The 72,089-nt window shown below is 36.7% G+C and overlaps 1 protein-coding gene across 2 annotated transcripts; it reads left to right on the top strand.

Moving 5' to 3' along the window:
* The first annotated feature begins 24,327 nt into the window (after window positions 1-24,327).
* SLC37A1 (solute carrier family 37 member 1) lies at window positions 24,328-70,419 on the top strand. 2 transcript variants are annotated; one of them, XM_089511958.1, is made up of 19 exons: window positions 24,328-24,557; window positions 28,509-28,674; window positions 30,875-30,956; window positions 32,981-33,095; window positions 34,863-34,941; window positions 36,668-36,803; window positions 40,141-40,217; window positions 41,054-41,220; window positions 41,676-41,719; window positions 47,554-47,685; window positions 48,413-48,503; window positions 52,439-52,501; window positions 53,518-53,603; window positions 54,730-54,778; window positions 57,577-57,650; window positions 58,605-58,683; window positions 60,182-60,279; window positions 66,434-66,486; window positions 68,712-70,419. In XM_089511958.1, the coding sequence occupies exons 2-19, from the start codon at window positions 28,619-28,621 to the stop codon at window positions 68,725-68,727; spliced, it is 1,497 nt and encodes a 498-aa protein (XP_089368084.1). In that variant the 5' UTR covers window positions 24,328-24,557; window positions 28,509-28,618; the 3' UTR covers window positions 68,728-70,419. The 2 variants fall into 2 exon arrangements, with proteins under 2 accessions (XP_089368084.1, XP_089368085.1); XM_089511959.1 differs by lacking the exon at window positions 24,328-24,557 and adding an exon at window positions 25,579-26,096.
* The last annotated feature ends 1,670 nt before the right edge of the window (window positions 70,420-72,089 follow it).

Genomic DNA, 72,089 nt, shown 5'->3' with positions numbered 1-72,089 from the left:
TCTGGTTGCTATTTCTTCAGAGCAGATCCTTCATGGGAGGTGAGTATGGTTAATATTATTATTATTATAATTAATCTGGTTGCTATTTCTTCAGAGCAGGTCCTTCATTGGAGGTGAGTATAATTAATATTATTATTATTAGAATTAATCTGGTTGCTATTTCTTAACAACAGGCCCTTCATTGGAGGTGAGTATGGTTAATTTTATTATTTTTAGAATTAACCTGGTTGCTATTTCTTCAGAGCAGGTCTTTCATTGGAGGTGAGTATAATTATTATTAATATTATTAGAATTAATCTGGTTGCTATTTGTTCAGAGCAGGTCCTTCATTGGAGGTAAGTATAATTAATATTATTATTATTAGAATTAATCTGATAGCTATTTCTTCAGAGCAGGTCCTTCATTGGAGGTAAGTATAATTAATTTTATTATTATTAAAATTAATCTGGTTGCTATTTCTTCACAGCAGGTCCTTCATTGGAGGTGAGTATAATAATTATTAATATTATTAGAATTAATCTGGTTGATATTTGTTCAGAGCACGTCCTTCATTGGAGGTGGGTATAATTATTATTAATATTATTAGAATTAATCTGGCTGCTATTTCTTCAGAGCAGGTCATTCATTGGAGGTGAGTATGGTTAATTTTATTATTATTAGAATTAAGCTGGTTGCTATTTCTTCAGAGCAGGTCATTCATTGGAGGTGAGTATGGTTAATTTTATTATTATTAGAATTAAGCTGGTTGCTATTTCTTCAGAGCAGGTCATTTATTGGAGGAGAGTATAATTCATATTATTATTATTGTTACAGTTAATCTGGTTGGTATTTCTTCAGTGCAGGTCCTTCATGGGAGGTGAGTATAATTAATTTTATTTTTATTAGAATTAATCTGGTTGCTATTTCTTCAGAGCAGATCCTTCATGGGAGGTGAGTATGGTTAATATTATTATTATTATAATTAATCTGGTTGCTATTTCTTCAGAGCAGGTCCTTCATTGGAGGTGAGTATAATTATTATTAATATTATTAGAATTAATCTGGTTGCTATTTGTTCAGAGCAGGTCCTTCACTGGAGGTGAGTATAATTAATATTATTATTATTAGAATTAATCTGATAGCTATTTCTTCAGAGCAGGTCCTTCATTGGAGGTAAGTATAATTAATTTTATTATTATTAAAATTAATCTGGTTGCTATTTCTTCACAGCAGGTCCTTCATTGGAGGTGAGTATAATAATTATTAATATTATTAGAATTAATCTGGTTGATATTTGTTCAGAGCACGTCCTTCATTGGAAGTGAGTATAATTATTATTAATATTATTAGAATTAATCTGGCTGCTATTTCTTCAGAGCAGGTCCTTCATTGGAGGTGAGTATAATTAATATTATTATTATTAGAATTAATCTGATAGCTATTTCTTCAGAGCAGGTCCTTCATTGGAGGTGAGTATGGTTAATGTTATTATAAGAATTCATCTGGTTGATATTTCTTAAGAGCAGGACATTCAAGGGAGGTGAGTATGGTTAATATTATTATTATTATAATTAATCTGACAGCTATTTCTTCAGTGCAGGTCCTTCATTGCAGGTGAGTATAAGCAATTTTATTATTATTATTATAATTAATCTGGTAGCTATTTCTTCAGAGAAGGTCCTTCATTTCAGGTGAGTATGGTTAATATTATTATTATTAGAATTAATCTGGTTGGTATTACTTCAGAGGAGGTCCTTCATTGGAGGTGAGTATAATTAATTTTATTATTTTTAGAATTAATCTGGTTGCTATTTCTTCACCACAGATCCTTCATTGGAGGTGAGTATAATTAATATTATTATTATTAGAATTAATCTGGTTGCTATTTCTTCACAGCAGGTCCTTCATTGGAGGTGAGTATAATAATCATTAATATTATTAGAATTAATCTGGTTGATATTTGTTCAGAGTACATCCTTCATTGGAGGTGAGTATAATTATTATTATTATTATTATTATTAGAATTAATCTGGTTGGTATTACTTCACAGCAGGTCCTTCATAGCAGGTGAGTATGGTTAATATTATTATAAGAATTCATCTGGTTGATATTTCTTGAGAGCAGGTCATTCATTGGAGGTGAGTATAATTCATATTATTATTATTGTTACAGTTAATCCGGTTGGTATTTCTTCAGTGCAGGTCCTTCATGGGAGGTGAGTATAATTAATTTTATTATTATTAGAATTAATCTGGTTGCTATTTCTTCAGAGCAGGTCCTTCAAGGGAGGTGAGTATGGTTAATATTATTATTATTATAATTAATCTGACAGCTATTTCTTCAGAGCAGGTCCTTCATTGCAGGTGAGTATAAGCAATTTTATTATTATTATTATAATTAATCTGGTAGCTATTTCTTCAGAGAAGGTCCTTCATTTCAGGTGAGTATGGTTAATTTTATTATTATTAGAATTAATCTGGTTGCTATTTCTTCAGAGCAGGTCCTTCATGGGAGGTGAGTATGGTTTATATTATTATTATTATTATAATTAATCTGACAGCTATTTCTTCAGAGCAGGTCCTTCATTGCAGGTGAGTATAACCAAATTTATTATGATTATAATTAATCTGATAGCTATTTCTTCAGAGCAGGTCATTCATTGGAGGTGAGTATGGTTAATTTTATTATTATTAGAATTAATCTGGTTGCTATTTCGTCAGAGCCGGTCCTTCATTGGAGGTAAGTATAATTAATTTTATTATTATTAAAATTAATCTGGTTGCTATTTCTTCACAGCAGGTCCCTCATTGGAGGTGAGTATAATAATTATTAGTATTATTAGAATTAATCTGGTTGATATTTGTTCAGAGCACGTCCTTCATTGGAAGTGAGTATAATTATTATTAATATTATTAGAATTAATCTGGCTGCTATTTCTTCAGAGAAGGTCCTTCATTGGAGGTGAGTATAATAATTATTATTATTAGAATTAAGCTGGTTGCTATTTCTTCATAGCAGGTCCTTCATTGGAGGTGAGTATGGTTAATTTTATTATTGTTAGAATTAAGCTGGTTGCTATTTCTTCAGATCAGGTCATTCATTGGAGGTCAGTATAATTCATATTATTATTATTGTTACAGTTAATCTGGCTGGTATTTCTTCAGTGCAGGTCCTTCATGGGAGGTGAGTATAATTAATATTATTATTATTATTAGAATGAAATGTGGAATTAATCTCTTGCTATTTCTTCAGAGCAGGTCCTTCATTGCAGGTGAGTATAATTAATTTTATTATTATTAGAATTAATCTGGTTGCTATTTCTTCAGAGCAGGTCCTTCATGGGAGGTGAGTATGGTTAATATTATTATTATTATTATAATTAATCTGACAGCTATTTCTTCAGAGCAGGTCCTTCATTGCAGGTGAGTATAACCAAATTTATTATTATTATAATTAATCTGATAGCTATTTCTTCAGAGCAGGTCCTTCATTTCAGGTGAGTATGGTTAATATTTTTATTATAAGTAATCTGGTTGCTATTTCTTCAGAGCAGGTCCTTCAGTGGAGGTGAGTATGGTTAATTTTATTATTATTAAGCTGGATGCTATTTCTTCAGAGCAGGTCATTCATTGGAGGTGAGTATGGTTAATTTTATTATTATTAAAATTAATCTGGTTGCTATTTCTTCACAGCAGGTCCTTCATTGGAGGTGAGTATAATAATTATTAATATTATTAGAATTAATCTGGTTGATATTTGTTCAGAGCACGTCCTTCATTGGAAGTGAGTATAATTATTATTAATATTATTAGAATTAATCTGGCTGCTATTTCTTCAGAGCAGGTCCTTCATTGGAGGTGAGTATAATTAATATTATTATTATTAGAATTAATCTGATAGCTATTTCTTCAGAGCAGGTCCTTCATTGGAGGTGAGTATGGTTAATGTTATTATAAGAATTCATCTGGTTGATATTTCTTAAGAGCAGGACATTCAAGGGAGGTGAGTATGGTTAATATTATTATTATTATAATTAATCTGACAGCTATTTCTTCAGTGCAGGTCCTTCATTGCAGGTGAGTATAAGCAATTTTATTATTATTATTATAATTAATCTGGTAGCTATTTCTTCAGAGAAGGTCCTTCATTTCAGGTGAGTATGGTTAATATTATTATTATTAGAATTAATCTGGTTGGTATTACTTCAGAGGAGGTCCTTCATTGGAGGTGAGTATAATTAATTTTATTATTTTTAGAATTAATCTGGTTGCTATTTCTTCACCACAGATCCTTCATTGGAGGTGAGTATAATTAATATTATTATTATTAGTATTAATCTGGTTGCTATTTCTTCACAGCAGGTCCTTCATTGGAGGTGAGTATAATAATCATTAATATTATTAGAATTAATCTGGTTGATATTTGTTCAGAGTACATCCTTCATTGGAGGTGAGTATAATTATTATTATTATTATTATTATTAGAATTAATCTGGTTGGTATTACTTCACAGCAGGTCCTTCATAGCAGGTGAGTATGGTTAATATTATTATAAGAATTCATCTGGTTGATATTTCTTGAGAGCAGGTCATTCATTGGAGGTGAGTATAATTCATATTATTATTATTGTTACAGTTAATCCGGTTGGTATTTCTTCAGTGCAGGTCCTTCATGGGAGGTGAGTATAATTAATTTTATTATTATTAGAATTAATCTGGTTGCTATTTCTTCAGAGCAGGTCCTTCAAGGGAGGTGAGTATGGTTAATATTATTATTATTATAATTAATCTGACAGCTATTTCTTCAGAGCAGGTCCTTCATTGCAGGTGAGTATAAGCAATTTTATTATTATTATTATAATTAATCTGGTAGCTATTTCTTCAGAGAAGGTCCTTCATTTCAGGTGAGTATGGTTAATTTTATTATTATTAGAATTAATCTGGTTGCTATTTCTTCAGAGCAGGTCCTTCATGGGAGGTGAGTATGGTTTATATTATTATTATTATTATAATTAATCTGACAGCTATTTCTTCAGAGCAGGTCCTTCATTGCAGGTGAGTATAACCAAATTTATTATGATTATAATTAATCTGATAGCTATTTCTTCAGAGCAGGTCATTCATTGGAGGTGAGTATGGTTAATTTTATTATTATTAGAATTAATCTGGTTGCTATTTCGTCAGAGCCGGTCCTTCATTGGAGGTAAGTATAATTAATTTTATTATTATTAAAATTAATCTGGTTGCTATTTCTTCACAGCAGGTCCCTCATTGGAGGTGAGTATAATAATTATTAGTATTATTAGAATTAATCTGGTTGATATTTGTTCAGAGCACGTCCTTCATTGGAAGTGAGTATAATTATTATTAATATTATTAGAATTAATCTGGCTGCTATTTCTTCAGAGAAGGTCCTTCATTGGAGGTGAGTATAATAATTATTATTATTAGAATTAAGCTGGTTGCTATTTCTTCATAGCAGGTCCTTCATTGGAGGTGAGTATGGTTAATTTTATTATTGTTAGAATTAAGCTGGTTGCTATTTCTTCAGATCAGGTCATTCATTGGAGGTCAGTATAATTCATATTATTATTATTGTTACAGTTAATCTGGCTGGTATTTCTTCAGTGCAGGTCCTTCATGGGAGGTGAGTATAATTAATATTATTATTATTATTAGAATGAAATGTGGAATTAATCTCTTGCTATTTCTTCAGAGCAGGTCCTTCATTGCAGGTGAGTATAATTAATTTTATTATTATTAGAATTAATCTGGTTGCTATTTCTTCAGAGCAGGTCCTTCATGGGAGGTGAGTATGGTTAATATTATTATTATTATTATAATTAATCTGACAGCTATTTCTTCAGAGCAGGTCCTTCATTGCAGGTGAGTATAACCAAATTTATTATTATTATAATTAATCTGATAGCTATTTCTTCAGAGCAGGTCCTTCATTTCAGGTGAGTATGGTTAATATTTTTATTATAAGTAATCTGGTTGCTATTTCTTCAGAGCAGGTCCTTCAGTGGAGGTGAGTATGGTTAATTTTATTATTATTAAGCTGGATGCTATTTCTTCAGAGCAGGTCATTCATTGGAGGTGAGTATGGTTAATTTTATTATTATTAGAATTAAGCTGGTTGCTATTTCTTCAGAGCAGGTCATTCATTGGAGGAGAGTATAATTCATATTATTATTATTGTTACAGTTAATCTGGTTGGTATTTCTTCAGTGCAGGTCCTTCATGGGAGGTGAGTATAATTAATTTTATTATTATTAGAATTAATCTGGTTGCTATTTCTTCAGAGCAGATCCTTCATGGGAGGTGAGTATGGTTAATATTATTATTATTTTAATTAATCTGACAGCTATTTCTTCAGAGCAGGTCCTTCATTGCAGGTGAGTATAATCAATTTTTTTATTATTATAATTAATCTGATAGCTATTTCTTCAGAGCAGGTCCTTCATTTCAGGTGAGTATGGTTAATATTTTTATTATAATTAATCTGGTTGCAATTTCTTCAGAGCAGGTCCTTCATTGGAGGTGAGTATAATTAATATTATTATTATTAGAATTAATCTGGTTGCTATTTCTTCACAGCAAGTCCTTCATTGGAGGTGAGTATGGTTAATTTTATTATTTTTAGAATTAACCTGGTTGCTATTTCTTCAGAGCAGGTCTTTCATTGGAGGTGAGTATAATTATTATTAATATTATTAGAATTAATCTGGTTGCTATTTGTTCAGAGCAGGTCCTTCACTGGAGGTAAGTATAATTAATATTATTATTATTAGAATTAATCTGATAGCTATTTCTTCAGAGCAGGTCCTTCATTGGAGGTAAGTATAATTAATTTTATTATTATTAAAATTAATCTGGTTGCTATTTCTTCACAGCAGGTCCCTCATTGGAGGTGAGTATAATAATTATTAAAATTATTAGAATTAATCTGGTTGATATTTGTTCAGAGCACGTCCTTCATTGGAAGTGAGTATAATTATTATTAATATTATTAGAATTAATCTGGCTGCTATTTCTTCAGAGCAGGTCCTTCATTGGAGGTGAGTATGGTTAATGTTATTATAAGAATTCATCTGGTTGATATTTCTTAAGAGCAGGACATTCATTGGAAGTGAGTATAATTCATATTATTATTATTATTGTTACTGTTAATCTGGTTGGTATTTCTTCAGTGCAGGGCCTTCATGGGAGGTGAGTATAATTAATTTTATTATTATTAGAATTAATCTGGTTGCTATTTCTTCAGAGCAGGTCCTTCAAGGGAGGTGAGTATGGTTAATATTATTATTATTATAATTAATCTGGTAGCTATTTCTTCAGAGAAGGTCCTTCATTTCAGGTGAGTATGGTTAATATTATTATTATTAGAATTAATCTGGTTGGTATTACTTCAGAGCAGGTCCTTCATTGCAGGTGAGTACGGTTAATTTTATTATTTTTAGAATTAATCTGGTTGCTATTTCTTCACAGCAGGTCCTTCATTGCAGGTGAGTATAATTAATATTATTATTATTAGAATTAATCTGGTTGGTATTTCTTCAGAGCAGGTACTTCTTTGGAGTATGGTTAATATTATTATTATTATAATTTATCTGATAGCTATTTCTTCACCACAGATCCTTCATTGGAGGTGAGTATAATTAATATTATTATTATTAGAATTAATCTGATAGCTATTTCTCCAGAGCAGGTCCTTCATTGGAGGTAAGTTTAATTAATTTTATTATTATTAGAATTAATCTGGTTGCTATTTCTTCAGAGCAGGTCCTTCATGGGAGGTGAGTATGGTTTATATTATTATTATTATTATAATTAATCTGACAGCTATTTCTTCAGAGCAGGTCCTTCATTGCAGGTGAGTATAACCAAATTTATTATTATTATAATTAATCTGATAGCTATTTCTTCAGAGCAGGTCCTTCATTTCAGGTGAGTATGGTTAATATTTTTATTATAAGTAATCTGGTTGCTATTTCTTCAGAGCAGGTCCTTCAGTGGAGGTGAGTATAATTAATATTATTATTATTAGAATGAAATGTGGAATTAATCTCTTGCTATTTCTTCAGAGCAGGTCCTTCATTGGAGATGTGTATAATTAATATTATTATTATTAGATTTAATCTGATACTTATTTCTTCAGAGCAAGTCCTTCATTGGAGGTGAGTATAATTAATATTACAATTAATCTGGTTGTTATTTCTTCAGAGCAGGTCCTTCATGGGAGGTGAGTATAATTAATTTTATTATTATTAGAATTAATCTGGTTACTATTTCTTCAGAGCAGCTCCTTCATTGGAGGTGAGTATAATTAATATTATTATTATTAGATTTAATCTGATCCTTATTTCTTCAGAGCAAGTCCTTAATATTACAATTAATCTGGTTGTTATTTCTTCAGAGCAGGTCCTTCATGGGAGGTGAGTATAATTAATTTTATTATTATTAGAATTAATCTGGTTGCTATTTCTTCAGAGCAGGTCCTTCACTGGAGGTGAGTATAATCAATTTTATTATTATTATAATTAATCTGATAGCTATTTCTTCAGAGCAGGTCATTCATTGGACGTGAGTATGGTTAATTTTATTATTATTAGAATTAAGCTGGTTGCTGTTTCTTCAGAGCACATACATCCCTGGAGGTGAGTATAATTAATATTATTATTATTAGAATTAATCTGGTTGGTATTACTTCAGAGCAGGTCCTTCATTGCAGGTGAGTACGGTTAATTTTATTATTTTTAGAATTAATCTGGTTGCTATTTCTTCACAGCAGGTCCTTCATTGCAGGTGAGTATAATTAATATTATTATTATTAGAATTAATCTGGTTGGTATTTCTTCAGAGCAGGTACTTCTTTGGAGTTGAGTATGGTTAATATTATTATTATTATAATTTATCTGATAGCTATTTCTTCACCACAGATCCTTCATTGGAGGTGAGTGTAATTAATATTATTATTATTAGAATTAATCTGATAGCTATTTCTCCAGAGCAGGTCCTTAATTGGAGGTAAGTATAATTAATTTTATTATTATTAGAATTAATCTGGTTGCTATTTCTTCACAGCAGTTCCTTCATTGGAGGTGAGTATAATAATCATTAATATTATTCGAATTAATCTGGTTGATATTTGTTCAGAGTACGTCCTTCATTGGAGGTGAGTATAATAATTATTATTATTATTACTATTAGAATTAATCTGGTTGGTATTACTTAACAGCAGGTCCTTCATAGCAGGTGAGTATGGTTAATATTATTATAAGAATTCATCTGGTTGATATTTCTTGAGAGCAGGTCATTCATTGGAGGTGAGTATAATTCATATTATTATTATTATTATTACAGTTAGTCTGGTTGGTATTTCTTCAGTGCAGGTCCTTCATGGGAGGTGAGTATAATTAATTTTATTATTATTAGAATTAATCTGGTTGCTATTTCTTCAGAGCAGGTCCTTCATTGCAACCAGCTTAATTCTAACAATAATAAAATTAACCATACTCACCTCCAATGAAGGACCTGCTATGAAGAAATAGCAACCAGCTTAATTCTAATAATAATAATTATTATACTCACCTCCAATGAAGGACCTTCTCTGAAGAAATAGCAGCCAGATTAATTCTAATAATATTAATAATAATTATACTCACTTCCAATGAAGGACGTGCTCTGAACAAATATCAACCAGATTAATTCTAATAATACTAATAATTATTATACTCACCTCCAATGAGGGACCTGCTGTGAAGAAATAGCAACCAGATTAATTTTAATAATAATAAAATTAATTATACTTACCTCCAATGAAGGACCTGCTCTGACGAAATAGCAACAAGATTAATTCTAATAATAATAAAATTAACCATACTCACCTCCAATGAATGACCTGCTCTGAAGAAATAGCTATCAGATTAATTATAATCATAATAAATTTGGTTATACTCACCTGCAATGAAGGACCTGCTCTGAAGAAATAGCTGTCAGATTAATTATAATAATAATAATATAAACCATACTCACCTCCCATGAAGGACCTGCTCTGAAGAAATAGCAACCAGATTAATTCTAATAATAATAAAATTAACCATACTCACCTGAAATGAAGGACCTTCTCTGAAGAAATAGCTACCAGATTAATTATAATAATAATAATAAAATTGCTTATACTCACCTGCAATGAAGGACCTGCTCTGAAGAAATAGCTGTCAGATTAATTATAATAATAATAATATTAACCATACTCACCTCCCTTGAAGGACCTGCTCTGAAGAAATAGCAACCAGATTAATTCTAATAATAATAAAATTAATTATACTCACCTCCCATGAAGGACCTGCACTGAAGAAATACCAACCGGATTAACTGTAACAATAATAATAATATGAATTATACTCACCTCCAATGAATGACCTGCTCTCAAGAAATATCAACCAGATGAATTCTTATAATAATATTAACCATACTCACCTGCTATGAAGGACCTGCTGTGAAGTAATACCAACCAGATTAATTCTAATAATAATAATAATAATAATAATAATTATACTCACCTCCAATGAAGGATGTACTCTGAACAAATATCAACCAGATTAATTCTAATAATATTAATGATTATTATACTCACCTCCAATGAAGGACCTGCTGTGAAGAAATAGCAACCAGATTAATTCTAATAATAATAATATTAATTATACTCACCTCCAATGAAGGATCTGTGGTGAAGAAATAGCAACCAGATTAATTCTAAAAATAATAAAATTAATTATACTCACCTCCAATGAAGGACCTCCTCTGAAGTAATACCAACCAGATTAATTCTAATAATAATAATATTAACCATACTCACCTGAAATGAAGGACCTTCTCTGAAGAAATAGCTACCAGATTAATTATAATAATAATAATAAAATTGCTTATACTCACCTGCAATGAAGGACCTGCACTGAAGAAATAGCTGTCAGATTAATTATAATAATAATAATATTAACCATACTCACCTCCCTTGAATGTCCTGCTCTTAAGAAATATCAACCAGATGAATTCTTATAATAACATTAACCATACTCACCTCCAATGAAGGACCTGCTCTGAAGAAATAGCTATCAGATTAATTCTAATAATAATAATATTAATTATACTCACCTCCAATGAAGGACCTGCTCTGAAGAAATAGCAGCCAGATTAATTCTAATAATATTAATAATAATTATACTCACTTCCAATGAAGGACGTGCTCTGAACAAATATCAACCAGATTAATTCTAATAATTTTAATAATTATTATACTCACCTCCAATGAGGGACCTGCTGTGAAGAAATAGCAACCAGATTAATTTTAATAATAATAAAATTAATTATACTTACCTCCAATGAAGGACCTGCTCTGAAGAAATAGCTATCAGATTAATTCTAATAATAATAATATTGCTTATACTCACCTGCAATGAAGGACCTGCTCTGAAGAAATAGCTGTCAGATTAATTATAATAATAATAATATTAACCATACTCACCTCCCTTGAAGGACCTGCTCTGAAGAAATAGCAACCAGATTAATTCTAATAATAATAAAATTAATTAAACTTACCTCCAATGAAGGACCTGCTCTGGAGAAATAGCTATCAGATTAATTCTAATAATAATAATATTAATTATACTCACCTCCAATGAAGGATCTGTGGTGAAGAAATAGCTATCAGATAAATTATAATAATAATAATATTAACCATACTCAACTCCAAAGAAGTACCTGTTCTGAAGAAATAGCAACCAGATTAATTATAATAATAATAAAATTAACCATACTCACCTCCAATGAATGACCTGCTCTGAAGAAATAGCTATCAGATTAATTATAATAATAATAAATTTGGTTATACTCACCTGCAATGAACGACCTGCTCTGAAGAAATAGCTGTCAGATTAATTATAATAATAATAATAATATAAACCATACTCACCTCCCATGAGTATAATATTATTATTATTAGAATTAATCTGATAGATATTTCTTCAGAGAAGGTCCTTCATTGGAGGTGAGTATAATAATTATTATTATTAGAATTAAGCTGGTTGCTATTTCTTCAGAGCAGGTCATTCATTGGAGGTGAGTATGGTTAATTTTATTATTATTAGAATTAATCTGGTTGCTATTTCGTCAGAGCAGGTCATTCATTGGAGGTGAGTATGGTTAATTTTATTATTATTAGAATTAAGCTGGTTGCTATTTCTTCAGAGCAGGTCATTCATTGGAGGAGAGTATAATTCATATTATTATTATTGTTACAGTTAATCTGGTTGGTATTTATTCAGTGCAGGTCCGTCATGGGAGGTGAGTATAATTAATTTTATTATTATTAGAATTAAGCTGGTTGCTATTTCTTCAGAGCAGGTCCTTCATGGGAGGTGAGTATGGTTAATATTATTATTATTATAATTAATCTGACAACTATTTCTTCAGAGCAGGTCCTTCATTGCAGGTGAGTATAACCAAATTTATTATTATTATAATTAATCTGATAGCTATTTCTTCAGAGCAGGTCCTTCATTTCAGGTGAGTATGGTTAATATTTTTATTATAAGTAATCTGGTTGCTATTTCTTCAGAGCAGGTCCTTCAGTGGAGGTGAGTATGGTTAATTTTATTATTATTAAGCTGGATGCTATTTCTTCAGAGCAGGTCATTCATTGGAGGTGAGTATGGTTAATTTTATTATTATTAGAATTAAGCTGGTTGCTATTTCTTCAGAGCAGGTCATTCATTGGAGGAGAGTATAATTCATATTATTATTATTGTTACAGTTAATCTGGTTGGTATTTCTTCAGTGCAGGTCCTTCATGGGAGGTGAGTATAATTAATTTTATTTTTATTAGAATTAATCTGGTTGCTATTTCTTCAGAGCAGATCCTTCATGGGAGGTGAGTATGGTTAATATTATTATTATTATAATTAATCTGGTTGCTATTTCTTCAGAGCAGGTCCTTCATTGGAGGTGAGTATAATTAATATTATTATTATTAGAATTAATCTGGTTGCTATTTCTTAACAACAGGCCCTTCATTGGAGGTGAGTATGGTTAATTTTATTATTTTTAGAATTAACCTGGTTGCTATTTCTTCAGAGCAGGTCTTTCATTGGAGGTGAGTATAATTATTATTAATATTATTAGAATTAATCTGGTTGCTATTTGTTCAGAGCAGGTCCTTCATTGGAGGTAAGTATAATTAATATTATTATTATTAGAATTAATCTGATAGCTATTTCTTCAGAGCAGGTCCTTCATTGGAGGTAAGTATAATTAATTTTATTATTATTAAAATTAATCTGGTTGCTATTTCTTCACAGCAGGTCCTTCATTGGAGGTGAGTATAATAATTATTAATATTATTAGAATTAATCTGGTTGATATTTGTTCAGAGCACGTCCTTCATTGGAGGTGAGTATAATTATTATTAATATTATTAGAATTAATCTGGCTGCTATTTCTTCAGAGCAGGTCATTCATTGGAGGTGAGTATGGTTAATTTTATTATTATTAGAATTAAGCTGGTTGCTATTTCTTCAGAGCAGGTCATTCATTGGAGGTGAGTATGGTTAATTTTATTATTATTAGAATTAAGCTGGTTGCTATTTCTTCAGAGCAGGTCATTTATTGGAGGAGAGTATAATTCATATTATTATTATTGTTACAGTTAATCTGGTTGGTATTTCTTCAGTGCAGGTCCTTCATGGGAGGTGAGTATAATTAATTTTATTTTTATTAGAATTAATCTGGTTGCTATTTCTTCAGAGCAGATCCTTCATGGGAGGTGAATATGGTTAATATTATTATTATTATAATTAATCTGGTTGCTATTTCTTCAGAGCAGGTCCTTCATTGGAGGTGAGTATAATTATTATTAATATTATTAGAATTAATCTGGTTGCTATTTGTTCAGAGCAGGTCCTTCACTGGAGGTGAGTATAATTAATATTATTATTATTAGAATTAATCTGATAGCTATTTCTTCAGAGCAGGTCCTTCATTGGAGGTAAGTATAATTAATTTTATTATTATTAAAATTAATCTGGTTGCTATTTCTTCACAGCAGGTCCTTCATTGGAGGTGAGTATAATAATTATTAATATTATTAGAATTAATCTGGTTGATATTTGTTCAGAGCACGTCCTTCATTGGAAGTGAGTATAATTATTATTAATATTATTAGAATTAATCTGGCTGCTATTTCTTCAGAGCAGGTCCTTCATTGGAGGTGAGTATAATTAATATTATTATTATTAGAATTAATCTGATAGCTATTTCTTCAGAGCAGGTCCTTCATTGGAGGTGAGTATGGTTAATGTTATTATAAGAATTCATCTGGTTGATATTTCTTAAGAGCAGGACATTCAAGGGAGGTGAGTATGGTTAATATTATTATTATTATAATTAATCTGACAGCTATTTCTTCAGTGCAGGTCCTTCATTGCAGGTGAGTATAAGCAATTTTATTATTATTATTATAATTAATCTGGTAGCTATTTCTTCAGAGAAGGTCCTTCATTTCAGGTGAGTATGGTTAATATTATTATTATTAGAATTAATCTGGTTGGTATTACTTCAGAGGAGGTCCTTCATTGGAGGTGAGTATAATTAATTTTATTATTTTTAGAATTAATCTGGTTGCTATTTCTTCACCACAGATCCTTCATTGGAGGTGAGTATAATTAATATTATTATTATTAGAATTAATCTGGTTGCTATTTCTTCACAGCAGGTCCTTCATTGGAGGTGAGTATAATAATCATTAATATTATTAGAATTAATCTGGTTGATATTTGTTCAGAGTACATCCTTCATTGGAGGTGAGTATAATTATTATTATTATTATTATTATTAGAATTAATCTGGTTGGTATTACTTCACAGCAGGTCCTTCATAGCAGGTGAGTATGGTTAATATTATTATAAGAATTCATCTGGTTGATATTTCTTGAGAGCAGGTCATTCATTGGAGGTGAGTATAATTCATATTATTATTATTGTTACAGTTAATCCGGTTGGTATTTCTTCAGTGCAGGTCCTTCATGGGAGGTGAGTATAATTAATTTTATTATTATTAGAATTAATCTGGTTGCTATTTCTTCAGAGCAGGTCCTTCAAGGGAGGTGAGTATGGTTAATATTATTATTATTATAATTAATCTGACAGCTATTTCTTCAGAGCAGGTCCTTCATTGCAGGTGAGTATAAGCAATTTTATTATTATTATTATAATTAATCTGGTAGCTATTTCTTCAGAGAAGGTCCTTCATTTCAGGTGAGTATGGTTAATTTTATTATTATTAGAATTAATCTGGTTGCTATTTCTTCAGAGCAGGTCCTTCATGGGAGGTGAGTATGGTTTATATTATTATTATTATAATTAATCTGACAGCTATTTCTTCAGAGCAGGTCCTTCATTGCAGGTGAGTATAACCAAATTTATTATGATTATAATTAATCTGATAGCTATTTCTTCAGAGCAGGTCATTCATTGGAGGTGAGTATGGTTAATTTTATTATTATTAGAATTAATCTGGTTGCTATTTCGTCAGAGCCGGTCCTTCATTGGAGGTAAGTATAATTAATTTTATTATTATTAAAATTAATCTGGTTGCTATTTCTTCACAGCAGGTCCCTCATTGGAGGTGAGTATAATAATTATTAGTATTATTAGAATTAATCTGGTTGATATTTGTTCAGAGCACGTCCTTCATTGGAAGTGAGTATAATTATTATTAATATTATTAGAATTAATCTGGCTGCTATTTCTTCAGAGAAGGTCCTTCATTGGAGGTGAGTATAATAATTATTATTATTAGAATTAAGCTGGTTGCTATTTCTTCATAGCAGGTCCTTCATTGGAGGTGAGTATGGTTAATTTTATTATTGTTAGAATTAAGCTGGTTGCTATTTCTTCAGATCAGGTCATTCATTGGAGGTCAGTATAATTCATATTATTATTATTGTTACAGTTAATCTGGCTGGTATTTCTTCAGTGCAGGTCCTTCATGGGAGGTGAGTATAATTAATATTATTATTATTATTAGAATGAAATGTGGAATTAATCTCTTGCTATTTCTTCAGAGCAGGTCCTTCATTGCAGGTGAGTATAATTAATTTTATTATTATTAGAATTAATCTGGTTGCTATTTCTTCAGAGCAGGTCCTTCATGGGAGGTGAGTATGGTTAATATTATTATTATTATTATAATTAATCTGACAGCTATTTCTTCAGAGCAGGTCCTTCATTGCAGGTGAGTATAACCAAATTTATTATTATTATAATTAATCTGATAGCTATTTCTTCAGAGCAGGTCCTTCATTTCAGGTGAGTATGGTTAATATTTTTATTATAAGTAATCTGGTTGCTATTTCTTCAGAGCAGGTCCTTCAGTGGAGGTGAGTATGGTTAATTTTATTATTATTAAGCTGGATGCTATTTCTTCAGAGCAGGTCATTCATTGGAGGTGAGTATGGTTAATTTTATTATTATTAGAATTAAGCTGGTTGCTATTTCTTCAGAGCAGGTCATTCATTGGAGGAGAGTATAATTCATATTATTATTATTGTTACAGTTAATCTGGTTGGTATTTCTTCAGTGCAGGTCCTTCATGGGAGGTGAGTATAATTAATTTTATTATTATTAGAATTAATCTGGTTGCTATTTCTTCAGAGCAGATCCTTCATGGGAGGTGAGTATGGTTAATATTATTATTATTTTAATTAATCTGACAGCTATTTCTTCAGAGCAGGTCCTTCATTGCAGGTGAGTATAATCAATTTTTTTATTATTATAATTAATCTGATAGCTATTTCTTCAGAGCAGGTCCTTCATTTCAGGTGAGTATGGTTAATATTTTTATTATAATTAATCTGGTTGCAATTTCTTCAGAGCAGGTCCTTCATTGGAGGTGAGTATAATTAATATTATTATTATTAGAATTAATCTGGTTGCTATTTCTTCACAGCAAGTCCTTCATTGGAAGTGAGTATGGTTAATTTTATTATTTTTAGAATTAACCTGGTTGCTATTTCTTCAGAGCAGGTCTTTCATTGGAGGTGAGTATAATTATTATTAATATTATTAGAATTAATCTGGTTGCTATTTGTTCAGAGCAGGTCCTTCACTGGAGGTAAGTATAATTAATATTATTATTATTAGAATTAATCTGATAGCTATTTCTTCAGAGCAGGTCCTTCATTGGAGGTAAGTATAATTAATTTTATTATTATTAAAATTAATCTGGTTGCTATTTCTTCACAGCAGGTCCCTCATTGGAGGTGAGTATAATAATTATTAAAATTATTAGAATTAATCTGGTTGATATTTGTTCAGAGCACGTCCTTCATTGGAAGTGAGTATAATTATTATTAATATTATTAGAATTAATCTGGCTGCTATTTCTTCAGAGCAGGTCCTTCATTGGAGGTGAGTATGGTTAATGTTATTATAAGAATTCATCTGGTTGATATTTCTTAAGAGCAGGACATTCATTGGAAGTGAGTATAATTCATATTATTATTATTATTGTTACTGTTAATCTGGTTGGTATTTCTTCAGTGCAGGGCCTTCATGGGAGGTGAGTATAATTAATTTTATTATTATTAGAATTAATCTGGTTGCTATTTCTTCAGAGCAGGTCCTTCAAGGGAGGTGAGTATGGTTAATATTATTATTATTATAATTAATCTGGTAGCTATTTCTTCAGAGAAGGTCCTTCATTTCAGGTGAGTATGGTTAATATTATTATTATTAGAATTAATCTGGTTGGTATTACTTCAGAGCAGGTCCTTCATTGCAGGTGAGTACGGTTAATTTTATTATTTTTAGAATTAATCTGGTTGCTATTTCTTCACAGCAGGTCCTTCATTGCAGGTGAGTATAATTAATATTATTATTATTAGAATTAATCTGGTTGGTATTTCTTCAGAGCAGGTACTTCTTTGGAGTATGGTTAATATTATTATTATTATAATTTATCTGATAGCTATTTCTTCACCACAGATCCTTCATTGGAGGTGAGTATAATTAATATTATTATTATTAGAATTAATCTGATAGCTATTTCTCCAGAGCAGGTCCTTCATTGGAGGTAAGTTTAATTAATTTTATTATTATTAGAATTAATCTGGTTGCTATTTCTTCAGAGCAGGTCCTTCATGGGAGGTGAGTATGGTTTATATTATTATTATTATTATAATTAATCTGACAGCTATTTCTTCAGAGCAGGTCCTTCATTGCAGGTGAGTATAACCAAATTTATTATTATTATAATTAATCTGATAGCTATTTCTTCAGAGCAGGTCCTTCATTTCAGGTGAGTATGGTTAATATTTTTATTATAAGTAATCTGGTTGCTATTTCTTCAGAGCAGGTCCTTCAGTGGAGGTGAGTATAATTAATATTATTATTATTAGGATGAAATGTGGAATTAATCTCTTGCTATTTCTTCAGAGCAGGTCCTTCATTGGAGATGAGTATAATTAATATTATTATTATTAGATTTAATCTGATACTTATTTCTTCAGAGCAAGTCCTTCATTGGAGGTGAGTATAATTAATATTACAATTAATCTGGTTGTTATTTCTTCAGAGCAGGTCCTTCATGGGAGGTGAGTATAATTAATATTATTATTATTAGAATTAATCTGATAGCTATTTCTCCAGAGCAGGTCCTTCATTGGAGGTAAGTTTAATTAATTTTATTATTATTAGAATTAATCTGGTTACTATTTCTTCAGAGCAGCTCCTTCATTGGAGGTGAGTATAATCAATTTTATTATTATTATAATTAATCTGATAGCTATTTCTTCAGAGCAGGTCATTCATTGGACGTGAGTATGGTTAATTTTATTATTATTAGAATTAAGCTGGTTGCTGTTTCTTCAGAGCACATACATCCCTGGAGGTGAGTATAATTAATATTATTATTATTAGAATTAATCTGGTTGGTATTACTTCAGAGCAGGTCCTTCATTGCAGGTGAGTACGGTTAATTTTATTATTTTTAGAATTAATCTGGTTGCTATTTCTTCACAGCAGGTCCTTCATTGCAGGTGAGTATAATTAATATTATTATTATTAGAATTAATCTGGTTGGTATTTCTTCAGAGCAGGTACTTCTTTGGAGTTGAGTATGGTTAATATTATTATTATTATAATTTATCTGATAGCTATTTCTTCACCACAGATCCTTCATTGGAGGTGAGTATAATTAATATTATTATTATTAGAATTAATCTGATAGCTATTTCTCCAGAGCAGGTCCTTCATTGGAGGTAAGTATAATTAATTTTATTATTATTAGAATTAATCTGGTTGCTATTTCTTCACAGCAGGTCCTTCATTGGAGGTGAGTATAATAATCATTAATATTATTAGAATTAATCTGGTTGATATTTGTTCAGAGTACGTCCTTCATTGGAGGTGAGTATAATTATTATTATTATTATTACTATTAGAATTAATCTGGTTGGTATTACTTCACAGCAGGTCCTTCATAGCAGGTGAGTATGGTTAATATTATTATAAGAATTCATCTGGTTGATATTTCTTGAGAGCAGGTCATTCATTGGAGGTGAGTATAATTCATATTATTATTATTATTACAGTTAGTCTGGTTGGTATTTCTTCAGTGCAGGTCCTTCATGGGAGGTGAGTATAATTAATTTTATTATTATTAGAATTAATCTGGTTGCTATTTCTTCAGAGCAGGTCCTTCATGGGAGGTGAGTATGGTTTATATTATTATTATTATAATTAATCTGACAGCTATTTCTTCAGAGCAGGTCCTTCATTGCAGGTGAGTATAACCAAATTTATTATTATTATAATTAATCTGATAGCTATTTCTTCAGAGCAGGTCATTCATTGGAGGTGAGTATGGTTAATATTTTTATTATAAGTAATCTGGTTGCTATTTCTTCAGAGCAGGTCCTTCAGTGGAGGTGAATATAATTAATATTATTATTATTAGAATGAAATGTGGAATTAATCTCTTGCTATTTCTTCAGAGCAGGTCGTTCATTGGAGATGAGTATAATTAATATTATTATTATTAGATTTAATCTGATACTTATTTCTTCAGAGCAAGTCCTTCATTGGAGTTGAGTATAATTATTATTACAATTAATCTGGTTGTTATTTCTTCAGAGCAGGTCGTTCATGGGAGGTGAGTATAATTAATTTTATTATTATTAGATTTAATCTGATCCTTATTTCTTCAGAGCAAGTCCTTTATTGGAGGTGAGTATAATTAATATTTCAATTAATCTGGTTGTTATTTCTTCAGAGCAAGTCCTTCATTGGAGGTGAGTATAATTAATATTACAATTAATCTGGTTGTTATTTCTTCAGAGCAGGTCCTTCATGGGAGGTGAGTATAATTAATTTTATTATTATTAGAATTAATTTGGTTGCTATTTCTTCACAGCAGGTCCTTCATTGGAGGTGAGTATGGTTAATTTTATTATTTTTAGAATTAATCTGGTTGCTATTTCTTCACATCAGGTCCTTCATTGGAGGTGAGTATAATTATTATTAATATTATTAGAATTAATCTGGTAGCTATTTCTTCAGAGCAGGTCCTTCATTGGAGGTGAGTATAATAATTATTAATATTATTAGAATTCATCTGGTTGATATTTGTTCAGAGCACGTCCTTCATTGGAAGTGAGTATAATTATTATTAATATTATTAGAATTAATCTGGCTGATATTTCTTCAGAGCAGGTCCTTCATTGGAGGTGAGTATGGTTAATGTTATTATAAGAATTCATCTGGTTGATATTTCTTTAGAGCAGGACATTCATTGGAAGTGAGTATAGTTCATATTATTATTATTGTTACAGTTAATCTGGTTGGTATTTCTTCAGTGCAGGTCCTTCATGGGAGGTAAGTATAATTAATTTTATTATTATTAGAATTAATCTGGTTGCTATTTCTTCAGAGCAGGTCGTTCAAGGGAGGTGAGTATGGTTAATATTATTATTATTATAATTAATCTGACAGCTATTTCTTCAGAGCAGGTCCTTCACTGCAGGTGAGTATAAGCAATTTTATTATTATTATTATAATTAATCTGGTAGCTATTTCTTCAGAGCAGGTCCTTCATTTCAGCTGAGTATGGTTTATATTTTTATTATAATTAATCTGGTTGCTATTTCTTCAGAGCAGGTCCTTCATTGGAGGTGAGTATAATCAATATTATTATTATCAGAATGAAATGTGGAATTAATCTCTTGCTATTTCTTCAGAGCAGGTCCTTCATTGCAGGTGAGTATAATTAATATTATTATTATCAGAATGAAATGTGGAATTAATCTCTTGCTATTTCTTCACTGCACATCCTTCATTGGAGGTGAGTATAATTAATATTATTATTATTAGAATTAATCTGATAGCTATTTCTCCAGAGCAGGTCCTTCATTGGAGGTAAGTATAATTAATTTTATTATTATTAGAATTAATCTGGTTGCTATTTCTTCACAGCAGGTCCTTCACTGGAGGTTAATATAATAATCATTAATATTATTAGAATTAATCTCGTTGATATTTGTTCAGAGTACGTCCTTCATTGGAGGTGAGTATAATTATTATTATTATTATTAGAATGAAATGTGGAATTAATCTCTTGCTATTTCTTCAGAGCAGGTCCTTCATTGCAGGTGAGTATAATTATTATTATTATTAGAATTTATCTGGTTACTATTTCTTCAGAGCAGCTCCTTCATTGGAGGTGAGTATAATTAATATTATTATTATTAGATTTAATCTGATACTTATTTCTTCAGAGCAAGTCCTTCATTGGAGGTGAGTATAATTAATATTACAATTAATCTGGTTGTTATTTCTTCAGAACAGGTCCTTCATGGGAGGTGAGTATAATTAATTTTATTATTATTAGAATTAATCTGGTTGCTATTTCTTCAGAGCAGGTCGTTCATTGGAGGTGAGTATGGTTAATATTATTATTATTATTATTATTATAATTAATCTGATAGCTATTTCTTCAGAGCAGGTCCTTCACTGGAGGTGAGTATAATCAATTTTATTATTATTATAATTAATCTGATAGCTATTTCTTCAGAGCAGGTCATTCATGGGAGGTGAGTATAATCAATTTTATTATTATTATAATTAATCTGATAGCTGTTTCTTCAGAGCAGGTCCTTCATTTCAGGTGAGTATAGTTAATATTTTTATTATAATTAATCTGGTTGCTATTTCTTCAGAGCAGGTCCTTCATTGGAGGTGAGTATAATTAATATTATTATTATTATTATTATCATTAAAATGAAATGTGGAATTAATCTCTTGCTATTTCTTCAGAGCAGGTCCTTCATTGCAGGTGAGTATAATTAATATTATTATTATTAGAATTAATCTGGTTGCTATTTCTTCAGAGCAGGTACTTCTTTGGAGGTGAGTATGGTTAATATTATTATTATTATAATTTATCTGATAGCTATTTCTTCAGAGCAGGTCCTTCATTGGAGGTGAGTATAATTAATATTATTATTATTAGAATTAATCTGATAGCTATTTCTTCAGAGCAGGTCCTTCATTGGAGGTGAGTAAAATTAATATTATTATTATTAGAATTAATCTTGTTGCTATTTCTTCACAGCAGGTCCTTCATTGGAGGTGAGTATAATTATTATTAATATTATTAGAATTAATCTGGTTCCTATTTGTTCAGAGCAGGTCCTTCACTGGAGGTGAGTATAATTAATATTATTATTATTAGAATTAATCTGATAGCTATTTCTTCAGAGCAGGTCCTTCATTGGAGGTAAGTATAAACAATTTTATTATTATTAGAATTAATCTGGTTGCTATTTCTTCACAGCAGGTCCTTCATTGGAGGTGACTATAATAATTATTAATATTATTAGAATTAATCTGGTTGATACTTGTTCAGAGCACGTCCTTCATTGGAGGTGAGTATAATTATTATTAATATTATTAGAATTAATCTGGTTGCTTTTTCTTCATAGCAGGTCCTTCTTTGGAGGTGAGTATGGTTAATATTATTATTTTTATAATTAATCTGGTTGCTTTTTCTTCATAGCAGGTCCTTCATTGGAGGTGAGTATACTTAATATTATTATTATTAGAATTAATCTGGTTGCTTTTTCTTCATAGCAGGTCCTTCTTTGGAGGTGAGTATGGTTAATATTATTATTTTTAGAATTAATCTGGTTGCTTTTTCTTCATAGCAGGTCCTTCATTGGAGGTGAGTATAATGAGTATGGTTAATATTATTATAATTTTAATTAATCTGGTTGCTATTTCTTCAGAGCAGGTCCTTCATTGGAGGTGAGTATGGTTAATATTATTATTATTATAATTAATCTGATAGCTATTTCTTCAGAGCAGGTCCTTCATTGGAGGTGAGTATGGTTAATATTATTATAAGAATTCATCTGGTTGATATTTCTTGAGAGCAGGTCATTCATTGGAGGTGAGTATAATTCATATTATTATTATTGTTACAGTTAATCTGGTTGGTATTTCTTCAGTGCAGGTCCTTCATGGGAGGTGAGTATAATTAATTTTATTATTATTAGAATTAATCTGGTTGCTATTTCTTCAGAGCAGATCCTTCATGGGAGGTGAGTATGGTTAATATTATTATTATTATAATTTATCTGATAGCTATTTCTTCATAGCAGGTCCTTCACTGCAGGTGAGTATAATTAATATTATTATTATTAGAATTAATCTGGTTGGTATTACTTCAGAGCAGGTCCTTCATTGGAGGTGAGTATGATTATTATTATTATTATTATTATAATTCATCTGATAGCTATTTCTTCAGAGCAGGTACTTCATTGGGGCTGAGTATAATTAATGTTATTATTATTACAATTTATCTGATCCTTTTTTCTTCAGAGAAGGTCCTTCATTCGAGGTGAGTATAATTAATATTGTTATTATTTTAATTAATCTGATAGCTATTTCTTTAGAACAGGTCCTTCATTGGGGATGAGTATAATTATAATTATTATTATTGTTGTTGTTAATCTGATAGATATTTCTTCAGAACAGATCCTACTTTGGAGGTGAGTGTTATTATTATTATTGTTATTATTATTATTAATGTGATAGCTATTTCTTCAGAGTAGGTCTTTCATGGGAGGTGAGTATAATTAATATCATTATTCTTGTTGTTATTAGTATTATTCATGTGGTTGTCACTGTCTTCCTTGTTATTCAGGTATCTGCGTTTGTGTTTCTCTTTCCCATGACAGGGGCAGAGGCCTCCTTCTCTCCTTCCCTGGGGCCTTGGGTAGAGACTAGGGCAGGGGAACTCTCTCTCTCCTGGGCCTCCTCCTGCTCCTCTTCCTCTTATCGCAGCCCTGCCTCGGAGGCGCTCCTTTTCCTGCAAGAGACAGGTCTGGAGGCGCAGCTCTTCAAAGCCTGGCTCGGCCTGAATGAAAGCGGGCCTCCTCGGCTCCTCCAGGAAGTGGCCGCCCTGGGCGTCTCTTTGGCCGGGGACCGTGGCTCTGCTCTGGGCTCCTCTGCGCCTGCCTCAGGTAGGCCTCTCTCCTGAGATCGGGGCGCTCTGGAGGGGGCAGAGCAAGGGAGCCTCCATTTTAGCGGCAAGAGAACAGGGGCAGCCTGGTGAGCTGAGTGTTGGGCTCCCACACTCTGGGGCCCCGGGTTCGAATCCTGGCTGGGCCATGGGAACCCACGGTGGCCATGCTGGAGGCACACTCTCTCAGCCTCAGGGCAAGGCAGTGGCAATCCCCCTCTGAAGGAATCTTGGCAAGGAAGCCCCATGAGAGGGTCGCCAGGAGTCTGAAATGACTTCAGGGCACACAATAATAATAATAATGATGACTTTAAGGCCCATAATAATGACTCCTTAGCCAAGTCACACTCTCTCAGCCTCAGGGGAAACCAAGGGAAGAAAACAAATGGGAGTCTGTGATGGGTTTAGAGTCTATCAGGGGATGCAGAGGAAGACACAACTTGTAATGTCATAGTATGTTAATTGGCCAGGCATCTATAAATGGGAAGTGTGTGTGATAGATGTGTGCTGTGATTTTATGTGTTAACAAACCAATTCAAAATGACTTTAAGGCACATAATAGCCAAGTCACACTCTCTCAGCTTCAGGGGAAGCACCATGGCAAGCCCCTTCTGAAGAAATCTTGGCAAGGAAAACCCATGATAGGGTCACCTTAGACCCTCCATAAGTCAAAAACGACTTTAAGGCAGACAAATGGAAGAGTGGCGAGGGAGAAGCTGGCTTGTGTGATTTACTTTGCCTCAGCATTACTTTCTCTCATTGTAATTTAGAGCACATTTGTTGCTTTGTGTGTGTGTGTCCCTTCAAGTCTTACGGCGACACTAAGGCTCATGGGGTTTTTGTTTGGGTTTTTTGGCAAGATTTGTTCAGAGGGGGTTTGACATGGCCATCCATCTCTGAGGCTGAGAGAGTGTGACTTGCCCAAAGTCACCCCAGCGCACTCCCTGGCCACTGGTCTGTGGAGTCCCCCATGTTATTCAATATGTACATGAAACTGGTGGGAGATGCCAGTCAGAGTTTTGGGGTGCAGTGTCACCAGTATGCGGATGACACTCAATTCCATCTCTCTTTTCCATCTGATTTCAAGGAAGCTGTCTCTGTACTCAACCAATACCTTTTGCCAGTAATGGACCGGATCAGGGCAAATCAATTGAAAGTTAATCAGGGCAAGTCAGAAGTGCTTCTGGTCAATCAAAAGACAAGATTAGGGAATAGGGACTCTGGCTGTGCTTGATGGAATTACACTCCCCCTGAAATCTCAGGTTCGCAGTTTGGATGTTCACCTGGACTCATCTTTGAGCCTGGATGGCCAGGTTTCAGATGTGGTCATTCACACTTACTTTTTTGAATGAGGAGATTCACATATCTATGCCAATTCAGAACCGATTCAGAATCGGTTCAGTTTTCCCACTATGTTTACCGCAATCGAATCTCTCCATGCCATTTTAACCCTAGTGCTGTTGACATTTGCCACCGTATCAATTTAAAATGGAGACGCCTCCATTTCCGGGAACGATGTAACATGATCCAAATCCATCAGGTAGTGTGATCACACGACTGAAGATGCAAATCTTTGTGGCTCTTTTAAAAAAAAACTGCTAAGGGGTCTGGTGGCAAACACAGCAGTTTAAGTGAGCTTTTTAGCCACCGCCACCACAACCCCACAAACTGCACCGAGTGCAGTCGGGGCAAAAGTGCACTTCACAGAAATAAACGGGTTCCACATCAATTTATTTCCGTAGTGTGAATGGGGCCAGTTTGCACAGATAAAGCTAGCATGTCAGCTGTGCCATTCCTTGAGACATCAGATTAGGGTTTGGTGATAAATGCCTTCATTGCATCCTGTTTGGACTACTGTAACGCACTCTACGTGGGGCTGCCTTTGGAAATTATTCAGAAACTGAAGCAGATTCATAACGTGACAGCCAAAATGATGACCAATGCCAGTTACAGGGAGCATATAATGCCCTGGTTGAAATAGCTTTATCGGCTACCAGTTCATTTCCAGGCACACATGACCTATAAAGCTCTGTATGGCTTAGGGCCAAACTATGTACAAGATAGTTTGAAACTTCAAGGATGCTAATATTTTCAGGGGAAGGCTTCTCTGGGTCCCACCCACCATCAAAGGCTCACTTAGTGAGAACTTTCTTCTGCAGGAGGACAGATTGGCCTCCTGCCTCTTTTCCTTTCACCAGCAGGCTAAGGCATTTGTGTTTAAGCAGGCTTTTAATGGTTAAGCAGGGAAAAGTTTTATTTGTTTGTGTGTTTTATTTTAACTTCTCTATGGGTTTTCATTTGATTTTAAAGTGTTCAGTGTGGAGATGTTAATTTTTCTGTTGTAAACATTTTTAATTTGCTGCTGTTTTTGGAAGCCATCTTTGGGAGCAAGGCAGCATATACATAAAGTAAATAAACAAATTACTCTGTCTTACAGAATCCTAAGATTTGTAGGCGGGATACAAACCGCCATATAGTATGTATTGTATACGTACTAGGGTTAGGAAGGGGCGGTGCTTCCGCACCCCCCTAACCCTAGTACGTATAGAATACGTACAAGATGGCGGCGCCCTTTCCACATGGGCGCCGCCATCTTTACGTACTGGACACATAGCGTCCAGACGTGTCGCGGCGCTAATGACATCACAAATGCGCCCTTGGCGCTTCGCGACGTCATCAGTGTGCCGCGGAAAGAAGCTCCAAAATGGAGCTTCTTTTTTGCTCCGCGCAGTAGCCGGGCGGTTTGGCTGCTGCAGCTCCCGTGCGGAGCAAATGGCGCCGGCGGGAGACCGTCGCAAAGCGGCAGTCTGTATCCCGCCGTAGTTTAGTGAGGCACTAGAGCTCTCTAACAGATCAGGCTGAATACTTTGCCTAACTGAAAATCCCAGGATTCTGTAGGATAGAGTCATGACAGTTAAAGTGGTATCAGACTGCTTTAATTCTGCAGTCTGGACAAACCCAGACTTAGAGAAAACTCACAACAGAAGCTGTGCTGTGCTTTCATACTATTCCAAATTTGGTGGTAGCACTTCATTTCTGTCAAGTTTCACATGTCTTTACCATCTAAAAATGGGAAAACATTCATCTGACAAAAGTTTTCTTTTCATCCATCTCTGTGCTGAGAAACCCAAACTCACTGATTTTATTTTGGTTCGTCAGTGATATGGGTACAGAGTTCATATCAGAACAGGTGTATTTAGAAATGAAGCAAACCCCCACAGTGTTCTCTGTCCCCTCTTGCTATTATTCCATGTTAAAATCTGCAGCACATTATGGCTTACTGTAGCTGCTGAAATACAGAAAAACAAACAATCTGAAAGCACATATTTTATAACAAAGGTAACAGTATAACCTTCAGTACACTTAGGTGTTGTGTGGGAGGGTTTTAAAATAATGCAATCTATGGTATATAAACCTACGGGATATGTTTAGATCTTGGGAAGGGTTACAGCACTTTAGAAGGGTTATGGCACTTTGTAGCAAACAAATATTGGTTCAAAAGGTTACGTTAGGGAGACCCAGTACTGAACACGAGGAAGCACAGGTTGTGTGGATTTGGGCATACACATTGCTTGGAAAACTGGGGCCTGTTTCCACAGGAGGATTCCACCTTTGTCACTTTTCTCCTGGTTTTATCAAGTAGCCAATAGATAGTACTGGCTGAATGCCTGTAAGTTGCTTTACCATTTAATATTTAAAATAAAACCAGACAATGATTTGAAAAATATCTCTTTCAAAGTATGTGTTCTTGGTCCTTGTTTTCTTTCCCATATTAGCTTTTAATGGTAAGACTTAAGAGAGACTTCATTATCTAGGGATTTGTATATTTGCATTAACATTTCTACTTCCTATTTAAGAATGTAACGTTCTCCTTACTGATGTAACTGATGCCAGTGAAAAATACAGTATTGTCACTTCATGATTCTTAATGTTTAAATACTCCTTTTAAAAGATATGCCACTCAAGGACAGAAGATATAATCAAGGAGGAAGTTTAAATTTTGTTTTACTGAAATATCTGAAGCACTTAAATTATTGACATCTGAAATTGTTTCCTAAATAAATGGCTAAGCTTCCACCTGGGATTCGTTTGATCACTTCATTTACAAGAGACCAATGGTAAGTTATAGTCTATTGCAGGGGTGGGGAAAGTGTAGGTTTTTGGGTGTTTTTGTAAGTAGAGTGTTCATCAGTAAAACCTCTGGACGGCTGCTCCCATGTTCCTTGTCCTTGGTCTGTTACTGTACTAGAGAAGGAAATTTTTGTATGATTTGACTTCTTCTGAACCAGTTATTTAAACAAATATATTCAAATATGGAACACAGTGAGGTGTGTTGTTTAAATGTGTATTTTTAAACTTGATTTTGCCTTAGGCTATAGATTTTGCTAACAGAAGTCAGGAAACACTAGCTCTATACTGTGTTTGGACAATGAAGCCCCTTCTTTACACAAATTTGTATAAGATTGGGGAAAAACATTTTCTTCCTGATTCACCTATACAGTTACAATGGGATATAGGGCATGAGCCACAAATTTAATGTATAGAGCTCCCCCACATCTATTGAGAAGAGGCATATTTGGAATTGGGATTGCTAAACAAATCTGGAGTGGTGGTGGATTGCCCTATTCTCTGGTATCACTAGGAGGTGTGGACTATGTGGACTGCACTAGGTGTCACACTAACAGGGGGTGACACCACTGTTCCCCAAGCATCTGTCTTTTGGCAGACATGGGCTGTGATGTTTACCTACATACCTTTAAAATACTGAAGAGATTGTGTAAGTGAGTGAGGCTCAGTGGGAGAAGAAAAGCTTTAAACATTTTAAAACTAAGGGACAAAACAGACAGCCCGAAAGAGCAGCTCTTGGACACCCCTTTGATCCCCAGATCTGGGCTGCAGCAATCGTACATCATGGCCCTGATCTGGTGTTTTCCTGGCTCAAAAAGAAGTGGCAGAAAGCCACTCCTTTTTGAGCTGGGAAAAAGGTGCCTTTGCTGCCTCCACCGTGGCTTTTCAGCATTTCTGCTGTGTGTCGTGTGTAAACACTGTGCTGCAGAAACGCCGTGATGCCCCCTCCCGTGTGGTCAGCTTGGCAGCATGACACTGGCTTGGGGGTGACATTGGGGCATGTGCTGTGCATACACCATGCCCCCACACCACCCCGAAGCCAGCTCTTACTGCTGGTCAGTTTTTGCCCCTTTATTTAATGAATTATTCTTTTAAAAATTTCTTTAAAAACATCACAACTTACCAAATGTTCACTTTAACCACAGGAAACTATGTACATGAAATTAAATTTTGGCTGAGCGCATGATATTGTAATTTAAAGGTATAATTTTAATTTTGCTAGTTGTTTAGGACAGTGATATGGGGGAATTATGATTTATACATTAGTACAAAAAAACATTACAAAGGATTATGTATGCTGAGGTATGAGAGGAAGTCAATGGGGGGGGAGAGACACCATAAGTTACAACACCAGTGACACCAACCCTAGTGATTCTTCTGCCTGTTCTCATGTGTTTAACTGCTTTCATGTGAACAAATCCACCGGAGAAGCTTTTTCATGAAGTGGCAGGTAATGATCTTTAATAATAATAATAATAATTTGTTTTATTTATATACCGCTATTCCAAAGATCATAGCGGTGAACAGCAAGTAAGCTAATTAGCAAGTAAGCTAATTTGCCCCCAACAGTCTGGGTACTCATTTTAGCGACCTCGGAAGGATGCAAGCCTGAGTCGAGCTTGGGCCCTTTTGCTGGTCTTGAACTCGCAACCTTGTGGTTTCGAGTGAATGGCTGCAGTACAGGCATTTACCCACTGCGCCAGCTAGAGAAGAGAAATGTTATCCATTCCACCTCTGTTCTGGATATTCCATGGCCCACGGGTTCTGTGTCAATTGTTAGCAATCTGTTTAGACTGTCTTAACTTGTCAAACAGGATTGGTGGCCGTCACACAGTTTTTACAATTTATCACAATTGTTCTTGCAGTTTTCCTGAGCACTATTGCCTCAACTGTGGGATTTTATGCCAATGTGGCAATTTTGAAGGGCACTTCTTAATTACTAAAATGACACCAAAGCTCTTTCCTCTTAGCAGTTCATTTCTATAAGCTTTTCCTTCATAGAGCATTTTAAGCATTGTGCAATAAAATCAGAGATTATTTTTTACTCTTGTTTGATTAGTATCAGCATCTGTATGGAATAAAATAAGTAAGAGGAAACGGATGTAATGGGGGAGGGGGGAGGGAAAAACCCTAAAATGACTGAAAGCAAACAAAACAGTTGTGAATCATGGAATGTTTGTTCTGTTACAGGTACAGATCTTTCACATTTGTCCTGACTTTTATGCTCTATGTTAGTTTCCACTTATCAAGAAAACCAATCAGCATAGTTAAGGTAAGTAACAAGGAAATACTGTATATTGCTAACATCCTGCTGATGTCAAACAAGGAAGTACATTTTTTAAAGTATTGTAGTATTAGAAAGCTTTTACATCATTGATTACTCTATCTTTATTATGCAGCCATTAGCCCAGACAAACAAACAAACAAGAATTAGTGTAAGGGTGACCTTTAAATAGTCATAAAGGTAAAAGGTAAACTATTGAATCTCGCTTTAGTAGAAGTCAAACAGCATTTTGGAAAAGTGATTTTCCAGGAATCTAGAATCACTCCATGAAGCACAAACACTGATACACTAGAGAGTAAATCTTCTAGGCAGAAGTTGTAGGATACTGAATGTCAAGTTTAAATATATTCAAATGCAATGTAGCAATAAAAATGTATCTGCCCTACAATAATAAAATTACATAAAAGTGTTTTTGATGAACCAATATATGAGTAAAATTCTACCAAGAGTTTCAGAGTTGTATACCTCATCAAAATATTCTCATACTGCAGAAATATCTATATAAATATGATATTTACAAAGGTAAATTAAAATGTCATTCATGAAAGATTAGTACATTAAAATTTAAGGATTAAAGACTGTAACAGTCTCAAAATTTTGCCACCAAATCTTATATTTCAGGCATGTCATCAAGCTACCACTAAGACTGCAATGATCTATTTAGGCCACAGTTTCAACCATTGGGATCTAATGTATATCCTTTCCCTTTATCTATTCAGCTACTCATTTTAGATTACCTAATTAAAAATCTTTTGTCCCCACATTTCATTATTTTTAATAATGAAATAATACAAGATCACTATAACAGCTGAAAATACTGATCCCAATTAATCTTTAAATTGATGTGGTTGGTTGCCATTGAAATTAATGGCACAACTTGGTTTTAAGTAATTTAAGCCAGATTGAGTTCTGTTTAATTGACCACCTACTTTCATTTGGATTAGACTAGAGAAAAATTATAATGTATTACGCACATTTCTCTATTCCAAAACAAAAGACAGCCTATGGGTTTGGTTTTGTTTTAAGTGTAGTTTTGGCCATTACTAGTATATGTCATTAGTAGCAAATGGCACATTTAAAATCACTGTCTGTATTCAGACATTGCACTTTTCTGGAAATACAGGATATCTTATGCATCATAGGGAAACATTACACCTTTAAATAGATCCAGCAGATCTATTTGAAATTCACATGGACTGTTATGCAAGCTGGGTGGGGAAGTTTGACAGATCTGGCAGCTAGCTTTGAACCCTTCCTCACTAAATGGGGAGCTCTAGCCAGTGGTGGCAGTGAAATTTGATGATGTGATTGCAACTGGAAATGAGGGGAATCTTATTTGTGATTTGTGTAAAGTGCATTTTCATACTACAGTCTGAGTTTGGGAACCTTGTTTTAAAAACAAAGTATGTTCCTGGAAGCCTCCAGAAAGTGTGATTCACCTTTAAAACATGGTATCAGCACACCTTGTTATAGTGCAAAACACCCTTCTCTGTAATGTGGTACGGCTGCATTTTGGCAACACAGAATCAACTTCAGAGGCAGGGCCCCTTTCAAAGACCTTGAAAAGCTGCATGTATGTAGCCTTTGGCCCATGTGCTACCCAGCTTTGGGTTTAGACCTAAATAATCAATTTCCTACCTTCTCTTCACTCTTTGTGCAATTCCTAATCCATTGTAAGAAGAGCTGTCACAGGGTGAAATGTAATAGTCTGTCCAGTCTACTCTTTTATTACTTGTGTCTAAAAACAGATGAGGTCTTATGGAAATTTGCAATGTCTTAAACAAATACTGGTGTGTCAGTATGTGCGTATATCTGTGTGTGTACATGTGAGGCTTAAACTGAAGATATCATTGAAAACTTTTTTAAAGCTGAATGGAAGCACACTGACTAACATAGTACATGAAAAGCAAGATATACTTGCTAAAGAAAAAAATAGTTCATTTGTTTCTTTGAAGTGAAGTGTTTTGCTGGCTCTCTCCCTTCCCCCCTCCCCCCAAAAAAATCTAATTTAGGGAGAACTGCATAAGCACTGTATTATTCCACAAGCTATTGGTGCTGAATATGCCCTCCGTATACGTCCTTTTAAAAAGTTACCTAATGAGTCTCGCTGTGGTTGGGAACCATTTGGTGAGTAGTAGTTATTTTACTTACTCTTTAGATGAGATAATATAAATGATTGGAAGAGATGCTATAAAACAGTTGGGCAACTGTGGAAGGGGTGGGAGCCTTTTTTTTCACATACCTGCCCAGCAAGCAACACTGACATGCTTTGGTGCACCAAATGTGACATGATGTCACTTTCAGCTGCCATTTTAACCAATATAAGGGTAAAAACCACTGTACTTGTGGGCAGTTTGGGTAGGTTTCTGGCTGATTTTCAGGCAAAATAAAATCTGAAAATTCATCTAAATATTTGTAAACACTTGGGGGAGTCTGGGAACTCTGGGGCCACACTTAGTGGTCCCAAGGGCTACACACACCCCTCAGGGTTTAGCATTTCTACCCCTGCTATAGTGGGACATTGCAATATTTTATTCTGTTGTTCTGCTCCAAGATACTTATAGTACAAATAAGACATGTTTGAATTGTGTATGTATTTTTATGTATATTGTATGTATTGTTGTTTTACGTAAAGGCCATTGGCCATAAGCGGTAATAAAACTTTGATACCTTTGATACTTATAGATGCTTAATTATTTATAATGGTAGGAAATTCACTCGGAACAGATCTTAGGACACATTAAGTGTGGTTTTCTGTTTAAGGAATGCTTCAGAGAGATTAAATCAGTGATCTATTTATATGAAACATGAATATACAGCCCATATTGACTGTATTATCTTAACTTATTGCTGTTGCTGCCCTACAGTCCTCTCAATTAAAATGAGATAAAGTTGAATTACACATTTGTTTCATTTTCTCTGTTCAGCATGTATTAACAACACTCATTTATGTTACAAATAGTAATTGGCATTTATGTTCAAAGCCAGATTGTACAGGCAGAGGTTATATGTATGACTCTCCTTATAAATCTAGGTCCACAGGGTGGAGCCGATCTCCCTCTTCTCTTCTACCCTGTACAATCATTTGAATGCAAAAATGCCAGATAGGGCACGTGTGAGACTTGGTCTGATTTTAAATATCACATGTGAAGACAAATGTAAATCAGTATGATACAGTATAACATGACATAACATAGCATAACATAATAATAAACTATGGCGAGATACAGACCACCCAAAAAGAGCAGTCTATCTGCACCTTGTTTTGCTGTGCGAGGGAGCCACAGCGGACAAACCGCGCAGCTCCCTCGTGCAGCAAAAAGAACCCTTAAAAAGTGGGTTCTTCTTTAAATTTACATTTAAATAAACATTGTAAATTTAAATGTTTATTTGTTTTGTTTTGTTTTGTTTTTTTGTCATGTGTATTTGTTCGTTTTTAATTGTAATAAAGAAAAAAAAATGTTAAAAAAAAAAAGTGGGTTCTTCTTGCGGCGCATTTGTGACGCTGCAGTGTGCCACTTGCAGCATCACAGTGACGCTGGGATGTGTGGACTCTGCATCCATCACGTCAAAATGGCGGTGCCCGTGTGTACAGGGCGCTGCCATTTTGACTCCCCTGTCATGTGTTAGGGGTGAGGCCAGTATGGTGCTACACAAACAAAATGCTACACAAACATAAATTTATTATGTACAGTTTGCCCAAGGAGGATATATATATATATATATATATATATATATATATGTATTTATTTCATAGAAGCTCTCTTTGAAGTTACATAAAGAATAAATACATACAGGGAAAAATGAATACATATTGTATATTCAATAGATAATTAATATTTTGAAAGGCTATTTGTGCCTTAATCATGTCAACTGTAAAACATGTATTCACAGATAAGAGCAACTACCAGCAGTTGTTGGGAGCCCTGGATTATTCATTCCTCTGTGCTTATGCAGTTGGAATGTATTTGAGGTAAAATCCATTTTATTTTATTGTTTTAAAATTCTGTATTATAGTTTTCTCAACTCTGGAGATCAAGGTTTGATTCCCCACTCGAGCATAAAAATCTACTGGGTCATAGAGTTGGGAGGCACAGAGGCATCCCAATAAAGAAATGCACATGCATATATGAATGCCTGGAATTAGAGGACCTTGTCCACTACATATTGTTTTTCCACTATATAGTGAACCTAGGGAGTGATTCATGACACCTTTAATTGATACTAGCCCTTGTCAGAATCCACTAGAAGTGGTTTTTTACCTCCTACCGGATTTGGACATATATGTGACCTGGAGAGTAGCTTTGTATGCCCTAGCAACCAAAAAAAAAAAAAAAAAAAATAGGAATACATAGCAGAAATAGCTGTAAGTTTTAAAGGTGATAATTACACTCATCCCTCCATATTTGCGGCTTTGATATTTGTGGATTTGATTATTCACGGATTTGATTAATATGTTCTCTCCACGAATATCTAGGTTCTCCAGTTCAACTCTATGGTCAACTTTAATTAAATGTTGCCCTGAAAGACTTGGAGATTCTTAGAGAGAACACTCCACTAGACATTTGTAGCTCCTCCAGTGCAGTTCTATAGTCAGTGTCTGTCGGACGGTGACCACAGAGTTGCCCTGGAGGACGTAGAGATTCCTAGAGAGGTGTCCTCTCAGGTAAAAACATGGTGGGTTTTTTTTATTTGCAGTTTTCCATATTCATGGGGGTCTTGTGCCCCTAACCCTAGCAAATATGGACAAGTGTATATTTAATAATTTTATATCGCTATATATGGTTATTTTAAGTTTTTCCAAATGTTCAGTTTCATAAATTATAAATTTCTATATAACCACTGATGTTGCAAATATGATGTTGTATAAATCACTGATGTACTGGATGACCAAAGGTGAGTAACACTCTCTCAGCCTCAGGAGATGGCTGTGGCAAACCCCCTCTGAAGAAACTTGCCAAGAGAACCCTATGACAAGTGCACTTTAGGGTTGCCATAAGTCAAAAATGACTTGGAGGCATACAACAACGACAACAACAATATAATCTTATAGTGAAAAAGTGCCATTTCACTGATGCAGTATAGCGCTTTTGCTTTTTTTAAAAAAAAATTGAGAGGTGAGGGACACTTTTTTCCTGATATGTCTAGATTTCTTTTCTAAAAAAAAAAAATCCAAGGATAGCAATATGATGTTGCAGTTAGTGTTTGGAATTGCCCAAAAATTGTCTAGGACAACATAAGGGTAATTTGGCTACTGGAAGAAAAAACAACAACCAAGGAGGAGCCCTATGCCTCTTGTAGCAAAAGACAAGTAAGGAAAGGGAAGGTAGATATGTATTCTATGAGTATGTGTATATGAGGTGCATGGTGATGAGAAATGAAGCGAAAGTGTGTGTGAAGGGATGTATGGTAATTCAAGAGGAAGATGGGTGCATGACTACATTTAAAAATGTAGTTGTACTAAAAGCCAGTTCTGTTGTTTGTTTGTTTTTTAAAAAAGCAACATCCGAAACTGTTCTTTAAATGGAATCTAATAATGCTGCTACAGTTTTATCAGTGAAACACAGATTTTAATGGTTTTTAATCATAACTTGTCAAATAAATTCTCATGGTGTACCTTAATATTTTAAAGGTTATGTAGATAAACTTCTGTTGAGTATGTGTTCATAATAATTTGTCTCTTTTGCCTAAATACAAAGTGGCATTATAGGAGAGCGATTGCCTATCCGATATTATCTCACAGGAGGAATGTTTGCCAGTGGATTCTTCACTGCAATGTTTGGATTTGGATATTTCTATAATATACATAATCTGTGGTTCTACATCATCGCTCAGGTATGTAGCACTGATTTTCTTTTCTTTTATGTTCATTAGAATTCTCAAATAAAAATATGTATTTCTGCAACTAACTGAAAGAACATTTACTTCAGCATATAAGGAGAGTCATGTTAGGTCATCCTAAAGAAATAGCTAACAATATATCCCTGTTTAAACATTTGAAGGGATGTCATATTGAGGAGGGAGCAAGATTGTTTTCTGCTGCTCCAGAAACTAGGACCCGGAACAGTGGATCCAAGATACAGCAAAAGAGATTCCACCTCAATATTAGGAGGAACTTCCTGACATTAAGGGCTGTTTGACATTGAAATCCACTCCCTCAGAGTGTGGTGGACTCTCCTTCTTTGGAGGTTTTTAAGCAGAGGCTTGATGGCCATCTATCGGGAATGATTTGATTGAGATTTCCTGCATGGCAGGGGGTTGGACTGGATGGCCCTTGTGGTCTCTTCCAACTCTACGATTCTATGATTCTAAGATGTTTCAACTTCACCACAACCCACCTAGATGCCAATAGGAAACCAACAAATAGGACTCTGTGCAGATAGGACTCCCTGACATGTCCACTTAGATACACACACCTGTGTTCCACTGATATTGAAGGGTATGCTGGCTCTTGATGCTGGTAATAATATAGGCACCTTATGACAGGCAACTGTTGATGTACTTCCCTCCTTGTGATTATGTCTAACAGCATTTTAATGTTGTCCAGGATGTGTTTTGGAAGAGCACTACTGCTGTAGTTCAGGGAAGGGCACTATAGAATGTGAATTTTTGTTTTGTTGCTGTGTGCTTTCAAGTTATTTTTTATTTATGGCGACCCTAAAGTGAACTTATAATGGGGTTTTCTTGGCAGAATCTGTTCAGAAAGGCTTTGCCATTGCATCACTCTGAAACTGAGAGAGTGTGACTTTCCTAAGATCACCTGATAAGTTTCCATGGCCAAGCAGGGTTTTGAATCCTTGTCTCCCAGTGTCCTAGTCCAACACTCAAACCATTACACCATGTGGGTTCTCGTTCATACCATACTACAAATTCCAGCATTCCATAAGATTAATGTAAATTGTTATCAAAGTGCTATAGCTGCAGTGCAGATTTATCCCATGTTTAGATAAAATGGCTCATATAGTATTTAACATATTGCAACAACAGACTAGCTAAATATCTCAAATTATAAATCAATGCAAAATTAATCTATATTGTTCAAGAAGCAAATTTATCACAGTAAATAGCATTGTATGCCTTGGATAAAGTTGATCATAAGGCCAAAGAGTTACACTTTGCTGTTTCTTCCACCAAAATTCAAGTAATGTTCTAACTTACTTTAATTTTCTAACTTACTAATAAAAGTATTCATATTAACATATTTGTTTTCCTTTTAGTAAAATGCTTTTTGAAAGTGTACTTTTAAACTTTGCAATTGCTTTCAGTATAATATATTAACGTTAGGAAATCAAGACTTCCTTTGAACAGTTAACAAAGCTGGTTTGTGCATATGGTACTTTGAGTCTAATCACATGTTTTGATCAATGATCTAAGCCTTCTACCCTCGGGTATTTCCTTTTATAGTTCAAAAAGGTAGCACTTGCAACAGCAGCCTTGCATCTTCCTTGTTATTCTAAGCTTCTGGAACTGTAGCTTTTCCCCTAGGAGATATTTTAGTATCAAATAAAACTTTGGTATGGAAGACAATGGTTAAACCATCTCTGAGTATTCCTTGAATAAGTGTGTATGTCTGCGTGTGCATGTTCATGCCTTCAAGCCACCTGTCAACGCATGGTGACCCCCTAAATCTCATAGGGTCTTCTTAAGTAAGCAATACTCAGAGGTGGTTTGGTCACTTCCTTCATCTAAAATATAGCCTACAGCACCTGGTATTTGTTGGCAGTCTCCAATCCAGGTACTAACCAAGGCTGATGCTGCATAGCTTTTAAGATCAGACTGGATCTGGTGTCTGGGGTATTTAGGGTTTCTCTTCCTTCATAAAGGAAGTATTTATGCCTTCTCTTCCTTGATACAGACAACCCAAGAAAAATAACGGGATTTCCGTAAGATGACAGGTACCTTAAAGGCACACACCCAGAGACCTGTTAAGTAAATCTTTATAGTTGGTTGTTAGAAAACAGCAACAGTATGGAATCCAAAATGTTAAATAATGTATTTCTAAACTTGAATGAAAAAATAAACTTGGGGTTTGATTAAGCTAATCAGTTCTGGTGCATATATATTTTAATATCACTTTTAATATAGAGAAACCATCAAGATTGGAGAAGGGATGGACACTAGTTTCCAATAATATTGTAAAATCAAAAGATCCCATCTGGCTAATCATCATTTGTCCTTTGATAAATTGGATGTAAAATTCAGAATGACAGTGAAACTCACTAGTCAGAACGAATCATATGGATTCCACAGCAACTAAAGGCTGAAACAGATGGCCCTGAAGGGGTGGCTTTCCGGCACCTTGGGGGCATATTATTTAGACGATGCATGCCCCCAAGCCAGCAGGAAGCCACCATGAAGCTGCCTGCCTGCCTGCCCGCTCATGCACTGGCTTTGTGATATTCCAGCAGTGTGATGTTCATGCGCCGCATGCCACAGGAGTGCAGAAAAGCTGCGGCCAAAAGGGCGCCCTTTCACCATCTCAAAAAGGAGCAGTGTTTTGATGCCTCTTTTTGAGCCAGCAAATAGCCAGATTGGGGCTGCACTTTGAGGTTGCCACAGCCCTGATCCGGCATTCAAGGGGGCAGCGTCAAGCCACCTTTCAGTGCCATCTGTACTGGCCCTAACTTTATTCTGCTCCGTTCTTCTCCAGAGTTCATGCCTTCAATATCAACCTGGCATGATTATGTATTTCTGAATACTGAGTCATCAGTATCCCCCTCAACTTTCATTGCCGTGGCCCTTTTGCACTGCAACTTCTTCCAGCCTTGGTTGTTAAGATAGGAACCCACCAGATAAACACCAAATTGCAAGTCTATTATTTGCATAGCTAAATAGCCATCTCTCTCAGCTTGCTAGAATGAAGTTGTGGCAAAGGAAAGGAGACCCTCATTAATACAGGTCTGAATGAGTGAATGGTGAACACAGGAGAGCCAGAGTCTGCTGCTAGTAGGTTAAAGCAGGTTTTTGAAGTTTTGCTTAAAAACCATATTATTTTTTTGTGGTAAGTTTAATGCTGTTTCACCATTTTTCAACAATCTGGCTTGTTCTGTAAATTTTACTTTGTTTATTTGTTTAATTTATATTTCACCTTTCGTCCAGCAGGGACCTAATATAACAGTTAAATAGTCCAACCTGTTTTAGGATTACTGCTGCCATTTTTTTAATTTTTCAGATTGCTAATGGATTTGTGCAAACAACTGGCTGGCCCAGTGTGGTAACCTGCATTGGCAACTGGTTTGGGAAAGGAAGGTAAGTCTTCTAAAATCTGTTCGTTTTCAACAGGTGTGGGGAATATTTTGATCAGAGTATCAAACCCATTTAGAACAGTCAAGTCTGCTTTACCAATATCTCAAATGCATACTTTCTAAGATATGCATGCTCACAGATGATAAAAGCTTTCTTTTTCTGTATAATTATGCAGTTAAACATTGCTTGTTAGGAAGTAATGAAGAAAGTAAAATCACCTTCAACACAATTTGAGTATCAGGATTGTTTGTAGTGGAAAAGCTTCCATTAATTAACCTTTTGAATGGGAGAATGGATGCCCTGTGACAGTTTTTTTTTTTTAAAGCCCTTTAGTAAGGCTATTGTTGTTAACTATCATCAAGTCAACTTTGACTTAAGGTCACCCTATGAATGAGAAACTTCCAAGTCATCCTGTCATTAACAGTCCTGCTCAGGTCTTGCAAACTCGGGGCTATGGCTTCCTTGACTGGTGCCAAATGAAATAGTGAACAGATGGTAATTTGGTGCTGGAGGACAGGGTTATGCAGCTAGACTTGCTACCTATAAACTAGCCTCCTGTCCTCATGTGTGACAATCGATATTGTCCCATTGTCAGTGCTGAAGTAAGACCACTCCACCAGTACATGAAGGTGAGGAGGAGGATCTTGTGCTTTATATCAGGCAGCAGAATTATGTTGCTCTGGGAATGAATACTAAGAGAATAACACATTGGAACAAAACAGTATATTTGCTTAAAGATTCCTGTAAGACTTGAAAATTTAAATGATGTAATATCTCTTCTACTTAAAGTTAATGTCAATAAAAATATTAATAAAGACTTTTTTTCTTTTTTGTTATAGGAGAGGATTGATAATGGGATTATGGAACTCCCATACTTCAGTAGGAAATATTTTAGGATCTTTAATAGCTGGTTACTGGGTGTCTACCTGCTGGGGTCTGTCTTTTGTGGTGCCTGGCATTATAATATCTCTAATGGGGATAGTCTGCTTCTTGTTTCTAATTGAACGTAAGTGTCTGTGTTGTAATGAATTTATACAGTACTGAATGTGTTCAGTTAGGCTAAAAGTGATTGATTAAATCTGCTTGTTCATAGTCACAAAAACCCATCTTCTCCCAGTAAAGCAATATCTTCTCACGATAAAGCAACAATTCTAATATACTATAGTTCAGAAGGTATAAAAATAGAACAAAGGGTATGGAATGAAAATGAAAATGTGCAAATATGGTAGGAAAACATGCATGTGATTCTACAGTTTAACCCTGTCTATACATTTGATAGTAGGTCTAAATATCCACAGATGACCTTAAGTTGACTCAAGGCAAATACTTTTTTTCATTGCATTCAGACGAAACATACCCATTTCATTATAATAAGCATTTTTCAGTTATAAATTATGGTAGTATTTGGGGGAGGAATCATATGTACATCTAGGGACCATATTTTTGTTTCCTTCATTTCAGATCCTAAGGATGCAAACTGCACAAGTACACCATCATCCAATGATGTAAGTAAAGGCGTTAAATGACATAATTCATTGATTCCCCCCCCCCCCAAATCTGGTAGTGACAAGTAGGTTGGATGATGGGAGCTTCTCCCTTCAAATATTCATACACATAGTGCACCAACCAGATGTAGGGACCTCTGTGAGGTCCCATTAGAACTCCTCAGCACACCACTGATCTCTGGCAGGATGGAGCTCATGTATCATCCTTCAGTAGTCTGCTCACCAGTGGTGCAGAACCTGTTGCAGTTGGCTGGATTTTAAAGTGGATTTCGGGATCATTTATGATTGAATAGGAAACAGTTACAAGGTTGTAAGCTAACAGGATGCCAGGCAATAGCCACAACTTCATTACATATATACTGGGTAGTGTTGGCTGGGACTGGATCTGTTATCTGAGCAAACCACCACCTTGGCTCTTCTGCCAAGGAACCACTAAATACCAACTACTGAGATCCATATATGCTCATGTGCTGATCTATGATTGCAGTAAAGATTCTGTTCTACTCATGTAGGCTCAAGGCTGCTGTGAAGCAGGTCAGTAGGCCCTGAGCTGGACCAGAGCTTGCTTACCTGCAACCCATGCCCCTTAAAGGAACCCCCAATGAGACAGATAATGGGCTCTGCAACCCTTAAAAACTAGATCTCATCCCACTGATAAGTCGCAACAGAAATAGTAAGGTCGGCCCTCCGTATCTGCAGATTTGTCATCTGTGGATCCAAGCATCCGCAGATAGCAAGCCTGCATTGTCCCCAGTGGCAGCACGTGCCCATGGACATGCCACCATTAGGACAGCCTTCAGTATCTCATGGTGGCACATGTATGTGGCTGTGCCACCATTAAATCCTATTGTCCCCAGTGATGGCACAGCCATGTTTATACACTGCTACAGGACAACAGGGGCTTCCTTAATGGCAGTGCGGCCACAGGCACAGGCTGCCATTGGTACAACATGGGCTTGAGCATCCATGGATTTTGGTATCCATAGGGAAGGGGTGTGGAATGGATCCCCCTGCAAATACCAAGGGCCGATGGTATACACATACAACATTCACAAAAGTAGCTGCTGGAAAATGCAGTATATCCCTCTACACTGGACTTGAAGGAAGCTTGCATTTCTCAGATCCAGGAGACCAAAATCCCACCCATATCAGGTGCCAGTTGGCTGCTGTACCTAGAATTTGCAAAAACTTTGTGGGCATCTGAAGTGATACTAATTGACCAGAGCAGCAAGAGAAGTCAAGATGGTGGCTGTCACTCCTGAGCCACATACAGACTGCAAATGGCCTGCCGTGTTAATCAGGGATGGAGGTGTCTTAACTTTTACTTTTTCTATCTCACTTGTTCTATCTGGGTTTACAACCAAGAAGCTCAAAAGGTTTTTTTTTTTAAAGTTCAGAGTAAAGTCCTTTAAAAATCATATTTTCCCTCTTTCAACTTTTTCTTGAGCATCCACTTGAAAAGAATTCTGTGCAACACTTGTGTATTAAAGTGCCAACATTAGTTTGCATTATTAAAGTATTTGAGCTAAAACTAGTGTGTGAGAGAGATGGAGAAAAGGAAGAAATAGTATAGAGGGAGAAAATGAGCACCTATGAAATGGAGAAAACTGTTTGCCTTATCTCCAGTACTGTACATGGGGTTGGTCCAAAATATTCCTTCACCTGAGATGGATCAGCAAGTGTCACCATCCTCCTGAAACTCATGCACTTACTACTGGCTTCCTCCAGGTTTTGCTGTGTCAGTACTGCAGCAGCTCTAGCGGGACCTCTGGTGCCATCTTATCTAACAAAGCTGTTATTATCCTGTAAAATCATTCCTCAGAGCAAGGCATTAGGTGAGACAGACCTGGAGATTCTTAAGAGCACTGCATCAGCAAAATGCAGATCTGCAAAAAATCTGTTATAAAAGTGATACTAAGCTGCTTTACACACACTCTGGGATTATCTTCATCCATAGTGCTTTGCTCTGAGGAAAGATGAATCTTCCTTCAGAACAAAAAAATGGGATATGGTAAATAATCCTAGAAAACCTTAGGAGTATCTTCAGCCTCTTTGCTGCTGCGGCAGTAAGAATATACTGTTTAAGATTTAAGAGTAAGCTATAGGTTGAATCTCTCTTATTTGAAATGCTTGGGAATGGATGTGTTTTGAATTTTGGATTATTTACTTTTTTTGGATTTTTGAATATTTGCATATACATAATGAGATATCTGGGAGATGAGACCCATGTCTAAACACTGTATTTGCCATGGTAGTAAAATAGTGCTGGGACTACTAAGCAGCTGCCACCATTGTTCTCAGGTTTTTCCAGACTCCTCTTTTCTTTCTTGGATGAGGGATCGCTAGACGGCAAGGGGCAGGCAAACTGCTGCTAGGCCTATATGTATCCCAGCAGCAGATGGGCCTGAGGGGAGGGGCACCATTAGGTTACCATTACCTAAAGAAAGGACTCTCCTTGGAATTTATCAAACGTGAGGAATTTCTCTTAAATTCGAATGAAAAGAAAGTGGGGCCAGAACGCATTCACGTAAAGTCGCTAGTTTCGCGCAATTACATGAATACGCATTGCATTTGAACTAGCTCCCCATTGTCCGACAATAGCATGCCATTGCCCGAATTTGCGTGTGGCAGTCTATCATGTGTTCAGATTGTCATCGGATTATACTTCCAATTCCCCTTGTCTGATAAACTCCCTTGCCTCACAAAAGGGTCAGTCTTGGTATGCAGAGTGGCAATCAGCTCCATCTTGTGGCAAAAATCTGGGAGTATCAGATCCTACATATTGCGTATTGAACTTTCTGGTAGGTATTGCAGATACAGTAAAAAAAGACTTAAAAACTGTTTTTATTCAGAATTTCAACTGACTTTAATGAGGCTTGTGTATGGGTAGTACTTAATACCAAGATCCTATACCTTCTTAGTGTAAAATAAAAATATATGTCATCGTAGTTATAATGACTACCACAGCTGATTGCACAACAGGTGTCAAGGCCTTGTTATCACATGTTACATCACAGTCAGTTATTTTTCCACATACCAAGTCAAGAGTGTGAGAAAGGGCTGTTTATATTTGATTGTAGAATGGTTGGCTGCCCTTACGCTGCACATCTGAGAAAGCACAACCATTTGAGTAACTACTTTTCTAGTAGCATAGTGCCCTGCTATTGTCTTCCTCTTAAAAATTCTTAGTAAAATATCTTTCAGGATTCAAAAAGTTCCTTGAATATGTCAGATAGATTTAGCATTTGTAAACCAAAATTAATCACTAAGAAAATGAACACATCTCAGGTAAAGGAAAAGCATATTACCTACAGCGCTCTCTCTCTCTCTCTCTCTCTCTCTCTCTCTATATATATATATATATATAAAAAATGCTACACAGTAAGGCTGTGTGTTGTGAAACAGTATTTGCTTAATCATGTTTCTTTAAAATATCTGTGTTTATAAGGAACATACCTGATTTTCAACTTTCTATCCCTGGTTAATCATTACCTCTACCTTGTCCTTTCTTTTTCTGGGAAAGATTTGACAGTTGCCTCCTTAAAAATCTTTGTTAATATCCAGACACATGTTACAGCTTTCCTTCAATCCCCATACATCTCCTTATTTAGACAGTAAATGTTGCTAAGCATACTTGAACAGATCTTTTCTAATAAGCTGTCTGTTAAATGTCTATTATTTTAAATATTCTAACTTCATATCCAGAGGCCCAGAGGATGACCATGGCAAACCCCCTCTGAAGAAATTTGCCAAGAAAGCCCCATGATAAGTCACCACACCACAAGTAAAAAAAAATGACTTGGAGGCACACAACAATAACAAAATTCATATTCACAAAGCACACTGTTGTGGTGACTTTACTAATAGATTGGTTTCAGATTCAGAAGCCAGTACATGACAGACTAATGCAGAATAAATGAATATGAATATTGCTGGCAGAAAAGTTTTCAGCAGCATGTACTGATGGATGAGAATAGGATGCTAAGGCAGTAGTCTGGAGTCTGAGAATGGAACTGCATATGCCTAAGTGTCCCTGATTTCATCTGTAAGATTTTGGGGAGTCAATAGATATATGATTATTTGCCTGGAGCTAGAAGTTGGCAGTACTAATGCTATATCTGTGCCTTTCTCTTTTCAAAGCTTATTGCACTATATTTTATATAATAATTTGTTATTGGCTATGATCTAACAGAATCATCCTATACAGTAGTTTTAACCCACAGCACACAGTGAACATGATGTGCCTGCTCCATGAACAAAGCATGAACAGAAATATTTATAATATGGGTGAAGGCAGGGCAGAACAATAGAATACCCTATTTCTTCTGTTGTATTTCATGAAGATAGGAATCTTAGACCAAGGCCATCTACACTTTTGCAGATCACTTTGTTTCTGGTGGAAGGTGCAGTTTGCATACTTCTTTCACATGTTTATAAAGCAAAATAACTTTTGGCTGTCCTCTTCTTAAGGCCTTGAGATCTAATGAGATTTAGTTGGTGGCAGAATAAAGTTTTGTGTTATGAACAATATATGAAATCTAGAGAAGAGTCTTTGAAATATGACCTAGAATTTGCCATGATGTGATTCAGAGATGCTGCTGCATCAAATGATCCCCAGTCTATCTGTGTTTCATGGTGCACTGAGCAGGTTTGGGTCTCAGAGTCACAGAGCTCACTCTTGTTCATGGATATATATGACCTGCACTTTAGGATAGCGGTTACATATTAAAATCTTGACTTGAATATAAATGTTTAATAAAGAGTCTATTTTGAGAATTTAAATTCAGTTATAAATTTTACTACAAGACAATCATTTCAAAACTGTTCTGATTAATAATGTAAAATGCAGGCTTTTAAGTAGCGACTTGACTTAACAAGAGTCCAAGCTTTTACACAAATCTGGTGAAATAATATATCACATTACATGAGTTTGTGTTTACTACCCTGTCACATTTATTCCTGGCAAGTACTGCATCATATGAATAAAACTGTCATTGGCTCAAAATAATTTATGTGAAAGGATATTTCTGTTTGCCTGAAATGCCAGTAAACATAACCAGATTTGTGTGAACCTTGCTTTGATGCCTTCCATGGCTAAGTTGGTCTTTACTTTATTCTTTAATTAAATGGCTTGGAAGATCAAAAGAAAGCATGACGTTTATTGTCATTTTAATAAAATACACAAGACTATAAAGTCTACTGAAAAATATCAATAGTACTGCTATTATTCTTGCAGAATTTACAGATTTGTTTAAATAATATGCCAAGGGTTTGAATACAGAAGCTTGTTCAACAAATTAGGCTCACTAAAACCAGTTTACATACTTGAGTGGTTTGATAAAACCAGCAGTTTGAAACCTGGAGAGTTTTAATTACTTGTCTGTGACAATGTTGATGGGGTCACCTAGCTTTGCTGTACAGCAAGTAGTGAATCCATTAGTAAACTTGTGTATAAAATGTGCACCTTGGAAGGCGAATAATTCTATTGTAATGTTGTTAGTAAATACTTGCAACAGAGTATCTCTTCTAGGCTTCTTGTTAAAAGACACAATGCTGGCTGATAAGACAATACTGCAGCACTTGAATAAGTTAATAAATATGACATTTTATCAAGCCAGACATTATGTCAAAAACATGATTTCATAAGTGTAAGTTTCCTCAGTTGTGTTTCAACAATATAAATAGCATGTGATTCCACTTAACCTTTTGAAAATCCCAAACTGTTCTTCTTTTTAAGATACTTTAAAGTATTTGAATTGCATGGTTTGTAAGAAAAGGTACATCTTATTTCTCTTATTAACTTTGATGGGATTTTTTTAATTTTTTTTTTTTAGGATCAAGAGATGCACTGTCTGTTAGCTGAAAATGGGAACTGTATAAAGCCACTACTTCACAACAATGGAGTATGTGAAGGCCTTGAAAAAGGAAAATCTGCTATAAGCTTTACTGGAGCTTTGCGGATACCTGTGAGTATGTGACAATTGGAACTGTGATCTAGGTTATGTTTTAGCTGAGTGTATTACCAAAGCTGGATGTAACAGGGATAGTATCATAAATTGTGCTAATTTTTCTATTGACAATATATGTACCTAGGCAAACATCACATGAAGTATCCAGTAAGAGGTATTATCTGAAAGGTATGGAGATACCATATATTTCTTGGGCCTATTGTACAGTCTTCTTGTTGTGATAGAATGAGCCATTGATCCATCCCTGCCTCACCCCTCTCAATCAAACTGCATGAATAATCATATTGCCTAACTCACTATTTTGAACCAGAATTCCCAGAAACCCCGGCCAGCTTGGCAAGCAGCCAGAAATTCTGTGAGTAAAAGCCCAAAATATATGGAGGACTAACATTTAGGAACCACTAGCCTAATTCACCTATGGCACATAAGTACTCAAAGAAAGCAGACACATCAGGGATAGCTTTGATGTGCAGTGCTAATGTTGAATCCTAGTGCTGCAATGAAAGAACATACTGTCTCTTTGCACCATTCTAGGTTTTTATGCTTCATCCTATAAACCTCTGTTTCTACATAACACTGGAAAGGAACAAGTCTAGAAGTTATTTAGGGATTTATTTATTTTTTGGCTTGTCCTAAAATTACCCAAGTGAAAACAACATATGTTTAGTGTTTCTTTCTTAGTTTTCTCTCACTTTTTCATAATTTTATTTTCCTTTCTCTGTAGGGAGTTGTGGAATTCTCTCTTTGCCTGTTATTTGCCAAACTAGTCAGCTACACCTTTCTTTTCTGGCTTCCGTTATACATCACAAATGTAGGTAAGTTCTATCTAGGCTTGAGGAAGCATGCAAGATGCTCTTGTAAAATGTCATGTTTGACAAAAGAGAGTATAATCTTGGTGGGGTTTTTTCCTGGATACTGTGTTATATTTTTAAAGAAAGACTTTCACAGTGATAACTTTAATTCTAGGTAGTGGTGGCCTTTATTGAAAAGTGCTTCTATTCAGCTAATTTCATTATTTCCCTTAAAACTTGAGAGAAAACATCTTGCTTATATTCAAACTAAATTATGAGTTCTCGTGTTGGGTAGTGTCCAGATTTCTCTCCAGAGCTCCTTATGTGGCATTTGCAGCAGCAACTGTTCGAAGTGCAGCAACGCTCTGCACTGAAAGAGTTAATGCCTTAGAGGAGGCGGTAGTAATATGGTTAGATAATCTGAGTGACATGCAGTATCTCCCTCCCTGTCTACCTATCCTGACCCCTCTGTGATGTAAATGGATACTCTTAGGGATGTTTCTACTCTTCTCACTCCACTCTTCTCCAAGACCATCCTAGAGATATAGCTAGATTAGAATAGCTCCCTCAGTAACTTTCCTATTTTAGAATGGAGTTCCTATAATAGACATTAGTTTGTTGTCTTTGCTCCCTCGTCAGAATCTTTGACCTCTGCATTGTGCTAATTCTAATAGCAACAGCACACAGATTCTTCCTTTCTTTGTTTGCAGATGTGAGTTGCTGCTGGTTGGTGACTCACTCTGAGGACCCTGGAAAATATAATTATCCCAGGATGTATGATGTGGGCCTAGCAGCATCCTATGCATTTCAAAGAAGGAAGAAGGAACCTGCACCATGCTAGATTGGCCAGGCAAAAGAGTAGGGAAGGAAGAGGTGGATAGGAGAGCAGAGTGACAGTGCATGTGATGAGTGAGGGACTTCCTCTCTTCTTCTGTTAAGGCCTGAGTTAAAGATGGCATTTGAGATTGTAATACTTTACTATATTAGATGTGTGTACAGGTATTATGAGTTAGCTAACCAGTCTACAGATTACAAACTTCCCTGTCATCAGTAGTTCTTAACCTAATAGAATAATGGTAAAGTCAAGATTAAGTGCCATGGTGAGACAGGAGGAATGCACAGCACTGAAGTGAGATGAGAGGAACTGTCTTGTTTTCATTGTTTAGCATTGTGATATGCAGAAATATCCAAGACTTGGGTGAAACTCAGACTGTCAAATTTATAATATTCAATTAAGTTGTTAACAAGTGAATGTCATGAGGTCTCTCACCACTGCTGCCATCTAGTTTTCTTTTTAAAAACCTTACTGAACAGAACTACACTTGTCCCTCCACATTCGCTGAGGTTAGGGGTAAAGGCCCCCTGTGAATGTGGAAGACCTGCAAATAAAATAACACTATTTTTACCTGAGAGAACACCTCTATAAGAATCTCTAGGTCCTCCAGGGCAACTCTGTGATCAACATCTGCCAGAAATTGATCATAGAATCGTGTTGGAGGACCTCCAAATGCCTAGAGAAGTGTCTTTTCTAGGAACTTCTAGATTCTTCAGCACAACTCTGTGGTCAACTTCCAGCAGAGTTCCATCGGAGCACTTAGGTCCTAGAGGATCCTACAGGGAACGTATTAATCAAATCCACAAATAATCAAATCTGCAAGTGTGGAGGGCCAACTGTATAATGCATCAATCTTTGAGAGATGAGGTTGTTATGCAGAAAAGATAGTGGCTGAAGCATGAATTTATCCACAGACTGTTTAAATTGTTCCTCAGCCCTATTAATATATAAAGTAACTTAGGGGTGTATTTTTACTTTCCTGTTATGCTAAATATAAATTTCCCAGCTACACACATCACTCAAGTAAATTCTACATTATATACCAGTACTATGGTTATCCTGTTTTATGCAGTAGAATTGAATTCATAACTACTTATGCCACATAATGTGTGTGCTAGTCTTTAAGAAACCACATGGCTTATTCGTTTTTTTAGAATTCTACTACTGTGTTCTACAAGATACTGTTCTGTTTTTCCCCACTGTCTCAGAATTAATAGCAGCATTAGGAGAGGGGAAATTACTCTAGAGGAATTACACTTTGCCTGAGCACAATCAATCCAGTTTTCAGAGCAGCCCATGGGCTTGTAATTATCAGAAACAGTAGTGAATCCTAATCATAGAGCTCCCACAGTACATTTGGCTTCATCTTAAGTAGTCTAGAACAGATATATGCTCTGTAGTCGTTATAAGATAAACTTCTAAATCTTAGGTCTGCTATCTTTCCTGATTTTTACACCATCAATGTATGCCTTAATGTTGACTCCAACTTATGGCAAGTTACCCTATGCTACAGTTTTCTTAGAAAGATTTATTCAGAGGTGGTTTGCTGTTGCCTTCCTCTGAGGCTGAGACTGTGACTTGCTCAAGATCACCCAGTGGGTTTCCATGGCTGAGAAAGGATTTGAATCCTGATCTCCCAAAGTTCTTAGTGCAGCATTCAAACAAATACACTAAAGCATCATGAATATGAAACAGTTACGGGTTGCTACTTAGTCAGAATTGTGACACTGTTGCCATGATCATGACATTTCCTAAAGTATCTAGTAGGCATCAACTGCATAGGGAATAGGAGTTCCATTCTGTCAGTGATCAGAGTGCAGGTGAATGATGTTTCCATCAAGTTTGGGATGGTCAGGCCAGTATTGGCTATGTAGTTAAACAGAGCTGACACCAACTTCTGGCGCTGCCCAGGAGGAGGAGGAGGAGGAGGAGGACTTCTGTGGGCTTCTTCTCGGCCCATGCGGCCCCAGGCCTCCCTCTGGAGAGAGAGGTCTGGGGCCAGAAGGGCCGTGGGAGAACCCAGGAGGCGGCCTGCCCAAGCCCTTCCCTTCGGCCGAAAGGGCCCCTTGGAGCCCTTTTGGCTGAAGGGAAGGGCCTGGGACGGGTGCCCAAGCTCTTCTCTTCAGCCTCCCTCCCCTTTGGCCGAAAGGGCCCCTTGGAGCCCTTTCGGCCGAAGGGAAGAGCTGAAGGGAAGGGCCTGGGACGGGTGCCCAAGCCCTTCCCTTCGGCCTCCCTCCCCTTCGGCCGAAAGCTCCGCCCCCGGCATGCAGCTCCGCCCCCAGAGGGTGGAAGCTCCACCCCCGGCTTCGGCCCCCCAGTTGTCTGAGGGACAGCAACCCGGCCCCCGGCTCAAAAAGGTTGCCTACCCCGGTCTAGATTCTGTTCAAGGTTGCTGAAGTAACATTGTGGATGTGGTGCTGTTATTCACAAAGTTGTGGATTAGTTGTGTAATACTGCCATTCAGTACAAGGGTTGCATTGTTCTATCAATGTGTAACTGTATGAGGAGCTTTATCCAATCAACCTTGATGAAGAATCATGACCTCTTTATGATAGAGGAGAGATGCTATAAACTTCCTCATGATTTTACTGTAACTATATTATAGTTCCATCATTTCAAATTTATAGGCTTATGACACATTGTGATTCCCTTTTTATCCCAGAATATCTGTGCAGAAGCTTTTTTCCAGGCTAAGGCACTTGATTTCTGTTTTAATGGGGGAGTAGACTGTATAATTAGTTATGTATATCTGATATTCAAACTTGCTATAAAATACTTCATTAGGATAGAGAAGCAAGAAACATGTTTAAATATCATAAAATAAATAGACCAATGCAGAGTGTTTTCATTGTTTGTAGATGAACTTAATGGTGTATGGAATTTGATCCTCTTCCCAGCTGCAGTTTAATATTACTGTAGATATATGAATAAGATAGTGTGGGAAACATTTCATTATAATTTCCCAAATGATACTTGCCTCTAGTAGTTTAATTCCTTCTTATTTGTAGGAAAGGGGTTGAGGGAGAGTAATTTACACATCACTTCTATAATAGCTATTCTCCTGAGCCTTTTCATATCAACTAGAAGTAGTACCTAAACTAGTACTGGTATATTTTCACTGTAGAACATCTTGATGCCAAGAAAGCAGGTGACCTTTCCACACTATTTGATGTTGGCGGAATCTTTGGTGAGTTTGCAACTTTGTATCTGTTTATTACTGTAAAACCTGTCCACGTATGTCTACGTATGTTTAAACTGATATCATTCTCCAGATGTTAGAAGCAGGAGCTATAGAGAACCACATAGGTTGGGAGCAGAAGCTCAGCTGCTGAACAGAAAAAGCAAAATTTTATTTATTTGTATTTATGTAGAGTGTTTATAACCTGCACTTCATCCACAAAGGCTCTCAGAGCGACTTACAAATTGTTAATTAGACAGTTCTCTACCCTCAGGCTTACAATCTAAAAAGACATGACACAAAAGAAGAAGGGAATGGCAGTGGGGAAGGGGATCAGGCCCAGCAGTTCTTCTCTCCCTTCGAGACCAGATGGTATCAGATGGACTGGAGGGAGGGCTCTGCTTCTTAATCTACACTGTAGAAATAATGCAGTTAGAGACCACTTTAAAAGCCATGCCCCGATTCTATAGAATCCTGGGATTTGTAGTCTTGTGAGGCACCAGCACTCTTTGGCATACAAGGCTAAAACCTTTTAAAATTACAAATCCAGGATTCCACAGGATAGAGATAGAACATTTAAAATATTGTCAAACTACATTATTTCTACAGTGTAGATACACTGTCTGAAGAAATAGGTTGGAAAAGATTGAGGTTATCCTATTCTGAGCAATATTAGTGCAGGAATTTAACAGGAATAGTACTAGCATACGTTTGGGGGCTGCTGTATGCCTAAGACACTTTTTAAATATTAATACAGTGGACCCTTCCCATCTATGGGGGTTTGGTTCCAGAGCTTGAGTCCTTATTAGTCAATGGGTGGCAACATGTGCACACCCGTGTCAGCATGCCCAGTGGCACATGCCACCATTTGGTAACATGGGGTGGGACGATCCATAGGAGCTCCAATCCACTGACTGATGGACTTAATGTACCTGGGGGAAATGTCTTTCAGAGTGATATCTAATGCCTCTGCGAATTTATAAAAAAATGCCATTAAAAGTTATGAACACATTTTTTTTCTGCAGGTGGAATTTTGGCAGGTGTAATATCAGACCGACTGAGAAAAAGGGCTACAACTTGTGGCATGATGCTATTGATTGCTGCACCCACCGTAAGATATATTAACACCAAAGCAATAATAAAATAAAATTATAGACAAGTTTTTATATTCTGCCAGTAGATGCCAGTCTGTGATAGAAATATTTTTATGTTTGTTGTAACTTTTGGAGGGGCAATGCAAGTGGGCAGGAAGGAGCAGCCAGAAGCCGTTCAAAGTCTGATCGCCCTGGGGCCATGGCGAACACATGCTGTGGCCCCAAAGGCACCTCCTGCCACAATCCCAAATAGGAGCAGAAAAGATCCACTCCTTTTGGGACTGGTTTTGGGCTGGTTTAGGTGGTCCTGGGGAGAATTCCAGGCACTCTGGTAGCATGTGTCATGTAAGTGCCATGCCTCTGGAGTGGCTAGAAGTCACCCCTGTTTGCCCATCTGTTTCAGGCCTAAATTAATCCTCTTCTTTTTCCTATTAAATGCAAAATTATCTCTCTTCCTTATTCACATCCCTAATATCCCTAAGCAATGACTTAGCTAATTTGAAAATGATATTTTAAAAGTGGCCATTCCTGAAAAATGGATGCTGTCTATACCCTGGAGAAAGCAGTGTGGGTCCTATCCTACCACAGATGTTTATAGATCCCAGAATTTAAACTAATGCTTATTTATTAACTCACATTTAGCAAATACAGCTGATTTTTCTACTGGAAATAAGATGTTTTCCTTACTGGTTTCTCTTACTTAGACATATAGGGTTCCCTTCACCTGTTCAAAATGTGTTCAGAACCTTATTTACTTTAAATGTATTTATTTAATGTATATTCTGACTTTCTTCCATTTGGGACCCAAAGCACCCAACACCATGCATTTATCAATACAGCTAAAAACAATCTGAAATACAAAATTTAAAAAAGCATTAAACACAATCCATTCAAAAAGATTAATTTAAAATCTCCTATTCCTAAGTCACAATCCCTCTACTGCACTTTTCTCCAATGGATTGTGCTAATTTTCCTTATTCGTCTTTATTTGCTGCAGTAGCAGAAACATTTAGGAACACTCTGTCATCTTTGGTCATTGCTGAGTGATTGTGAACCCTTTTCCATTTGTTCCATTACTTGTCATTCTTATCAAAAGTTACTTGATGATTTTAACTAATTGTATGTTGTTTTTGCCTACCTCAGTTGTATGTGTTCACTGCAATTAGTAGAATGGGCTCTGAAGCCACCATAGGTGAGTTCTCAAATTTCTTGCATAATTTACACATTTTGGAAATATATAAATACAGTAATGAGATTTGAGAGGTTGCCCTAGATGATCTCCTAGAGGCCTCTTCCATTTCTGATTCTTAACTGCAGGATTTCTGTGAGAAGAGAGATCAGTGCAGGCTTCTTTGTGACAAGATCTCTTTAGATGTGAAAGGGTTTTGTTGACAGCCTGCAACTTAAAGGCAATGTTATTTATTTTAGTTATTTATTTCATTTCTATGCTGCCTTTCTCCCAGAAAGGGAACCAAGGTGGCTCACATAAAATAATGTATCTCAATAAGAATTAATATAGCCAAGACAGGATGGTGGGTTAATATTACTCTCTATTATTCCCCCTACACTAGTGACTAGACCAAGGAAGGAAGGGTTGTCTTTCTCTTCACCTCTTCTCTGGGGCCATTACTGGTATGTGTTGTTAAAAAGCAGATAGTTTGGTGGGGAAGACTGAAAAAACAAAACAAAACCAGAAAGCTCAGTTGTTCTCTTCAAGAGTCCTGTGGAGTTTACATTTCCCCAAGAAATCTAATGGGCTTGTGCAGGAACAAAATTGCCCTTTAATGCTGCAAACATCCATCTTACACTCATTCTGAGTATGCCTCTACGTTGTGTTAAATGTACGTGTGGTATGTTTTTGTGTATACCTATTCTGTGTGTCCAGTGAGCCTCCAATACTTTTTTGCCAAGGCAAGCAAAATCTGGGTTAAAAAAACCCAAGCAGCTTTCAAATTGTCACCAATCACAGAATTTGGGATATCAAACACATAAATATATATTTGGAGCTATTTCATAATAATACCTTATGAATTAAAATCTTTGAAATAAGACTAAGATGGTTGCACCCAATAATATTTATAGGGTAGTTCTCTTCTAATTTTTGGTTTTTGTTGTTACTCAGGAGTTACCTGCTTATTAAGAGCAATGTAACTCATGAGTCATGGGCACAGCAACACCACTGATATGGAATTTATGACATGGGTTGTTTTTCAGCTGTCAGTTAAGAGTTTTCAAAAGTTGATGGAAAATATTGCAATCAGTTCTTTATCCTTGTGCAGGGAGGTAGCATCAGATTCAGAAGTCAGAGAGCTTCTAGCCAACCACCAGTTATATGTCAGGAAAGAAGTGAAATACTGCTATTCCACCCTTTTCTCCCTTCACCTAATGTGAAGGACAGAAGTGATTACAATGACTATAAGAAGAGAAGAGATTCATTTCCCATTAGCAATGCAAATTTTCACTTATTTTTTTACATGTGAGAATAAGAACATTTCAAAGGTTTTCTTCCTGCTGGATAATACTACAAGGAATTTTATCCATTTACCTATGCCTTTTCCCATTTCAGGACTGTTTTGTACAAATTTCCTGAAATATTTTTTGGGGAGGGGAGACCTCAATGCTACTTGCTATTGATACTGCTGATAAAAGAAAGCACTTATCTTTTAACTGCTAAACAATGGCCAAAAAAAAAAATCTGGTGGCTGAAAATTTTTTCAACAGGGTGTTCAGACTTTAAAGATGAGAAAAATTGCAAATATTCTTTATATACCTAATTATCAGTCTATTAAAATATTCTTCCTACTTCTTACCCAGAACTGACAGCCTGGTAATGAAAGCAAATGGTATAAGAGCAAGTGGTAATAATAAGGCTACTGATGTTATTTATTATTTCTATATTATAAGTACTGTTTCATCAGGCAGTAATACAGTGAGTAGATTATTGCAGTGTTTCAGCTTATCATTTAATTAGACATCCTCCAGATGGACACCTCCAAGCACCCTTGATCAAAAGATTGAAGAGATATTCTGGGTTTTTTTCACATAAATGGATTTTGTGACTGCAAAAAAGAGGGTAGGAAACACAGGAGCACTACATATCTCATTTCTACCAAGACAATAAAATTGCTTTCCATCCCATCATAAAATTCTGTTCTTGAGCCAAGATGATTGTAGAATAAAAATCTTACCTGCAAGCACTCTTATAAATAAAAATTTGTCACCGATGGTCAGGACTTGATTTACTTGAAAATGCAGTACAACACCAAGCATCCTGAGCATATCATTCTTTTTTTGCAGTCTATACCCACTTACCTGAGAGTATGACCCATTGAATCACATCTACTTTCAATTAGACTTATACTGTCTTTTTGGATTTTTGCCATTAAAGGACTGCTATCTCTAACAAGGTCCTAATAAGCATTTGGGCCCTATAATGGGCTCTCATAGTATGGAAGACTAATTGCCTTGAGCCTGGTAAGTTATTTTGAACTCAGCAAGTAGAGATGGCTGAAGGTGTGAGGAAGTAAGAGGTGGGGAGCTGTTATAGCAGCACAGTGTATCATGCAGATATAAGACAATTTTCAGCCCTCGTATTCAGTCCTCAATTGCTTCTAAACTGCTGCTAGCTCTGCTGCTTTGTTTTAAACTTGAAGCCCTTCCAGTCCTTTTTGGAAGCACTATAGTAAGCTAAGTGTCTATCCAAGTCAACATAGTTCACCCAATATGTCAGATGAGGATAATGATGCCATTCCTTTCTGTTGGATAACTTCTTCCATGCCTATGTCTCAAGTTTTTGCCAAGAACATTCTATTGGATGACGATTTTTACCTTATTAGGTATTTTGGAAAATGATCTTTATACTGTTTATAATCTAATAGCTATTCTGTTTTAATAAATGTACATTGAATAAATGATCTTACACACTCTGTGTATTATTGGAATCCACATAAATTCTGAATATCTGATATGTTTTTTTCATCTAATTTCAAGTGATGTTACTCATCTGTGGAGCTCTTGTAAATGGTCCTTATACATTGATCACAACAGCTGTCTCGGCTGACTTGGTGAGTGCTTTTCTGTTCCCGCTAATACAAATAAGAACACATGAAAGGGAGGGGCACAAAGTTCTAGAGAAGAACAGAAACCAGAGAGAGATATAGCTGTTCTCCCTCCACCAGGCAAGACTGTGTGAGTTCAGTGATCTCCCCACCCTTAAGAAAGCGAAGGGTTCCCAATATCTTCATTATCTCAATCTGATTTGAGAAAAAGGAGGCTCAGGAAAAGCTGCTGTTTTATCCTTATAGCAATTCCTGTATGATGCTAACCTGTAAAACAGGTTGTATATGGATTCATAGCAGTATCACAAGAAAACAGGAAATAATGTGGCCCAAGTTTAAACCCTTTGAGAGAAACATTGCATGGGAAAAGAAAGTCAAAATGGAGTGGAAGGGTAGAGGCTTTCTCCATGCTCCTGCATAACGTTTTTGTTCTCTTCCCAAGGGCGATGGTTATAAAAGCATGTCTTTTGTCATGCTGTAAAAATCTATTTGCCAAAAGGCACACTTTTATGACTTGTCTCCATCAGGAAGAGAACAGAAGTGCTATGATAACATGTGGCGAGGCAAAGAGAAAGCCACTACTCTCCCACTCTGTTTCAGATTTTTTCTCATGCGATAAGGCTCCCTCTCTTAAGTATTTACGAATTAGGTACTAGATACAGCTTTTCGTTACACTACCATTCGATGAAGCATACTTTTAAAGAAAACTTTCACACACAAAATTATCTGGAAAGTTTTGCAGAGTCCTGTTGTATACATGTTTATAGGACTATGGAATTTTAGAAACTACATTGTACTGCTGATACTGTTTTCTGTCATGAATGTGTGTAGCTAAAGCTAGTTAGTAATTTCTTTTCAATTGGAGGGGGGGAAGGAACAGTGTAAATATAGATTAAAATATTATTTACGTGCCCTTTCTCTGTGTTAAAATATTAAGGACTTATTATTTTGCTCTTTAAGGGTACACATAAAAGTCTTAAGGGAAATGCAAGAGCACTCTCCACTGTTACAGCCATCATTGATGGAACAGGTTCTGTAGGTAAGCCCTTACTTTATAATATACTTGCCTTAGGAACCAAATACTGAAATGGTCAATAGCACTGTTAAGTGTAATATACCTATGTAGAAATAGAAATTTAGGTTCACTGTTGCTTAGCTATTTTATTTTATTAGATATAATGTCAGTAGCAGATGAAAATCCACTCCAGGTACCATAGCCAAACAGTCCTCTTTAACAGACCCTGGCAACCTCCCCTAGTGAGCTATGTATAGTTAAGAGGATGGCCATGTGTGTATTACCTGTGCTGCTTTATAATTGGCCTCAGATATAGTCACCTATAGTACTCCTTAGAGATCAGTTCTAGTCCCCATTTTGGTCTGTTTCCAGTCTTCACTACTTCACCTAATAATGCTTACAGACTATAAAATATTTTATCATAGTGGTGGGAGAAAGATTTTTTTTTCTTTCAAATAGGAAAAGGATACTCCTTGCTTCCAGTGTCTTCTTTCTCCCTTCTTCCAGCCTATCCCCAACTTCTGAGTGGTGTCTCTTTGTCTGGAGCTATACCTTGTGCACAGATGCCTTATGTAACTGTCCATCTTGTGACAGTCTGTTGGAGAGTCTAATCCATTTCTTATCCTGTAAACACTGTTTGTGAGATGATCAGTAGTAAAGTCGATTAAATGTACAGCTAGATACTGAAGCTTCACCACTAGGCTTAAATCAATTCTCAAACACAGTATGCACATCTGCCACTACTTATTGAATTATTAAGCAATAGAGGCTCTTAACAAGTAAGTGCAATAGTTGCTTTAGTTTAGAGATTAATGCCAGTTTACAAGTTTTAGCTCTGCCATCTTCTAATCTTGGACCACCCAAGTTCCCCAAAGGGTCACTCACTCCTTGACAGTGTGGAACCAGGAATACAGGAATGTGCCATGTCTCTCAAATCAAAGCAGAAGAGGCTTGCTTAAACCACAAAGTCAAATTTATTGTCTAGCATGCATGCATGCATGCATGCATGCACAGTTCTTCTTTTGCTCTTTGGCAGGTAATAAAGTTTAGAAATCAGGGAGTATAGATTTTACTAACTCCAGATTGAAATTCCCTTAAGATACTTAGCTTTACATTTATATAAAACTTTGGCTAGAAAATAACCCAAGGATACAGGTGGAGCCTGGTGCAAGGAATAGCTGTTCTCCCTGACATGAACACTTTTCCATCCAGGAAATACTTTCTAATGATCCATCCGCATAATAATGTGTGGCCGCACTCAAAGAGGTTTATGCTTGTTTATCTGCAACTGTAGCTCATTAGGAGTAGCTTGCATTTTCATAATCCTTCCCTCCTCATCATTTGTGTCACAGTGCTGTCAACAGTGTTTACAATTTGGTGGTGCAGTAGAAACATATATAACAGCCTTATTCAAATTTGTTGTCATTCTTGACATTGCAGTACAGTACTAAACACTGTTCTGCCCATTACATATACTGATTCTTTTATAGTATGCCATTAACACATGTACATTATTTTTCAGGTGCTGCTCTGGGACCATTGTTAGCAGGCCTCCTTTCCCCTTCTGGTTGGAACAATGTATTTTATATGCTGATGATAGCAGATGCCTGTGCCTTATTAGTAAGTCAAAGTATGCCATAGTATAATTCCATCCTCCACTGACTCATTTGTTAAAATTCAGGCTTCGGTTTAACAAGGTGTCCCTATCTGCTTGAATGTGTAAAGTTCCACAGTGTGGGCACTGCAGCCAAATGGAACATTCTGAAGCATATTGGGGCAACCGCAATTTAGTTTTTGTACAATGCATGTTCAACAAAGAGTGTGTGTGTGTGTGTGTGTGTGTGTGTGTTAGTTATAGAAAGAAAGAAAAAACACATTTCTCCAAATAAACTTAACTATTAGTAACCATAATATTTTGTGTATTAGCCAGTGGTAACATGAAAAGCACTGAAAAGAACTGAAATATGTGGTTTTTTTTCTAGCCTCCAAACAGTATCACAGTTGTTATTACTGAAATGCTAAAATCTGATATGGTAATACACTATAGTCTGGTATTCCAAACGGTCTGAAAAATACATGTATTTTTCCACAGGTATTCTAGATAAATAGGGTATTACTAACAGAAGACTAAAGGAAGTATGTAACAGGAATTCATATCACGGATATTCAATGTGCTACATTCACCCCCTAACTCTATTCTTACTGCTTTTATTGAAATAGCATAATCTTGAGAGGTCTCATTCTGATTTTATATTTCAGTGGAGATGGAGATTGCCTTCAGTTTTAAAACCCTTGAATGGAATGTGAGACACAATTTCACTTGAAGCGCAAATTGTTTTTGAGCGTCTCTCATGTTGTTCCTGTAAATGTCCATTTTTCCTAATGCAAAAGAGAAAGGGAGGGGAAGCATTTGAGATATCTCTGAGTTACCTCCCAACCAGAGCCAGCTCTGCTATAAAAGAGAATTAGACAGCTGTCTGAGGCAGTAGGTTTTGGAGGTGTAATAAAGGCAATAAGTAATTTGCTATTTAATTCACTATTGTATTTTACTGCCAGGTACCAAAATAACATCTCTAACCAGTGTGCTATGCACCTTGATTTTGGTAGTTGTAGGGAAAGGGTGCCATATGCTGTTCTTCCCCAAGCAGTCAAATGTCTTGGGCTGGTGTGAGTTTTCCTTCATATTTCAGCATTTTAAACTGATCAAAGTTATTCCTGAAATAACACCTTTAAATTTCCTGTAGGCAGACCATTGCAGACTATAATTCATTGTTGATATATTTATTTTTTATTTATTAATCCATTTAATTTACATATTTATATTTATTGTATTAATTTTATAGTTTACAGATGTTAACTGGGGCTGGTTACAGGGTCTGTGCAACTCCTTGCTAAGACAGCTCCCCTGGTTGCAAGTTGGTTTCTGGGCATGATTCAAAGTGCTGGTTATGACCTATAAAGCCCTCTATGACTTGGGTCTGGGCTATCTAATAGACCATATCTTCTCATCTGAGCCTGCCTGGATCCTGAAATCCTCAGGAGAGGCCCTTCTTTTAATACCACCACCTTCACAGCTACATGAGATAGGGTCTGGAACTCCCTCTTTTGGGAGACTGGAGTGTTGCCTTCCTTCCACCATTAGTAGGTGAAGACTTTATTTTATTCAGACATATTTTTAAAACTGAACGCTTTTAAGAGTTGGCTTGTAAGAGGGTGCTGTACCACCTTAAATTGTAGTTTTAACTGTTTTCTGTCCTTTGAAAGTGCATACTGTATTTAAAATTGTGGAATACCATGAATAGTTTAATTCTATTTTAATATTATATTTACATGCTTTTAACTATATTGTGATCATTTTAATTTATAAGCCACCATGAGTCCCAATCTTGGGAAGATGGTAGTGTATAAATAAATTGCCATTGTCATTATCTCAGTTTTTCCCCAGTATAGAATCCAAGACATCTCACAGCACAGGTTAAAAGAAAATGCACCTAAAAACAATTTATAATAGAAAAGTTTTAACAATTTTTAAAATTGTTTTAACAATTTTTTTAAAATTAAAATACAGCAATAAGGATAAAAATACAAAAATTCTTATTAATAGATTTATATGCAATAGCCTATCGAAATATATAGGTCTTTGCCAAAAGAAAGAGAACAGACAGATCAAGCTAGCCTACCATGAAAGGGAATTCCACAGCCTGGAAGTAGCCACTGAGAAGGCTGTCTCACATTTCCTCACCAAATATGGCATGTAAATACATATTTTTTACTCTCTCACAGATGCGCACACACACCATCATATCACCCTCTCATGCTTGATACAGTCTCTCCCCACCCCTGCTTTCCCCTCTGCCAGCAGTGGAGAGATTTAAATCTCCGCTCCCTCCATAATGAGATCCTATCACACATTAATTGGCTTGGTGAGGGAGAGGGAGGTGCGGCTGTGTTAAGAGGGGCTCCCATTGGAGTAGTGTGGGGCAAGGGGAGATATAGCGGTAGGAGAGTGGAGTTGTATCGTAAGGGAAGGCGGGATCGATGTGTAATATCTATCCCACCTTCCATCCATTCTCCTAGCCAAAGAGGTCTGAGGGTCAGTCCAACTGTACCACAAACCCTGCCTCTGCTCCTGTGCAATGCCAGGTCGGTTAAGAACAAGTCCCACATAATATATGATCTTGTGGAGGATAAGAACTGCGACCTGGCTTGGGCCTGAGAGTGAAGCGGTGTGGGCACAGGCCCTCCCTGCCGGGTACTCAGTGAAGGACCAGATCAGGGCAAGTGGGCGGGGGGGGGGGGAGTTGCCTTGATCTATAAGAACACCCTTTCCTTGACCAGGAACCATGTCCGCCAGACAGACCATATCGAGTGTTTATACCTGACCCTAAAGGCCAGGGACAGTTTAGGGATTCTGTTGGTCTACAGGCCACCCCGTGCGCTAAGAGACTCCTTGGCCGAGCTGACACAGCTGGTCTCGGAGCTGGTGTTGGAGTCCCCTAGGCATCTTGTCCTGGGAGACCTCAACATCCCCTCCGAGGCCGGTATCGTTCCAACTGGTGCAGCTCGGGAGTTCATGGCTACCATGACTGCCATGGGCCTGTCCCAATTGGTCACAGGGCCCACGCATTCTGCTGGTAATACACTCGATGTTGTCTTCTGTATGGACACGGAGTCTCCGTGGGCAGAGGTAACCAATATTTCTGCCCTGTCATGGACGGATCATTTCCTGGTTGAGGCTAGTATCAAGGCTACTGTCCAGATCCCCCCCGGGGGTGGCGGACCTATTAGAATGGTCCACCCTCGAAGGTTGATGGAACCCAATAGGTTCCAGGAAGCCTTAGACGGCTATCTGGTTGGAGCTGACGGCGATTCTGTTGATGCCCTGACTAACACCTGGGATATTGATCTCTCCAGGGCTATACACAGTATCGCTCCCAAGTGTCCTTTCCGGCCTGCTTCCAATAAAAAGCCCTGGTATACGGAAGATCTCAGGGCAAGGAAGCGGGCTGCGCAACGACTAGAGCGCAAATGGCGGAAACACCAGCACTTATCCGACAAGACACTCCTAGAGTATCTTTTGAAGGCTTACGGAGTGGCAATTGGTGCAGCTAAGAATTCGTTCTATGCTGCACGAATTGCGTCCGCGGAGTCGCGTCCGGCAGAGCTGTTCAGGGTTGTGAGAGAGCTTACTCAACTGGCTCCCCCCCCTGAACCCACTACTGGAACCATCTAAAGCCTGCTGTGACGAGTTTAACAATTTCTTCGCGGATAAAATCTCTCGGCTAAGAGCTGATCTTGACGCTGTTATTGGTTCAGAATCGAGAGTAGAGGCGTCCAGAGCTTCCGTGGACTCAGTTGTACTGGATCAGTTTGAGTCTGTTAGTACTGTGGATGTGGACAGGATCCTCAGTAGCGTTAGGAAGACGACCTGCTCTCTCGATCCCTGTCCTTCATGGCTGGCAGTTCAAGGGGGAACAGCGACAACAGAAATGTCGCGTCGTATTGTCAATTCATCCTTCAGGGAGGGCCTTTTCCCATCTAATCTCAAAACGGCCATCATAAAACCTTTACTAAAGAAGCCCTCCCTTGACCCCCTAATTCGAAACAATTATCGGCCTGTATCACTGCTGCCATTTTTAGGGAAGGTGATTGAGAGAGCGGTTGCCTCCCAGCTACAGAGGGTCTTGGAAGATACGGATTATCTGGACCCATTTCAAACCGGCTTCCGGGCAGGCTATGGGGTTGAGACTACCATGGTTGCCTTAGTCGATGATCTCCGTCTGGGCATGGACAGGGGTAGCGTGTCCCTGTTAGTGCTCTTGGACATCTCTGCGGCCTTCGATACCATCGACCATGGTATCCTTCTGGATCGCCTGGGAGAGTTGGGTATTGGGGGCACTGCTTTGCAGTGGTTCCGGTCCTACCTCTCGGGTAGATTCCAGATGGTGGAGCTGGGGGACTGTCGCTCCGATAAGAGGGCCCTTACATCTGGGGTCCCTCAGGGAGCGATTCTGTCCCCTATGCTGTTTAACATTTACATGAAGCTGCTGGGAGAGATCATCCGGAGACACGGGGCGCGGTGTTATCAGTACGCTGATGACACCCAAATAGTTTTCTCTGTGTCTCCGACTGATGCAGTGACTAGGGATGGCATCTCTCCGCTCAATGCCTGTCTGGAGTTGGTAATGGGCTGGATGAGGGAAAATAGACTCAGCCTGAATCCAGAGAAAATGGAAGTACTTGTGATAGGTTCTCCTGGTCCTGGGAAGGAGGTTTGTCCACCTGTCCTGAACGGGGTCACGCTCCCCGTGAAGGACTGGGTTCGCAGTTTGGGGGTGCTTCTTGACTCCTTGCTTCACCTGACTCCTCAGGTGGATGCGACAGTTAGAAGCACCTGTTATCAGCTTCGGCTGATACACCAACTGCGTCCCTACCTGGACCGGGGGGACCTTGAAACAGTGGTACACACACTGGTAACCTCTCGACTCGATTTCTGTAATGCGCTCTACATGGGGCAACCCTTGTACCAAACTCGGAAGCTGCAGTTGGTTCAAAATATGGCCGCCAGGCTGGTCACTGGTAGCTCCAGGGCCAGCCATATAACACCTATATTGGAAGATCTGCACTGGCTGCCAATTCGCTTCCGGGCACAATACAAGGTGTTGGTTGTTACCTATAAAGCCCTAAATGGCTTGGGCCCAGAGTACTTGGAGGACCGACTCTCCCCATACAATCCGCCCCGCACTCTCAGGTCAGGTGGGAAAAAACTTCTGAGTGTTCTCAAGACAAGGTACGCAGTGACTGCGCAAAGGGCTTTTTCTGTTGTGGCCCCGCAGTTTTGGAACGCTGTCCCTGAGGAGCTCCACTTAGCCCCCTCCCTGGAGTCATTTAAGAAAAACCTTAAGACTCATTTATTTCGTCAAGCCTTCCCCCACATGTCCTGACTGTTTTGCTCCTGTATACTATGTATTGTATTTTTTAGACTGTTTTATTATCTCGACTGGTCTTAATGACGGATTTTAATGATGTATAGTAGTGTATGGTTTTATATGAGGGATTTTTGCTGTTAATTTTGATTTTTAATCTGTGATCTGTATGGTATTATATCTGTAATCTGTAATGTATCATATTTTCATTTTGTTTTGTAAACCGCCATGATCATAGGAACGGCGGTATATAAATAAAATTTCAATCAATCAATCTTTCCTTCCCTGCTGCCCAGTTAAATTATGCTTTTCCTATCACTGCTAAGCTGGTGTTACCCACAAAAGTGCAAGGCTTGGAGAACCCCCATTCATAGTAGCAGTCTATCTTAAATATTTTGGGGGATGTTATTTTAGGTTGTGAGAGGATGGGTAACTTTTTAGCTAGTGGATATACATACAACACAATACATATGTATTAACTGTCCAGCTAAAATCCACTGCTTACTTTGTAATTTCAGGGTGCTGACTTGACCATATTTTTCATATAAAACCTTTAGTCTCCATGTAAGCTCTGCTAGAAAAGACCAAGAATTGATACAATTTTCTCAAATGCACTTTATCCACATGACCATATACCTCCTTCCTTTCTTCTAAACAACTTTGTATATGAATGAGCTTTTGTTAAGATTCAAGGAGCATTCATTTCCTTCTTCCATATTTCTGATGTGTTTTCAGATGCTTGAGTATCTTACTTTAAAACTCCATCATGATTTAACATTTAAAATTTAAATGAAGTTAATTTGTCATATATAATTAGCATATGGCTTCTTTTATTTATTTTTTTACAGTTTTTACTCCGCCTCATACGAAAAGAACTTGATTGTAGTTTGGATCAGACTCTGTAAGTTCTTTAAATTCTATGTACTGAGAGATTTTAGGCAACAATAGCATGTCTTCCACCCCCTTCTCTATGTTTGAATTTAACACAACTATTTAACAGCCTTTAAAGTAATTTCTCATAGCAAGCATATTTGGAAAAGCTTTTAATGTTTAAAATAAGAAGTCAATTGTCATAAGAGTCATATAATTCCAAATATGTTTCATCTTTTGTTTATTACATTTTCATCCTCACTAACACAGTACATGTTATCCTCAAAATTCCACATGTTATTTTATTGTTTGCTTTTTAGCATTAATCTAAAGGAACTGTCTTAGACTTGACGGGCAAGATAGAGCGGCTTCCAGTCTCTTCAGGAGTGAGGTGTGCACATGACATACACCCCCAGAGTGGCTGGAAGCCGGATTAAGGGCGCCTAAGGCAGGCCAGGGCCAACGGCAAAAGGAGTGCTGAAAAAGTGCTCCTTGCCAGTGGTCCGTTCAGGACCGTAGTGGTGGCTCACTTTAAGAGTGAGCTGTGTGGTTGCTGCAGTCCTCGGGTGATTGTAGGCAGAGTGGCCTCTGGTCACTTTTTCCTGCCCTTCTGCATGACCCCTAGGTTTTTAAACTTCGGTTTTGTGTGCCTGAGGTTGTGTTGGCATCATGTATGTGTGTTTAGCTTCCTTGGATCTCTATTTGGAATTTTTAATCCACAGAGATGTAACACATAAGCATATGAAATTAAAATGGAACTGGACCATTTCTGACTGAGGCTGAAGTTAATGCAAAGCATGTTGGATCAATTCCTAATAGTAATACACTAGAGGGCAAAGGTAGGCATCTTGTGACCCTATTCTTAGACTGCAACCTACAGCATTGGTTACGTTGGTTGAGGTGGTGTGAGTTGCAGTTCAACATCTGGAGGACCTTGTTTGCCACCCTTATTATAGGGTTTACATTAAACCTGGCTTCCTTTTGCATTAAAACATAAAACATATTTCAACACCCTTCAGCTAACAAGGCCAATGCGATTTTAGGCTGCATCAATAGAAGTATAGTGTCTAGATCAAGGGAAGTAATAGTGCCACTATATTCTGCTCTGGTCAGGCCCCACCTGGAATATTGTGTCCAGTTCTGGGCGCCACAATTCAAAAAGGACATTGAGAAACTGGAGCGTGTCCAAAGGAGGGCGACTAAAATGGTGAAAGGTCTGGAAACCTTGCCCTATGAGGAACGACTCAGGGAGCTGGGGATGTTTAGCCTGGAGAAGAGAAGGTTAAGAGGTGATATGATAGCCCTATTTAAATACTTGAAGGGATGTCATATTGAGGAGGGAGCAAGCTTGTTTTCTGCTGCTCCAGAGACTAGGACCCGGAGCAATGGATGCAAGCTGCTGGAAAAGAGATTCCACCTCAACATTAGGAGGAATTTCCTGACAGTAAGGGCTGTTCGACAGTGGAACACACTTCCTCGGAGTGTAGTGGAGTCTCCCTCCTTGGAGGTCTTCAAGCGGAGGCTGGATGGCCATCATTCGGGGATGCTTTGATCTGGATTTCCTGCATGGCAGGGGGTTGGACTCTTCCAACTCTATGATTCTATGAGCATTTTCAGCCATGGATAACTTGTACAAATCAGTACAGAAAACTGGAATTGACTTCCCTCTTTTTGCTACTTTAGCCCCAATCAAATGTATTGGTGCATTTTCCAGAACCTTTTGCATACCAGCTTTTAGTTAGCTGAGCTTTTAATCACCAGAGATTGTTATAGAACTCACTGAGCTATTAAATCAGATTTCCTTTACATATTTACTTTTAAAATATAAATACACTCAATGATAGCTAATTATACATAACTAAAATAACTATGCCCTGCTTTGAATTACTATAGATTTGTCAGACTGGAAAACTAAACAGTGTTTGAAGACAGGGGGGCTCCTTAGTTACTGGTTGCTATAGTTGTTTGTGGGTTTTTCAGGCTATGTGGCCATGTTCTAGAACAATTTATTCCTGATGTTTCACCAGCATCTGTGGCTGGCATCTTCAGAGATGGTGGCTGGCATCTTTCTCTGAAGATGCCAGCCACAGATGCTGGCGAAACATCAGGAATAAACTGTTCTAGAACATGGCTACGTTGCCCGAAAAACCCACAAACAACTATAGATGCTGACCATGAAAGCCTTCGACTTACTGATTGCTGCTTCTAGATATTTATCAAGTTGTCTTATAACTAATATTTTTCAATCTTTTGCAGGTTTAAAGAGCACTGAATATCTGGCAAGGAAGAATTGTGTGATATATTTACAATACTTGTTTTAAAGTTTAACTATGATCCAGAAAGCCTATTTATTCTCCTCCACCTCATAAGGAAATCATTTTGTTAACAAGGACGTTGATGGTGGTGGGGAGAAGAATCCCTGTTGCACATGTTTATCTGAATCCTAAGTCTTGTGGAAATAGCTGTTCCGCATTTTGTTACATTTTTTGAAATTATTTGCACAATTGATGAAAGTAGTAAGAAAGTCATCTGTTCGTTCGCTCTCTTTATTTTGCACATACATTAATATCTCAGGAAGCTGTCTTCAAAGAAGGGAGATAGTACAGCACAACTTGAACCAAAGAAAACGTGCCTTGATATTCATTTGTCTTAAGTAAATGTTATACTACATGATTGGTTTTATTTTTTTAATACACTGCAAACAGATCTGAGGCAAGAACTTCAAGTGCTTCAAATTAACTTCAAGTGCTTTTTTGCAATGTGCTAAAAAGGATTAGCAAAATTTTGAGCAAAGTGTCCTTCATGTCATGTCTGATCTCGCTAGAAGTTACTGTTGTTGAACGTGTGCTAATTGTTCATCTGCAAAAAACAAACAAACCAGGTTCTCCTTATTAACCAGTGCTAACAACTAACTTTTCACACTCTATAGTTGCAAAGACAATATTATGAATGTTGGAACCAATGCTGCCAAATATATATGGAGGTCATGCTTGGATAGCCCACTTCCCCGTTTCAAAGTCTTTTTGGCTGTAGTGAATAAGCATCTGAAGAACAGCATCCTTGCCCATTATTGTCTATAATACAGCCATAACATCTGTAAGCTTACTAGGTTTCTGCTACTGATCAGGTGATGCTGATTATATAGAGGCCATAAAACATGACATAACTGGACTGACAATTGAGTCTTCTGTCATGTATTTTCTAGTATGGCTATTTTTAATTATTTTGAGGCCAGTATAAGTAAATGCACAAGCAGTGCATCAACTTCAATAACACCTGAAAACAGCCAAATAAAATTGTTACTATCCCACAAATACCTTTTGGAGAATAATATTATCTCTGATCATCTACTACAGATTGTTCATAGTAACTACAAGCTGAACTTGCCTATTGTTTATTTAATTTTTTCCCCAACAGCAAAGTGAACAGTGAAGCTCCTGCTTTTGTTGTGTTCTGAGCATTCATCAGAATCCCCCATAATTCTGTATTGTGATTATTTTCTCTGGAGGCTTAGCAATACCTGTGACTGGTTTTTGATCCCTGTGCATATATATAGCTAATTAGAGTACCCTTATCACAAACTGTGTTTTGCTGGAGAATAATAGTGTTGCTCATTCAGTAGCTGGAAATGGATATACTACTGAGCATTTTCACTGATAACATATGGGCAATTCATAGCTGTACTGAAGTATTTTCCACATGGTTACAGCCTTAATCTGTATTCGAGTTACATGTAAGGGGGGGAAATGAATATTTTACCAAAGGCAGAGAGAGAAATTATCCCATGAAAACATAAGTGTTAACCATTTGTACACATTGTTCCTGATTCTTCTGTATAATGTCATGTCAATAGGAAACTTGCTTCTGGTCTAAAAAGATGTAATTAACACAGAACTCTTTTTTAAAAAGAAAAGAAAGATATATATGTGGTAGGACTTTCATAGTTTTCACTATGTGTTTTCTTAATATGTATTTATTAAAGTTAAGTAATTTATCTCTTTCTGATTCCAGATTTCTTATTTTACACACTTGTAACACCAGATGAATCCTTACAGGAGAGCATACAACTCCAGCTACCAAATAGGGCAGCCATAATTAGCATATTTTTCAACAGTCTTATATTTCATATTCTTATTTCCTTTCTTTGTTGTTGGTGTTGTTCTGCACCTTCCAAGTAATTTCCAACTTATGGTGACTCTAAGGTGAACCTATCACAGGGGTTTACTGGAAAGATTTGCTCAGAGGAGGTTTCCCATTGCCTTTCCCTGAGTCTGAGCGCATGTGACTTGCTCAAGGCCACCCAGTGAATTTCATGGCCAAGCTGGGAATCAAACCCTGGTTTCCAGAGTCCCCTAGCCCAACACTCAACCCACTACACTGGCTGTATTTCCTCTCTGGTTCTGGCTAATTTCTGGTTTGTAATCACCTGCTGAGATGTATAAATAAGTACAAATTTATTAGCATTACTGTAATAGATTCATGATGGTTAGTTTAGTGTTGGTTTTTATGCTGAGTGCCTTTCTAATGCTGTACCAGATTCAACTTGTGCACTCTTAGCTAAGGAACAAATTGTTCAGGGGATATAGGAACAATCTCTAAATGTTTTTCCCCCTTTTACTAAAAGCTGCAATGAGATATTATAATAATAATAATAATAATATTTATTTGTATACCGCCCTCTGGCAAACCAATCCGGGCGGTTAACAACAGTAAAATATAAAATATCACAATTAAAAACACTTTATCCCTCCCCCCCTTAAGACAGTATTAAATAGTATAACATATTAAAAATACAATATCAAGGATAAAAACAGCAATTAAAACTAAAAACCCTGATATCCCTCTGTTGATCCTCAACCATCACTAAGATGGGGCCACGGGAGGAATGAGGGAATCAGGGAACCTGGGCCGGGATGGTTAATCTGGAAAGGCCTGCCGGAAGAGATCCGTCTTGACCGCTTTTTTAAAGCTGTCTAATGATGTTATCTGACGGATCTCATCCGGCAGGTCGTTCCAGAGTTTGGGGGCGACAGCAGAGAACGCCCTCTGGGAGGTTGCCGCAAGCCTAGATTTTAGAGGCTGCAGTAAGTTCCTCCCAGAGGACCGGAGAGCGCGGGGAGGATTGTACGGGAGGAGGCGGTCTCTAAGATAGTTTGGACCCAAGCCATTTAGGGCTTTAAAGGTGATAACCAACACCTTGTACTGGGCCCGGAAGCTGATAGGCAGCCAGTGGAGGGACCTCAAAACCGGAGTAATGTGGTCCCTCCTAGATGTACCAGAAATAAGCCTGGCTGCCATATTTTGAACCAGCTGTAATTTCCGAGTCAAGCACAGGGGTAGCCCCATGTAGAGTGCATTACAGAAGTCAAGGCGTGAGGTTACCAGTGCGTGCACAACCGTCTCGAGATCCCTTACTTCCAGAAAAGGGCGCAGCTGGCGTATCAGCCGAAGCTGATAACAGGCACTCCTGACCGTCGCATTTACCTGATTTGTCATCAGGAGCGACGAGTCAAGGAGCACCCCCAGACTGCGAACACAGTCGCTGGAGGAGAGTGTGACCCCATCCAGGACTGGAGGTTGCAACCCAATTCTTGGTTTCGGGGCCGCTACCATGAGCACCTCCGTCTTGTCTGG

Source organism: Sceloporus occidentalis, unplaced genomic scaffold, assembly GCF_023333645.1.
Source record: "Sceloporus occidentalis isolate IW3139 unplaced genomic scaffold, rSceOcc1.0.p SCAF_2, whole genome shotgun sequence".
Classification (NCBI taxonomy): Eukaryota; Metazoa; Chordata; class Lepidosauria; order Squamata; family Phrynosomatidae; genus Sceloporus; species Sceloporus occidentalis.
This window is presented reverse-complemented; position numbering and strand designations above follow the sequence as displayed.

What these genes read in the sequence shown, in the direction of transcription:
- SLC37A1 (XM_089511958.1), top strand. Translation starts at nt 28,619, where the DNA reads ATGGCTAAGCTTCCACCTGGGATTCGTTTGATCACTTCATTTACAAGA. An exon ending in GTTATACATCACAAATGTAG is followed by an intron (nt 48,504 to 52,438) that starts GTAAGTTCTATC and finishes TTTTCACTGTAG; the next exon opens with AACATCTTGATGCCAAGAAA. An exon ending in TGATGTTGGCGGAATCTTTG is followed by an intron (nt 52,502 to 53,517) that starts GTGAGTTTGCAA and finishes TTTTTTCTGCAG; the next exon opens with GTGGAATTTTGGCAGGTGTA.